Consider the following 72,089-nt stretch of genomic DNA (forward strand, 5'->3'; position numbering starts at 1 on the left):
GGTTTGTCTCTGTGTCTTCTGTTCTATTCCATTGATCCATGTTTTTTTTTTTTTTTTTATTCCATGCAGTTGTTGTTTCTATTGCTCTGTAGTATAATTTGAAATCAGCTGTTGTGATGCCTCCAGCATTGCTTTTTTTGCTTAGAATCACCTTGGTTTTTTATTCTTGAGCATAAATTTTAGGGCTGTTTTTGATAGGTCTATGAACAATGTCATTGGTATCTTGATGGAGATTGCATTAAATCTGTAGATGATTTTTGGAATTTGGGTCATTTTAGCATTATTAGTTGTACCTATCCATGAAAATGAAAAGTCTTTCCATTTCTTTCTTCAGTGTTCTATAATTTTTATTGGAGAGGTCTTTTGCCTCCTTAGTTTATTTTATTTCTACTTCTTTCTGAGGCAATGGTTGTTACTGGGTGGCATCAGTACCAGCCTGAGGAAGAAAAGGCTAGGTTACAATTATTGGCATCAGATAAATATTGGCATTAGATCTGCCATTTTTAGTTTGGCAGCCATTTTTATCTAGGGACTACTGAGTTTTGATTTAAGAGTCATTTTATTCTGGGATCCCAGGGTATGGTGTCCTCAGCTTTCAGGTTATTTCTTTCTGTTTGCTTTTCTGAATGTGCCTGCTAAAAGGTTAATCCCACCCAACTCATGACACAACCCCTAGGCATGCTTGTGGAAATTCCTCTTGAGGGCTATCAAGCTGCTCTGTGAGTGCCAACAGGCTGCTACTCCCCTCAGAGGGACCCCCCCCCCCCAGAGGGACAGCCTTGTCCATTTGCTCCATGCTGCTGACAATAAATCTCTTGCATGGGTTTCCGGTGAGTGGTGTGGTGCTTGAACCTTGCATGGACTTTGTGAGTGTCCTATATATAATGTTCACTGCTCCAGAAATATTTGAAATCAAATTGGTAGGAAAATGATTTTATTCAAAGCCAGTTTTGAAAGAAGACAAAATAAAACTATTATTTTAAAGGTTTTATCTTCAAAATCCCTGAAGATAAGCAGAATTTTTAAAGGAGAAGAGGCAGTAGTTACAGCAAAGTGAGACAGAAGGTAGGCAGTGTGCATATGTAGATATGATTAGCATGTGCTAGATAGGTGGGGGCAGAGCGCAATCTCCACTCCCAGCTTCTTGGCATCCATCAGTTTTTTGGGGCTTGGTTTCACTCTCAATAAGAACAAGTTTCTCTCCAATTAGAGGGGCCCCAAATTTAGTCTAGTTCATGATTAGTTTACCTTGATACATTATGTGTTGTGTCAGAGCTTGGTGATCCCTTTTTTTAATGTCTCACAAGTTTGGGGGCCTTCCTATAGATCAGGCAATTGTGTTCTATACAGCAGAGTATATGAGATGCACACTCTGCAATTGTTCTAGACTGCACAACTCTGTATACTCCAAAAGGGTATAGGAACAATCTAGACTGGGTCCCCTTCATCAGTGTGGTGTCCTCAGACTTCAGGTTATTTCTTTCTATTTGCTCTAGGAGTATGGGGTATCCATGAGTGGGACATGAAGGCCCACTAGACATTCCAACTTGAGAACTGGTCATCAGTTTGGAGATTTTCTCTCCCCTATTGTTCATGTTGAAATATTGCAAAAATTTTAGTGGGGCTAGTTTTGTCTAGATTAAGATTTGCTGTCTCTTGGCTGGGGTGTGTTTTTATCTGGTTATGAGTGTAGCTCAGCAGCCAAGTTTCTACTGCATGAACTCAGTTATTAACAGTAGATTCCCAGCACCACACAGAAAGGGGGAGATAAACAGAATCAACAACAGTAAAAATAAGGAGGAAAAATGATATACAAGATTCAAATAAACACCAGGTGCCTACTATGAAATCAAATATACTAATTAACACAGAAACAGGAATGGTGAGTTCAGCAATTAACAACAAAACTGTTGTTGTCAAAACTCTTGATCAGGATGGATGTTCACTGACTGTGCCAGACTGTTCTGCTTTCCATTTCTTTCTGGGCTATGTATCCCTTAGAAAGACAAAGGACTGGGGATTGTCAAACTCTTTCTCCTTTTCTGTTGGTCACCAACCTGCATGCTGGAGTGGCCTGAACAGAAAATGGCTGAATGGACTTGGCTTCCCTTCTCACTAGTGTAAAGTAGGACAGAGAGGAAGTACTGTCAATTGGAGTTTTGCCCAGATAATCTATCAGCTTGAGGTTGGTTCAGAGTTCTAAATGATAAGTTCCAGAGAGGTTTAACTCTAATCAAAACTTAGGAACTTTGTCAGGTGGTATCTATTCAAAAGAAATTTAGATCCAGCCAACCCTATGAGTGGGCAGAGACCATTCTCTGTTGGAAGTCTGAATCTCAGGGTCCACCCAAGAATTCTTCTCACAGGGTGGGGTAACAAACCCTGCACAGTTCATTTACCCTCTTCCCTAATTATGGCCTTTCCAGGCTCAACTCCCAAGTGTAACCACACTCACCTGTTCAGTTTCCTAACCTTCATCAGCTGGTAGTGTGAGCTCCCAGACTAAAAGGGAATTCTCCTCCATGTCTCCAACGTGAATTCCCTGTGGGTACAATCATCTTGGTGCCTGTTTCAATTACATGCTGCCAGGTACATACATTCTAGGACACACAGTAAAAACTGGTTGAGATAATGTGGCAACATTGGCCATGATCTCCTGGGTTTCTGCATCAAAAATCTCCAGTGTGACCTCCTCAAGATGGCCCCCTAACTTGGCTTTCTGTTGACCAGCTGAGAAACATGAAGTAGTTTTCAAACACCAGCTCACTGCATAGCCTTTGATTTGACTGAGTTCATACTGTTTTTCTCATCTACAAATTTTCCTACACCAAATTTGTCTGCTATGCTTCTCTATCTGTACTACCCCTCTCCTCTACAGTGACCTGCTGCCATTGTCACTACTGACATGACTCCAATGTACTCTTTATTTTTCTCTATTAAAAATACTCAATTTTCTGGATCTCTTAGTCTCTGACTGTCCAATATTGAGTTTCTGTGATTTCTGTCTTGTCCATCTTGCTGAGAAGCAGTACAAATGCTGCTCAGCATGTGTTGAGTGTCAGGGTACTAGATCCAAGCTACAAAATTATTTCTAAACCTGCAGTAAGACAAAGGTCTAGAGCCTTACTTAGGAGTATGAATAAGAGTTTCCTTGTGGGTCCTAAGCATAAGGAATGTTCCAGGTATGTAGTTGAAAGTGGCTACAGACAAGTTGCAGAGTATTTTTAGGATCTACAGTCAATTTGAGGTCATAAGACCTGTATTGGAGCATGGATGTATGTGTATCTCATCCAATTCCTGGCAGCTGAGAGATGCTGGAGCCAGGTCATTATGGGTAGCTCCCAGGTCCACAGCCACTACCAAGGTCAGTGGGACTGTTTGCTGGATCATAGTCTTGCACAATTTCTTGCTGGGTTCCTTGGCAGATGATGCTAGTGGCAAATCCAAGAATACATAGGGCCATGTGGTGGGGCTTTCTCCAGATCTTTAGTAAGACCTATGATCAGTAATCCTATGGTCATTTAGGCATAGGCCTGACTTCTCAAAATAACCCTTTTATTTTTTGTCTTGAGCTCTACTGGGGCTTCAAACCATCTTGATCCCAAAGATCCCACAAAGTCACTTTTATCCATGAATGACTCCAAATTAATATTGGTGAGGGGAGATACATGTTCGGAAACTACTATTGTACCATCTTGGTGCAATCTGATGACTACATTTTCAAAGTGTAAATTTCAAATGAAAACATTCTTTATATATCTATATGTAATATATTATGTAGTATAATATGTTATGTAATATAAAAATATATAAATGCATTATATGTCATTAGAGTGTGACAAAAATTAGCAATAATTTGTTTAAAATCACTCAAAATATATGTTTATGTTTTTCTATCAGGCCTTTCATTGATGTGCAAAGACACCAGAGTTAGGGAGAAGTGGATATTTTATTATATATAAACATTTTCTTGTCATTCTAGTTCAGATACACACAGATATATTTAGTAAACTGATTCCTAGAAATCACATTTCTATGTCTTTACAAAGTCCCTCAACTTCAAATATTAACTAGAAACTTCCACATCAGGTTATTAACAGAAATTTAGACTACTATTTTTGTAAAAATGAATATGGTTAATGAGACAAAGAGAAAGACATAGAAAGACAGAACTGTAAAATATTTCATTGTGTATGGATGGGTTGTCTGTGTATGTAAAGATGATGCAACAAGTGTGTCTAAGAAATATCCAAAGATCAAAAGAAAATATTTGAAAGATTTAATTCTTCCAAACATCAATGATTATTTTCACATCATTTACAATGTGGCACAGTATACTTGAGCTGTAGTATCCACTGTCAAGTAGGATATTGCTTATCATTTAGACAATTTGTATTCACTGTAGATTTCATCTCAAATTGCCTTCTATAACATTTTCCACCTGCTATATTCTGACTTATATGCTAATTGTTTCTGTTCTGAGTTAATTCTTCATAGTAAAGTATACCTTGCCCCAAACAAAAAACAACATTTTACTATTCTTATTACCTTAAAAATGGAATATAATTATGCTCAAAAAAAATCTATATTATTACAAATAGATGGTAATTTGATAGCAATATCTTAAAGCCTTTAAAGACATAAAACCTACATGCCAATCTAAACATAAAAGTTTTAAAAATATATTATTTGAGGCATAAAAAAACATTAATAGGAAGAAATAATTCCATTCAAATTATTACCCTGATGTACAAAGCTAATTCAAACCTATATTAATCATACTTGTGTTATATTCATAGACTAATTTATTGATATCATGGTCATTTTTTCCAGTTAATAAAGATAAATAAAAATTAACAATGATCTTTGGTGCCTCTTGTCTTCACACAATATATCTAAGCTCTCAGCAGATACTGAAAGTTTTGTGTTCAAATTCATCCAGAATCTAACTAATTTTCATATCTTCACCACCATCACCTTTGCCTGCATTACTTTCAATTCTTACCCAAAGGATTAAGGGCATTCTAATTGATTCACTGTTCTCTACATAGAATTCAATGTGATTGTTTAAATGTAGAAGTTATATCAAGTCAGCTCTTTGCTCAAATGCCTCAAAGTCATCCAATATCATGCACAGTAAATACCCACATCCTCAAAATGACTAAGATGCCTGTGTCATGGGTCCACCAGCTGACTAACTTCATGTCTGGCCATTCTCCCCATTACCCATGAAGCTCCAGGCACAAGCAACAAGCACACTCTGTTCAATGCTATTTCACTTGCTTTTGTCTCTTCATAAAATGACATAACCTCACATATCTGTGTGACCCTCCACCTCATTTCTTTCAGTGTTCTGCTTGAAGGTCACATCTTGGAAAGGCCTTTGTTGTTCCCTTACCTTCCATAATATGTCCTACCTTCTGACAGAGGCACATTTACTTATTCAGTTATGTATTACCTGCCCCCTCAACAAAAATGTAAGATCCATGTCCCCATTAATGGCCTCCTGAACCTTTTGCCACTGGGGTATCTTATGCATATGGATCAGGACTTACTCAAGATATTTCAAATGAATGAATGATTATATGAGTAGTGGTTGAAATTATATGAAAGAATAATCTGGTTTCCAACTAAACAAATATCTAAAATGAAAATAAAATTTTAAGAAATATATTGAATTACTATAGGAAGTAAAATAAATGTCATAAAAATGGCATACAGTTTTCCTCTGTTTATTATTGTGACTGATTTTCCTCAGGCAAACAGCTTCAGCACCTTCCTAAAATTTATTCTCAGAGAAAACATCACTTCCTTATTTTTGAAGGTATATCTCAGTGGTTTCAACACTGGAGTGACCGTTGTGTGTACAATAGCCATAAATTGTTCCTGTATTACACATGCAACACAGGGAGGAGGGATATAAGTGAGCTCCACAGTTCTATAAAAGAGAAATACCACCATTAAACGGGAGGGAGAAGTGGACAGAGCCTTGCGGAATACACTGCAGGACCGGTGGTTCAACAGAAAAAAGCCACTTATATAGAAATAAGAAAGGAGAGTGAGGAAGAAAGCCACCATGGCTAAGCTGCAAGTGACAATGAAAATGAGCCACTTATTGAGACTTACATCACCACAAGCCAGTTCCAAAGAGGCTTGATATGACAGAAGAAGTAATTGAGTTTCTGAAAGTGGCGAAAGTCCAGGCATGCAGTCATGACAGAATGCACCAGAGCATAGAAGAAGCTAATGAGCAACATCACAGCTGCCAACAGGACACACAGCTGGGGGTTCATGATGACAGTGTAGTGAAGTGGGTTGCAGATTGCCACAAATCTATCAAATCCCATAATGATTAGCAAGACAGATTGAGTGCAACCAAGAAAGTGGAATAAGTGTAGCTGAGTGATACAGCCTATGAAGGATATGACCCTGTGCCTGGAGAGGAGGTTCCACATTATATTGGGCATTGTCTCTGAAGAATAGCAAATATCCAGACAAGAACAATTTATCAGGAAAAAATACATAGGAGAGTGGAGTATTGGCTTTGAGATGATGATCACTAATGTGGCCCCATCTCCAAATAGGTTTGTCATGTATATAATGAGGAAAATGATAAAGATTATAAGCTGTAGCTCCTGAACCTGGATCAGTCCCAGCAAAAGAAACTTATTCACAAATGTGATGTTTTCCATTGCTTTAGGGAAGGAAAGATGACAGTGACAATTACCAAACACATCCTGATACACTGTGTAGGGTGAAGTGAAGCAAGTTTATCACCTGAAATAAAAGAAGGATAAACTGTGGTGAACAGCATTCCAGGGGTAAATTGATTTTCAGCATAACTGAGGAAAATGGAAGTACATGACATGTTCTGAGTTAATGTGATATCTGATTCATGGAAGTCAAAAGGCTACTCAGACTGTACAGTTAAACCTAAAAGGCAGCTCATCAGAATTAAGGTAGACTCAGAGAAAATGTATTAAAAAGGAACAAGATTTAACTCTAGCTTCATCTATGGCATTAAAATTAGTATATCTAATTAAAGCATGTCAAAGATATATTGGTAGTTAGAAAACACTTTTTAATGGACTTCATAGGCACACATTATTTCTGTGTAGGAGCATAGCAATAGCTTAGATTCAAATATCCTCACTTCTTAAAAAAAAGTCAATCAATAAAAACAACCTGAATATAAATTAGTGATTACAAGAGGATGGGCAGGTGGGGGCCAGTGGCTAGAGTGAGCCTGGATTTAATCAGTATGCATGCACTGAAAAATCACACTAATTCCCATGAATATGTACAATTACTATATATTAATCAAAGAATTAATAAATAAATTCCCTATAATCTAAGCCTTATGAAAGAAAATAAAAAAATAGGAAGTCATGATTTCTTTTTTATAAAAATATTTTTTAGTTGTAGGTGGACACATATCTTTATTTTATTTTTATGTGGTGCTGAGAATTGAACCCAATGCCTCATGGATGCGAGGTGAACACTCTACATCTGAGCCACAACCCCGGCCCCCAAAGTCATAATTTCTTAATGGAAGAAATCTTACCAGAAAAAAAGTAGAAAAAAGCAAAATAGAAATGCAAAGCAAAATGTAATGATATACAATTTTAACAAAGATCAAAGTGTTTGACAATGCACCGTATTTGCTTAAGGGTGGTGTGATATAGGTGGGGATATAAATTGACTCAATCTCTAAGGGGCAATTTAGCAATAACTATCAAAATGAAAATATTCATATACTTTGAACTCGCAATTCAACTTCCCAGAATTTGTTCTTTAGATGTGTTTGCAAATGTCAAAAATCATAATGTACCATGATATTGATTTAAGTATTGAAACTCAAACTAAATGACATCAGGGAACTTTATAGTTTAATTTCCAGTATATAGAAAACTTTAATTTACAGTGTATGGAAAATATTAAAACAAATACAGTAGCTATTTATTCACCTTAACCATTTACATGTACACATACACACACATACACACACAAACACTTATAAACACACACATATAAATGCACGTAAACAGGTATATCTACTTGAAACAAAAAGTGATTAAATAGATGAGCAAATTCAAATATTTTCTAACAGATGTCCTGTGCCATATGCCCACTTGTTCCATCTGGTAATTTCCACAACCTAAATTCAAGAAGTTTTCCCAAGGACTTTGACTTACCCCATTTAATGGTCTCAATTTGGTTCTATCAAACAACAAAAAATCATTCCAATTTAACTATCTTCTCCCTGACCAATTCACCTTACTCTTTTCTCTTTACGTGTCTTGCAATAAATAGATAGTTTTGTACTTAAGAAGTTTTAAGAATCAGGTTATAAGGTTTTGATTGTCTATTTGAATAGAATTAATAGAGATTTTTGGTTGCTCAAAGGCTTGTTATGAACTTCACACAATTAAGTGTAAAAATAAATGACACAAGACTTGGCTTTGTTCATGGTCTGACCACAAAATAAATAAGCTGAGTACCCTCTGACTCTCAGAAGTGGTGTCCCAGGCATAAATGTCTTGAGAATCTCCTCTTGGAGACCTTGTTTTGTCTATTTTTTCTTTCTCCAAAAGTATTGATTTTTATATTTTTTGTATTATTTTGGGGAATTTTTGCAAAGGTTAAGTAATTGTTGTGCAGAGCTTTGTATTGCTCACTAAAAGAAATAAAACAAGAATTTGAAAAAGGGACACAGTTTTAGCCTTGGAAATTTAATGACTGTTGAATGCAATGTGAATCTTCACCTATAGAAATTTTGAAAACCTAAACAATGATAAGTTTAAATTGAAGCCTTGGGGCATAGAAAAGTTGCATGAGTTGACCTAAGAAATATGAAACAGAGAAAGAAACAGAAGCAGAAAAGTTTTAAGAGCGGGATGAAAGATAGAGCCCCTTGAAAGTAGTAACAGATTGTTATACAGTAGGACAGCTGAGACCATTGGCAACAACAGGAACCAGAAGTCAGGGAGAGTAAATATCCATTCATGTAGAATAGCATGTTCAAAGACCATAAGTTTCATAAATGAAAAATAGAATTGGTATATCTTCATACAAAATATAAATCATAAGACTTGAAACCAGTAAACCCTCACTTAAAAGAGATTCTGAAGAGTATAGTTTAATTGGAAGAAAAGGGGAAAATTCTGAGTTTAAGAATAGATGAATATCAAAAAACCATAGTCATTGACTGAAAAATTTAAATAAAAATTGTATAAAATATTATTAAAATTTTTTGGTGTTAAAAAGAAATACATATTTTATAGCATATAAAACAAATTCAGTTTCTATAGTGTTAAAGTGTTGTAAAGTCTTCATACTGATAAAAGGTGCAAGTGGTAATTTCAGGCTAAAAGATAAAAGAAGAAAGCAGAATGCAAAGTTTCCAGAATAACAGGAGGAAAAAGAACAGAAATGATAAAACATATTCAAATTTACAGGTATAAAGAGAAACAGAATATAAACATAGAACAAATTGACCACACAGATTAACATTTGCTACAAATAAATTCAAAGGCATAATAATAAGACAATAAGCCACAGTTAAAAGATGAAGTTTCCAAGACTGTATTTTTCAAAAAACATGATAATAATGGGTTACCAACAATTATAAAGAACTTTCATAAAGCATAAATAGGAAAACAAAAATGGAAAAGTTGACAAAGAAAAAATTCACAAAGGAAAACAGTTGACTAATAAATGAATGTATACCCACCTTCCTAAATTCAAAATGATTTAAATTACAATAACATTAAAATATGATTTAATGTCCATCACTTTAGCAAACCTTAAAAGTCACTGGAGTGAGTACACTAACCTTCTAATCTCTTTCTCCATCATTTTCCGTTGTAACTAAAAATCATTTTTTATTAACCTAAGCACTTAAAAATCAAAAAGTTAGTCTGACACTTTTGTAATTATGGATGCATAAATTTATAACATGCATAGAGTTTTCTCAAGTTAAAGAGGATCTCTCTCTCAAACCCTATCATTTCTTTAGTAAAAACTTTCCAAGTATTTTCTTCTAGCTTTTTGAAATTCACAGCATATAACTATTATCCATAGTCACCCTACTATGTGATAGTACACCAGAACATCTTGCTCCTGTTTAACTTAGTACTGATTCATCAACCTTTCTTTATCTTTATCTCCCTGCTACCCTCCCAGACTCTGGCAATCACCATTCTATTGTTAACTTCTGTAAGTTCAACTTTTTTAGATTCCACACATGAGTAAGATCAGGAGGTACCTGTCTTTCTATACCTGGCTCATTTCCCTTTTCTAATTCCATCCATGTTACATATGACAAGACTTCATCCTTTTGTATAGTTGAATAGTATTCTGATGTTTATAGGTACCACTTCATCCATTCATGACTTGATGGACACGGGTTAGTTCCATTTCTGTAATAGTGTTGAAATGAACATGGGAGTGCAGATAGATTTATTTCCCTTGGAAATATCCCAGGAGTGGGATTTCTGGCTTTTATGGTTGTTCTATTTTTACTTTTATGAAGAACTTTCAACACTCTTCCATAATGGATGTACTAATTTACATTCTCACCAACAATGTGAATGGATTCCCTTTTTCCCACATCTTCGCCAGGGTTTGTTATCTTTAGTTGTTTTGATAATGGCTATTCTTACCAAGGTGAGGTGATGTCTCATTGTGGTTTTGATTTTAGTTTCCCTGATGACTAGCAATGTTGAATATTTTTCATATTCCTGTTGGACATTTGTGTATATTTTGTGAAATGTCTGTTTAAGTCTGTTGCTCATTTTTTAATCTTTTAAAATTTTGCTATTGAGTTTTTGGAATTCCTTACATATTCTGCATATCAACCCTTTGTCAGGTATATAGTTTCAAACATTTTTCCCATTGTATAGGTTGTCTCTTTACTCTGTTGTTTCCTTTGTCATGAAGAAAATTTTTGGATTTAATAATCCCATTTGCTTATTTTCACTTTTGTTTCCTGTGGTTTGGGGATTTTATCCAAAAGATTTTCAACATCCCTGTTTTCATGTCTTATATGTAAGTCTTTAATCTACTCTGAGTTGATTGTTGTACCAGGTAAGACAGAGGGATTTAATTTCATTTTCTTCAATTGAAGATACAGTTTTCCCAGAACCATTTATTGAAAAACTATCCTCTAGCACATGTTCTTAACACCTTTATCAAAAACCAGTTGACTAGAGATGAATGGGTTTACTTCCATGGATAGAATTTATTCTCTAGCCCAATTAAACAGTGGAACAAAAAGGCTGTTTTCTAATAGGACTTTTTAACAATAAAAGAATAATTTGAGCCAGCCACAGTGGCATCCACTTGTAATCCCAGCAACTCAGGAGACTGAGGCAGGAGGATCACAAGTTCAAGGCCAGCCTCAACAATTTTGTAACATCCTAAGCAAATCAGCAAGATTCCCTATTAAATTTTAAAAAATAAAGGGGCAAGGGACTGGGATGTAGCTTAGTGAAAAAGTGCCTCTTGGCTCAATCTGCAGTATGGGGGTGGGGTGGGAAAAATCTGACAGGACAGATCAAACTCAATGTATAAATTATAAATAAGTCAATGTGTGCTATAATGATTATCAGCATGATATGGAGCTTTTATGTTCTGAGACATAATATACCCCTAGGAGGGTTTTGTAAACCCTGTTTTCCTTTTCAACAGTTAACTCTCTCAATTGTAAAACATGTGAATCGTCTGCAAGTCATGAGCTTGCTTCCCTCTGGGACATCTTATTATGAACAATTCTTTAAAAGCTGCTTGTTATCTAGCCTGCCTTGCAGAGGCAGAGTTTTCTTTATTTGCTAGAGTTTCGTTAATTACATCAGGGAATTCTTAGAAAAGTTATAACTTCTGGGAACTATTTTAATAAGAAATTTGGTGTGGGTTGCAGCATTATTGATCTCTTCAAAGGAAATAATCCCAACAGTGAAAACAATTAAGTATTACAGCCTTGTAGATGTAAATGTGGACCCATTTAACTTGTAGCACATAATTGTCTAATACACAGTTGCCTACTTACTTTCTTAATGAGGTCCCATGCCATGTACCATAATGTACTATAATGTTCCACTTTCCAATAGACAGTTTCCAATGTAACTACTTGCACAGACACTGCTAGGCTCTGGCTCTCCACACAAAATACATAACCATTGTCAGTGCATCACAGTGCACTAATGTTTCAGGAAACAAAAGCTTTTGATGTAATTGGTCCCTGCTGTGGTCTGTGGCTGCTGAGAACAGGTCTTATAAGTACCTTCAGATTTAAACAAATTCGTTTTTATCCTGTCCCAGAGACAACTTCCAATCTCACAAATTTAAAATTATATTTTTCACTACTGTTAAATAATCTAGGTTAAACTTCTGAATTTTAAAATTACTTGATTTCATACTCAATTTTCTCTATAATCTCCATATTTAAAGTTAAAGCTTAGAGAGCAGCATTTATAATCAGAATGTTGAGGTTTGTAATCAAAGCCCATCCTCACTGACAAGATAACTTTATGATAGATGCTTCATATCTCCAGTTTCTCATTTTTCACTATGACTCACAGCCTGAGTGGTGATGAATCAGGATCACTCTGTGTGGTTTGGGCAGAGAAAATGGTCTAGATAGATAAAGCACTACTATTAATATAATAAGCACAAATAGTATCTATTTATATTATCATAAGCTATGGATTGAATGTATGTTCCCCCACCCCGAAATTCACCTTAGAAGCTAAGACTCAGTGTTAAACTATTAAGAGATGTGGTCTTTTGGGGGGTTCATAAAGTAATGAGGGTGGAGTCCTCATGAATGACCTTAGTGGCCACAATCCTAAGACCTTTTGCCTTTCCATCTTTCTGCCATGTGATGACACACATTTGTCTCCTCTGGAGTGACATTTTGCAAGCAGAGGGTAGCCCTCATCCACATCAAACTTTCCAGTGTTTTGATCTTGGACTTCCCATCCTTCAGAAACAGAAGGAGGAAAAAAAATGCTTTTGTTTTCAATTACCCAGTCTCAAATATATTATTATAGAATCACAAATGAACTGAGAAGGAAATCAGTGCCAAGAGTGGGGTATTGCTATAGCAGACAGCTAAAATTGTGGAATAGCTTTGAAACAGTGTACAGGGTTAAGGCTGGAAAGGTTTTGAGGTACATGTAGCGAAAGGTGAGATTGACAGTAATAGCATTAAAGGCAATTCCAGTGAGGACTCAGGCTCAGAAGAGTTGTAGGGAAATCCTCTCTTCTCAGAGACTACTTAAGTGGTCATGAACAGAATGGTGTTAGAAATATGAACAATAAAGCCCATCCTGATGATGTGTCTGGCAGAAATGAGAAATATATTACCGGAAACTGGAGTAAAGTCAATCCTTGTTAGAATCTAACAAAGAGCTTGACTAAATTTTGTCCTTGTCATAGCCTTTTGTGAAAGAATTAAGAGACACCGATATAATGTAAACCTTAATAGTATTTTAATAAAATATTATTAGAAATTTAACAAACATATTTATGTGAACAATGCAGAGCACTTTGTGTTTTATAAAATACTTTTATCTTAGTATTTCCAGAAATCTTGTGAGAAATGATTCTCCCCATTTATTTAAAAAATAAAAATAAAGTCCAGAAAACAAGGAGCTTATCTGAGATTATGCAGGTAGTTATTAGTAGAATCAGATTCCAAACCCAATTAATTTTTTTAAACATTGTATTTATATATTTAAGGTACACAAAATTGTCATGAGTAAATGGGGACAAGAAGCTTCAAGTCTCATCTCTTGTGTTCCAACAAAAGAAAATGTAAAGTAAGGCACAAGAAGCCAAGCAAGAGACTTTTATTTAAGTGAAGTAATTTTCAGGCAACACTCTTGTTGCTCTTGTGAGTGAATTGTATCCAAGTGGAGGAAACATAATGCTTCTTCCAAATTTATGACTGTTTGATGTTTGGCAGAAAAATGGGAGTCCACCTTCTGCGTGGGCTGCGTTCTTGGGGACAAAGGAAGAGTGGCGCCGCTGATCAGAGTGGCGCGAAGGAGCCCATGGTGGAGAGGCTGGGAGCCCTGTGAGGGCCCAGGCCCTTGAGGGGGGACAAAGGCCCCACCTTGGGGGAACTGTTAACAATGACCCAGAAGCTTGGAAAACCCGGTTCTGCAGCCCTCGCCTGGAATTCTGGTGCAGGGAGCAATCATTTTAGTTCAGCACCTGGATAGATCTATTGCACGTTTTGATAAAGTAATAAAATATCACTGAAATGTAAAAAAGACACTGACTTGGCTGAAATTCCTCCCAGGGAGACCGCTGCATTTTGCTGGAAGCCACTTCTTCCAAGCGCTGAGTAGAAGTGGAAACCACCTGCCTCGAGGGAAAATTGACTTGATTTGGAACGCCTACCTGACCAGAGCCAAACTGCTGATGAAAGAATGATGAAAGGCTGAGCTCTGCCTGCAATCAATGCCCTTCCTTGCCTTAATCCTTGGCTTTTTCTCTAAATGAAGAAATACTTAAGAAATTTCAGATTAGAAGGGCCACACATTAAAGTTGTCTGATTAGAAGCAAAGAAGTCTTCCAACCTCACTGTTTAAACAATATGCAGATGACTCAGCGAAAACTGATTCAAGAATGCTAATATTTTCATCTGTGTTAGTGGAAGAACTGGCAAACCCCTTCCCTTGATCATCATGAATCAGAATAAGGATTAAAATAAAAATAATGAAATGGAGTCTTTCGAAAAGCAAGCAAGCAAAAAAAAAAAAAAAACAGCTTGAAAAGATTATACCATTCAAACAATGTTCTTTGACTACGATGGAATTAGAAAATAATAATAAAAAGATATACATTTGATATATATCTTTTTAATATGGATGCTAACAGACAACAAGAGGAGAGAATAGAAGTTTAGTGCATTAGATAAAGCGGAATGAAGGGAAGGCAGTAGAATGAATCTGACATAACATTCCTATATACAAATATGAATACAGTCAGTGAATCTCCCCATTCTGTGCATACACAAGAATGGAATCCTAATTAAAATAAGATATACTCCGTGTTTGTATAAATATATCAAAATATACTATATTGTATACTTTGAGCAAATAAAGTTTATAAAAATATCAGATTAAAATATATATATATTTGAGGTGAATGATATGCTAATTATTCTGATTTGATTATTATACAATGTATACATATATCAAAATATCAGAGTGTACTCCATAAACACACACAATTATCATGCACTAATTAAAAATGAAATAAAATTAAAAAATCTATATTTTATTTCAAGAAGCTAAATAAATGAATGAGTGAATACTAAAAATAAACATAAAAGTGCAATAGAAAAAATTCAACACATCTAAAACAGTTATTTGAAAGTGATAAACTCAGTAAGATGAACATTGCCAAATTAAAAAGTAATATTATACACACTATCAGTGTCAAAAATTAAAAGGTGTAATTACAAGAAATTTTTACCAATGAATTTAACAGTTTAGGTGAAATTTGTGAATTATCTCAATCCAAAATAATTTACAAAAAAAAAACTCTAGGTAAAAGAAAAATTTGAATATTTTGATAACGTGTATGGAAAGCTGAAGTTGTTATTTAAAACCTTTCCAAAAAGGAAACACCAAGTCCAGATTTTGCTGGTGAATTCTAATAAATAAGGAAGAAACTATCACAATCTATACAAATTCCTGCAAAGAAAGAAAAAGGGAGCCTTTCTCCATTTCCTCTATAAGGAAAGAATAACTTTGACTTATACTTGAGAAAGAATGTACTAGGAAGGAAAATTCCAGACTATTCTGATTCATGAATATAAATGCAAAAATCTTGAAATACATATATAATATGCAAATGAACAAATCCAATTCTGAAATATATATACATATGAACATTTATATAAATGTATATATGAATATATACACAATATACATATTAATAAAACAGAAACTATATCACAACCAAATAAAATATATTTCAGGATGCAAGACTAAATTAATATTCAAATATTAATAAACACAATATCCATATTAGAGAAAAAAAAGAACATCATAATTGCTACTACACTTCATAGGTTCAATTCCCAATCATGATTTTAAAAAAAAAATAATTCCTTGCAAACTAGTAATACAAGAGGAATTACTTTACTTAATAAAGAGGAACTATAAAGCCACTAAAATAAAAGATCATGTGTAAATATGAAAAGTTTCATATCAGGAATGAGACAAAAATTTATGTTACCATCACTTCAAATACTGTACCAGAAGTTCCAGCCAATGCTAAAAAGCAAGAACAAAATAATAATAAAAGACCTTAAATTATAAAAGAAGAAATAAAACTATCATTTTTACGCATGATATTCCCATATAATTGGAATTTTGCTATAATATGAACATATTAAGCACTAATCAGTAATGCTTTATATGCTAGCAACAAAATAAAAATAAAATTTAAATGATATTTTAATAGCATTAAAAACAACACATGCATGGGAATTAATCTACCGAAAGCTGTATAAGACCATTATATAGAAAACCATAAAACATCACTATGAAAAAATAAAGAGTATTAAAAAAATAAGGATTATATAAAAGCAAGGAATGGGCTGGGGATGTGGCTCAAGCGGTCGCGCGCTCGCCTGGCATGCGTGCGGCCCGGGTTCGATCCTCAGCACCACATACAAACAAAGATGTTGTGTCCGCCGAAAACTAAAAAATAAATATTAAAAAACTCTCTGTCTCTCTCTCTCTGTCTCTCTCTCTCTGTCTCTCTCTCTCTTTAAAAAAAAACATCCCTATTTAAAAAAAAAAAGCAAGGAATAATTTTATATATTCATGAACAGATTGAAAGACACAATATAATGACAACTTCAACTCTTCTAAAACTAATTTAGCCAGTCAATGTAATTTCAATAAAAATTCCAGAACATTTAAAAAAATTTTAAATGTTGATGGGCCTCTATTTTATTCATTTATTTATATGCAGTGCTGACCATCAAACCAAGTGCTTCACACATGCTAGGCAAGCGGTTGGTCCATCAGCTTTCCATACAGGTTTTCAAAATATTCAAATGTTTCTTTTACCTAGAGTTTTGTTGTTGTTGTTTATTATTTTTGGATTGAGAGCATAATACCAGCCCCTGGAATATTATTTAAAAAAAAACAAAATTGGCAAGTAAATTCTAAAATTTACATGGAAATGTAAAGGATAGAGAAGATCCAAAACAACCTTGTAGTAACAAAATAAAGCTGGGGACTCACACAGATATCAATATCAACATCTAAAATAGAGTTATATTAAGTAGGACACTGTGGACCTTGTGCAATGATTGACAAAAAACAAATGACAATTAATAGGAAGTCCAAAAGCAAACACACACACACACACACACACACACACACACACATAAATATTCATACAATTTGTTACAAAAACACTGCAGTGACAAAAAGATGTTCTTTTTCATAAACAGTGCTGGGTCAATCAGAGAGTCTTATTGAAACAATAGCTCTAATGAATATAATAAAAATGATCAGTGAAATATTAGTAAACAATGCAATGTATAAAATGAATAGCTGGGCACATTGACACATACCTGTAATCACAGAATTTAAGATATTGAAGCAGAAGAATTGGTTGGGCCCAGCAGTTTTCAGATCAACCTATGCAGCAAAGCGAAACCCTGTCTCAAAAGTGTAAAAAGAAACACACACACACACACACACACACACCAACTGGAATTTATTTCAGTACACAGTGCTGGTTAAACATCAGAAAGTCAGTCATTGAAAACCATTATATTAGAAGAGAGTTAAAATTATATCAGTTGAGACAGAAAATCTTTTGACAAAATCCAATACCCACTCATGATACAAAAATTAAAAAAATAACCTCTCAGCAAACTAGAAATAGAAGAAAATTATGTGAACTTGGCAAAAATCATCTATTAAAAATCCTCCAACTAAATGCCTTCTTCTAACATCAGGAATGAGGACAGAATATGTTCTCTCACCATTCATTTTTAACATAGCTCTCAAAGTTTTAGCCAATGTAGCAAGGCAAGAAAATATATATACTGAAAATGAAGAAATAAAAAGGCACTTATTTTCAGATTAGATGTTTCTCTATATAGAAAACCTGAAGGAATTTACATTGAAATTCTTTTAACTAGTAAGTGTGTTCAGAAACATAACAGGATCTGAGAGAAATACACAAAACTCAATCTCATTTTATATACTATGAACATGAAGAAATTGACTTTTTAAATACAACTTAATTTAAAATCACTCAAAAATTGAAATATTGGTATAAATCTAATGACACAAGTACACAAGTTGCACACTAAAACTTCAAAGCATCAATGAAAGAATTCAAAGATTTATGTCAAAAAAGAAAATGCTGTGTTCATGGATTGAAAAATTCAACATGGATTGAAGATGTCAATTCTTTCCAAACTGGGGTCCAGGTTTAATATAATTTCTATCAAAATTCCAGAAATATTTTTGTAAAGCTAGATAAGATTATGCTAAAATTCATGTGAAAAGAGAAAAGAACTAAAGTAATTTTGAAAAAGAATAAATTGAAAGAAATATTTTTACTCATTGTCAGAGCTTATTATTTAGCTACAGTTATCAAGATTCTATGGTATTGACAAAGGGATGATCAATGGAGCAAACCAAAGTACCCATAAGTAGGTACACACAAATACACTCAGGTTTTGAAAAACCTACAAAATAATTCAACATTTGTCTTTTGAACAAATGGTGCCAAGGCAATTGGATATCAATAGAAAAAGAAAAAAATAAACACAACTTAAATTTTACTTCATAAATAAAATGAATAAACGTTAATCTTGGAATTATATTTAAATGTAAAAAAATAAATTTCTTAAATAAGACAGAAGAAAATATTCAGGATCTAGAGCTTGGTGAAGAATTCTTAAACTTTAAGCCAAAAGCATGACCCATAAAGAGGAAATTTTAAACAATGATCTTACCAACCCCCTAAAATAATATTGCTTTGTAAAACACTCCACTAAAAGATTGGAAAGAGATAAGTTACAGACTGGGAGAAAATATTTCCAAACCACATACTCAATAGAATTCTCACAATTCAACAGTATAAAAGCAAAAAAGTCCAATAAACAATCAGTAAAACACAAAAATAGATATGAACAGAAAATGATATGCAGATAGCAAACTATCACATGTAAAGATGTTCAACATCATTTTTCATTAGCACAGTGCAAATTAAAATAATGGAAAGATATCACCACACATTTGTCAGAAAGACTAGAATAAAAAAAAATAGTAACAACACCAAATGCTAGTAAGGATACAGAGAAAGTGGATCAAAAATTTAACATTAGCCAAGATGTAACATGGTTCAGCCATTTTGAAAAGTGTGTCACTTTCTTACTAAATTAAATATGAACCTATCATGTAAACGAACAGATGCACATCTGGGCATTTTTTCCAGAAAAAAAAAATGAAATCACATATTCCCACAAAAACCTGTGTTTATAGAATCTTTATTCATAATATTCAAAAGTTGGAATTTGTCCAAATGTTATAACATAACATCTCTATTTGGAACACTTTAATATCTTCTAATTGCATATGTTTACAAACCCTCCAGGATCTATCTGTGGCTTAGTTCTGCAGTCTGAACTTTACTATTCCTCAGATCTGATCATCCTGGGTAGTTCTCAATTCCACAAATGTGCCACAGGGTTTTCCAACAGGCACTATGCTTGCCCCTTTTTTTGAACATCTTTTACTTCCCCTACCCTCTTCCATAAGATTCATTTGTCTGGTAATCATTTCATCCCTACCTGAGCCACTTTCTCCTACTGTAACACTAGATTTTGTCATTATTAATAATTCCAATCCTCCATCATCTCAATGTCAAGCATCCTACACTCTAACTGCCATTGACTGATTTCATTGATTACTCTTTCTAATATCTTAAGTTCTACAGCCTTCAGCCCCTAAAATCCAGTAATCTCTTTTTCTCTCCTGCAGTCACATTCCTCCTTTCTCACCTTACATTCCATGAATCATCTTTGTAGTCACTCCCTTGAATACATCCTTACATTCCTTGACCAACCTGTTTCATGTCCTCATCTGGAAAGTTCTAAACTACTCTCAACATATTGTGCATCTATACCTTGCAGATGAGCATATTGGAGGAAAACACACATATGTTATTTTGGCCCAGATCCAAATTCATTAAAAGTCAACTGCACAGAAATCTTGGAGATACTATGAATTCAGGGGCCAAGCCTATCCCATGCTACCCCTGGCACCTAGCCATCCTGTCCTTGCACCTACAACAGTGTCCAGGACATTTCAGGTGCTTTGTATATGTTTAATGAATTAACTAATGTTTTATTACCCTTTTAATGTTTGTCAATTTTATGAGGTCAGATTAGCATTTTTTAAGCATTCCAATCTGTAATCTACACATAACTCAAAAAAAGGTTTCCCCACTTTACCAGAGCACATGACTATGTTAAACTGAACTATATACATTGATTTTAGCCATATAGGGATAGCATTTCAAAATTCATTTTTGGTATGTCCTCCTCTTGATGACTTGAAAGATTATTTTTAAAAAATATTTATTTTACTTATAGGTGGACACAATATCTTTTATTTTATGTTTATGTGGAGCTGAGGATTGAACCCAGTGCCTCATGCATGGTAGGCCAGCACTCTACCTCTGAGCCACAACCCCAGCCCCATGAAAGGTTATTAATCATTCATCAGCACTGGAAATAGTATTTAAAATTTAATTATATGATGGTGAATCAACACAAAAGGCAATAAGCTACATTCCATGGACATGGATATAGGAAAATATTCTAAATGAAACTGGGGTTTTTCAATATTTTTTTATCAGTGCATTTTAGTTACACATAATAATGGGGTTCATTCTGACATAATCATACCAGAATATAACTTGCTCCATTTCAGTCTTCAGTACATATTTTTTTCCTTCCCTTCCTCCTTTTCCCTGTTACCCTTCTTCTATTCTACTGGTCTTCCTTTTATTTGTTTATGTTTTTTTTAGTTGGTGCTTTACAGATATGCCGAAAGTCAGAATTTGGTCAATTTCATTTCACAATTTCTCCCTTTTCCCATTCCTCATCCTTCCACTAAATCTTACTTCTACTAAATGAAATGGTTTTAGAGGAAGTAAGAGGTTTAATTTCAGGAAACATATACATAGTGGAAAGACATTCTAACTGATGCATATAATCAGGGATTTGGAATGTATGCATGTGAAACTACATAACCAAATTAATTACACTTCAGTTTACAAATCTTTTTTCCTGGATAATAACACAATCCCTGCTCCACTAAAAATAATACTACAAAGTTATGTAATTATTTAAAACTAACTGCAATCTAGCTTATTATTAACACTGGTAATCTGCTACTTTGATGAGTATTGGTCTTGACATGTACTTAAAGATTACTCACCTAATTATTTTCTCTCTCCCTTGGTTCCTTCTTCTCTTTATCTCCTGTCTTTGTAATATATGAGCCCACCTATCATACCACTCTGTAATTTTTCACCACTTAAAATCAAAGAGGCTCACCAGTTACTCTCACTCACCCATTCCTGTGACCTCAACTCCCTTCCGTAAAAAAATTTTTAACTAACATCATTCTTTCTCTTTAGTCTACACCATTTTGGCCTGCACTTCCCTCTGTATGTGTCTTAGAATGAATATAACTTTCTGTTCAGAGGAGACATCCAAAACTCAGAGATAAGATGTTTCCTTGCATAAAATGATCAGAAAGAGATCTGGATACTCAAAGCCTCTTGTATTCATCTTTATTGCTAACAGCTGTATCTAAGTGTAATATTGAATCTCAATAAATCTCATCTTATTCTGAACAGAAGAAAAATAAGCTGAATCCTGTTAAACCTCCCTGCTGGCATCTTGGGCATTAACATCTGGGGATTTTCTCCCAAAGGATTTATTCTTTCCATATTCCTCTTCTCATAAATATCTCATTCTTCCCTTCTGTTTATTCATGTGAAACCACTACAATGATGATGATGATGATGATGATGATGATGATAAAAAATAAAAATCTTGCTCAGAGCCCTTTGTCAGTGAAAACAGCCCCTATCCTTGATACATCAAATATCTAGTGAATTAAGAAAATTAATATTTATTTTGTATTTATTTATTTATTTATTTGCAGTGCTTGGGATTGAACCCAGGGCCTTGTGCATGTGAGGCAAGCACTCTACCAACTGAACTGTATCCCCAGCCCCACAAAAAGAAATATAACTTCAAAAACTGAAAACTGAATATGATAAATTATAAACTGAATTTTACAGACATAGAAATGAGAAAGGTTTGGGAAGTTTATAATCAAACAGAAGAATAAACATGAGATTAATTTGGTGAACTTATATGTAGGGATTGGTGTTTATAAACTCTGCTAAGTTTATCATAGACTCTTAGAAGAAGCAACCTTACATATGAAGTCTATTGAAGTAATACAAAGCCTCAAACTAAAGTCATTATTTGTATTATTATGATTATTTGTGCAGAGAAAGTGATGCATTTCTGAGAACTATGTCAATTCATCAATCCCCAATAAAACCCATTCACTGTCAAAGTTTTCATTTTAATATTATCCTTGTTTTCTAGCTCCAAAAGATATTTTTTCTTGCCTTTTGAAGTTTTCAAGTTGTCTTCTTTTCCAGCCAATTTCTGAAACTGTGACATATCTTTGTATGAGTGTTTTCACCTATAATAAGACTTGGTTGAAGCACCATGTAAAGTATAAATTTTTGGTAGTAAATTCAGAAATTTTGTTGTGATTATGGAATCACATTTTACTCTCAGTTCTTTCAGAACTTGTATGAAGTTATTGGAAATCCTCAACTCATAGCCTAGTGTTCTTCTATCTAGCTTGCCATTATTTTTTTTTCATTTGTACAACTTTGTGGTAGTATGACTTTAATCTTCTAATTGATATATTGAATCATTTACTTACACAGTTATTTTTAATTTCCAAAAGCTCTTTTTTGTTTTCTATGTATAATTTTATATAATTTTGTTCCTGTTTCATAAATGCCATGTCTTTCTTACACATTTTAGATATTATTGAGAATATTGGTAGTGGATATCTTAGGTCTCCTGATTCTCTGCTTTCATGATCCCCTGAATTTGTCCTCAAAGTCCTTAGCTCAGTACTAATTTTATACTTGTATGTGTAATTTCTTCTAAATGTGCAGCTCCCTCAGTATTGGGCATTTACCAGGATCTTACTTTTTTTCTTCATTGTATCTTGAGTGATCACATAATTCACCATAAATCTTAAAACATATGCTGCATGATGAACTATAAGTTTGGTTTGGGAAGTGAAGTTACACTGCCCCATATCCTCCTGAGCTCTGATGCTAGCAACATTCTGGGTTATGGAAACAAGTCATTTGCCTGGGGTTCAGAGTCACACCAACCATCTGAGGAACAGAAAATCAGCAGAATATTAGTCAACAAGACCCTGGGAGAAAATCCCTGGTTCCATCACAACTTCACTCCCTCCTTAACTTCTTTTAGTCTTCCTTTCCCTGTCTGCACAAAGGAATAAACAATCTAATCTGTTCTTGATGGGTTTGCTTGAGGATTACATTTTACCCTCTCAGTACAATATATTGCATCGTTACTGGAGACATACTAAGTGTTTGCTATTCATAGCTACCACCATACTGATTGTAGCACTTTAGATTGTCCCTATTCTTCTGCTTGTTTAGTCACAATTCATAAAAACATCCTTGAATATACTATATGTATGATTATCTTCCTAGGATAAATTCCTAAAAGAAATTTCTGCATCAAAAATGGAAACACATTTAAATTTTTGAGATGTTTTGCAAAAATTTCTTGTTTGTATGTCTACCCATCTATCAATATAGTTCTGACTTCTTTTAAGTGAAGTACTATGTGAGCTTCTATTTGTTAAGAGCTTTGAGTTGGATGAATATCTAGATAATGATATTTTAATTCAATGTCTGACCTCTGCTAATCCCAATACCAGCTACATTTTAAGAGATACCAGAGCCACCTTAACTGTAATCACTTCTGTACTTTACAACCTTGTAAGGATAAAAACTTGTTGCAATTCTTCTTTGCAGTTTCTCAAATTTAAGTATAAACCAATAATAAAGTCCTGAAACAGCTTAAACAACTAATCTAGTAGTTAAATTTAGTAAACTAATATAGTAAACAAAAATATATTAGTTATATAAAAATTAATCTAGGGCCGGGGTTGTGGCTCAGTGGTAGTGCTCTCGCTTTGCATGTGCGAGACCCTGGGTTCGATCCTCAGCACCACATGAAAATATATGAATAAAATAAAGGTATTGTGTTCAACTACAACTAAAAAAATAAATATTAAAGAAATTAATCTAGCAGTTAAATTTAGTAAACTTGCCTTAAGTTCTAAAAGGAGGGAGGAAGAAAGCGTGGGCAAATGGAGGAAGGAAAAAAACAGGAAAAAAAGAGTGAAGGGGGGAGATAAACACTATAAAAGGGTACTTTTCACAAAAATAAAGGATGGGGGGAGTTGAGCACTACTCAGAGCAGTAGTTCTCAAAGTGTGGTATATGGAACCCTTATAGTTGCTGAGATCTTTTCACAGGATCCACAAGGTCAAAACTAGTTTTATAATATTACTAAGACTGAAATAAAATTCAGCAAAAATGGAGGCTACAGTACCAAACTTTAGTAGTGGTTATTGTATTATTTTTTTACCACCTCTTAATTACAGAAAAAGAAAAAGTGACTTTCATGCAAACTTGTCTAGGCTGAAGGATTAAAAACTATTAACTATATTAAACCTCTAGTCTAGGGTTCACATTTTTTTTAAGATAACATATAATTAAATGGGAAATACACAGAAAACCTTCTACATTCCAAGCTGAGATGTTTACATCAATGAAAACTTTTGTAAACGGTATCAGTTCATTTTGTGAAATATCAGTTTTACTTCAAAGAATGAATGACAGAGAAACTATGATTATTTAGACTTGTATATTTGGCTGACAGATGTGCAAGACACATCTATGGATTTTAATTCAACAGAATATCAAAAGTTTAGTGACAGTTGCAAATAACCTTTAAGAAGCTAAGGTGTCATTTTAGAGTAGTATCAAAGATGAATACCCACAATTATCCAAAAACATTTTTAAAAGTACTTCCTCTTACATACCAGTGTGAAGCTAATTTTTTTTTTTACATATTTCAATCAAAATTACAGGTTAAATGCAGAAATAGATACAAAAATCCACAGGTCTTTTAACAAAACAGACAAGAAAAAGGACTTACTGTTGGGAGTCGCCCATGCTCCAAAGATGGCAGCTACTGCCTTCTCTTCTGTACTAACTTCCCCATGCCCCAATACAGAGAGACTGCTCTGGAAGAGCCACCCAATGGTGAGTCCAGCTGACCCTCATGATCCTTACCCATCAATCAGAAAGCTTCTTGTGCCAATACCCTGCTCTGTTGAACCACCCCAGCTCTATAAATGTGCAAAGCTATTCCTCAATAAATGGGTATTTTTCCAACATCGTCTGATGGTTCTTTCACTTACAAAAATGTGAAGTGTAAAGAAGGTCCAGCCTTCTCACTTTACTGCTTTATTTTGGAAAATAGTTATTTCTCTGAAATAATATTTTTCTGTTAACAATAAGTTATTAATTGACTAGGTAGATTATTTTAAAACGGTTTAATTTATGATGTGATAAATATTGATAACTGTAATACACATAAAGAAAATTACCTTGGGGAGCCTATTTAATTCCTAAGAGCATACAGAGATTCTGAAATCAAAATGTTTGAGAACTGCTGACTTAGCACCTGAGGCAGGACTATGAAAGACTCTGTGCCCAAAGAGCGCTCATGGAAAGAGGAGAGAGCTTAGGCTAGACAAAAATCTCAGGTTCTGGACCTGGCTCTCAGGGTCGCAGGATGGGATGGTGTGTAAAGAAGCCTCGCGTTGAGGAATACTCTAGGGGATTTCCCAGGGTTTCACTTCTCCCTGTCCCAAACTGGGTCAGTTTCCTCCTTCCTCAAGACAGGGACCCAGTACGTCTACTGGGTGTAGGATTCCTAGAGAAGCCAATCAGCGTCGCTGCAGTTCCTGGTTATGAAATACAAAGGGACCGACCGGACTCACCCTACTCAAACACGAAGGGTCAGGGCCAGGCGCTGTTGAGAGCCCTGACCCTGACTTAGACCTGGGCGGGTGAGCGCGAGATCAGGAGGAAAATGGCCTCGGCTGGGACACAGGACCCTGGGAAGCCTTGTCTCCTTCACCACTGACCCAGACCCCTCCCCAGTCCCTACTTCCCGAGTCGTGCCCCCTTCCCTCACCCACTCTCTTTTCTCGCCCGTCCCTTTCTGTCTCACAAGCCCTAGAGCCAGGCCACTCCACTCCAGGCTTTCTCAACCTGGGACCCAAGGTACCTCTCCGCGGGAAGCCTCACACTGTCGAAATGGGCTACGTAGAGGACACACTGGGTCAGTTCCCTCTGCCTGAAACTCAAGATGGGGATGAGTTCGCCGCAAGTCTAAAGATGGAGCTAAAGACGCAGTGCACGAAACAGGAAGGGCTGGAGTACTGGGACCGGGAGATGCGGTAAGCCAAAGAGCTGGAGCAGATTTACCAATACAACCTGCAAATTGCGCACTGCTTCTACAACCACAGCGAGGACGGTGAGTGACCCAGGCCGGTTGCAGGTAACAACCCTTCCTCCTCAATGTCGGTGCCAGAGCCTCCGGAATCTCCAGGTCAAATATTGACAGTGATAGTGGGAGACCTGCTCATTTTTGTTTTGTTTTGTTTTGTTTTGTTTTAATTAGCTACACATGGCAGTACAATGATCTTGATATGTCATACATTTGAATCAGGTGGGATATAATTTCGCATTTTTCTGAGTATACAGGTTGCAGAATTACATTGGTCATGCAGTCACATATATACCCACAGCAATAATAATGTCTGTTTTATTCTGCTGTCCTTCCATTCCCCCCACTTCCTCGCCCCTCCCCTCCCATCACTTCTCTCTACCCAATCTAATGTGACCCACTTCTTTCCTTTTCATTTTTAACCTAAGAAAAGCATGGGGCTCAGGTTTCGTTTTCTGTTTCAGGAACGAAAAGATCTGACACCAGTTGGCTGAAGGGAGAGCCGGAGTAGGTGGGGGGACCTAATCCTGGGAGAAGATCAGGGTTTCACACCATCCAAAGTATGGCTGCGAGGTGGAAACAGACTAACACCGCCTCTGTGGGTTCTGGCTTAAGCCTACAATGGCGCGGATTACATTGCCCTGGAGGAAGACTTGGACTCTTGGACCATCGCTGACGCTGCAGCTCAGATCACCCAGCGCAAGTGGGAGGCTGAAGGTGTGGCGGAGGCAAACAGGGTCTACCTGGAAGGGAAGTGCTTAAAGACACTCCGCAAGCACCTGGGGAACAGGAAGGGGACTCTGCAGTGCGCAGGTATCATTGGCTACAATGCAAATTCCAGATCTCCTGTACATTCCCCCATGCGCCAATAAGGAGGGAGAATAATGGAATCCACATGAGAATACCATCCTCCCTCTGATCCAAAAGGGTATGAGTGCAACTTGGTTTCCAGAAGCTGTACCAGAGAGTGATTCTAAGAACTATCTTTCTCTTAATTACAACTAAGGGGTCCTAGGGCTGGAAGGAAAATGATCCTTAAAATAAGTGATCAGTTTCCTTTGACTCTGGCAGCAACCTTGGGCATCCCACAGCGACTTTTGGCTTTGTTCTTTATCCCAACCCAATGACTTTGGAATTCGTTCCCTTAGCTGTCAGCCTCCATTCAGGTCACAATCTTTCTCAGAGGCTTGGAGCCTCTTCCTCTGGGCTGTCTCACCCTGATTCAGAACATAACAAAAAATAGGAATATTTCTGCAGATCCTGGTTAGTGTATGGGTTTTGTGCTCCCACCCCACACCTATTTTCCTGTCCTTTCTTCAGTGGCTGATGGGAAGTAATGCAAAATGTCCGAATTAGCTGAATCTTCTCAGCAGATTCCCCATTGGCATATGTCACCCACCACCCCATCTCTGACCATGAGGTCACTCTGAGGTGCTGAACTCTAGGATTCTACCCAGCAGAGATCACCCTGACTTGGCACAGCTTAGGGAGGACCAGACCCAGGAAATGGAGCTTGTGGAGTCCAGGCCTGCAGGGAATAGAAACTTCCAGAAATGGGCAGCTGTGGTAGTGCCTGCTGGAGAGGAGCAGAGGTACACACGTGCCATGAGCATCATGAAGGTTTTCCTGAACCACTTACCCTGAGATGGTGTAAGGAGGGGATGAGGGCTCAAGACCTGTGATCAGGAGAGCAGGAGACATTCTGGAGACCCTCAGCAGGGTCAGGACTGAAAATTGAGAGCCAGGGTCACTTATCCTCCCTTCCTTTCCCAGAGAGGTCTCCCCAGATCTCTATCCCCTTTGTGGTAATGGTTGCTGGCCTGGTTCTCCTGGGAGCTTTTGCTGCTATTATGATGTGAGGCAGAACTCAGGTAGAGTAAGGGTGAGGCCAGAGTTTTCTTTCCCAAGCCCCAGATAGCTTTTCTTGACTCTTATTTTTATTCTATTTAGAATTTATAATAATAGTGGCTACATTACTTTTCCTACTGATAATGATTCCTTGGGCTTTCTTTCTTTTTTTCCTTGAATCATCTTGCCTGCAATTTACCAATTTTATTAATTTTTTTCAAAATTGTACTTTTTGCCTTATTGATTTTATCAGTTATAAATTCTTTTCTATTTACTTTCTATCTTATATTTGTGGCCTGAAAACAGGTGACAATGAGGATACTTTACTGGAAAAGTCACCTCTCCTACCATCTGAAAATGACCAGAAAAATCAGTGTCATTCTAAAGCTGCTCTCCAGGAGCATGGAAAGAGCCATGCCCCTGGTATGGGCAATAGACATAAAAGAATAATGTTTCTTCTGATTTAATAGTGCTCCTTGAGGAAAATCACCAGTAATAGACCAATAAGTGTTGAGCTTTGCTACATGCCAGACACTTGTCAGGCCTGTTATAGGTGTTGTCCTCACTTACTCCTCACACTGGGATCATGAAATTGGCACTGTTACTCCACTCTATAGATATGGAAATTAAGGAACTCACTTCAGGAGTTAGAACTAGGTTGGTATGACTCTGGTGCCCAAGACCTCATGCAAAACAAGATATTCTTCTAGAACTTGTAGTAATTTCCAGCCTCCTTCACATAACATACAAATCCCTAAGCAATTTGGTTCATTTCACTCTTCCAAGCATATCCCCTATGATTTCTGATTATATTCTTTCCCCCTAACTATAACAAAGTATTTAAATTTGAGTTTAAATAGAATGATTCTCTTTTCTCATAGATTTATGAATTAATACTACATGGCATGGCAAGTCAGAGGAGAAAGAAGTTATTATTGAATGAGGACATCTTTGTGGAATAGGTGAGATTTAATTTTGGCTTTGAGAAGTTGTCATGGTATAAAGTGCTAAGGTTAATAAAAATGTTCAGAAATTGCTGCTTAAATAATAGGATAAATGAGAGCATAATGAGGAGATAAAAGACAAATTCAATCAAGATGGTGGAAAACCTGAGATATTGTGCTACTTTAGAATTCATTGTGTAATGATTTAAGAGGAATTTAATATTAGAATACCATAGCCATAAATAGAGTTTAATTTTTCTAGAACAATCAAAGTGTTCATTGAAAAAAATATGTCATCAAGAGAATAGTTTGGAAATTTAAAAATACAGTCACAAATACCAACATTTTAAGTGCCTTGGAAGTTAGAAATAGACCCACAAGGAGTCCATGGGCCAGGTATGAAAGGCTGTAAGGCAGAAAATATACTGCACATCTAAGGGCATTCACAATCATTAAATTATAGTTTTCCCTCCAAACCAAAGACGCACTAACACCCATTCTTGCCCAGAGCTATATATTTTCAATCTTTATTAGGGGCAAGATAGAGGATCTTATCTTGGGCAGTGCCAATGTGAATGTGATGGATGAAATGGATTAAGATAACACTAGAGATAGCTTGGAGAACAGTTTCCTATGTCTGCAAGGGTAAGAGAAATCAAGTAAATTAGGAACTATCGTTACCACTCTTATACAGTGGAGGAAACTGTGAATTGGCATAGTAGAGGTATGTACTTAAACACTATCCTAGTTAATTAGATTCATAGGACTGGGCTTTGAACCCAAGCACTGTGACTCAAAATGTCAACAATATTTTTTAGAGCACAGATTCCAAAGTCAAAATTGGCACTGAAGCGCAAATTGGTGCTGATACAAAAAAGTGTAAAGAAAGATTTTGATTGGCTTTAGTGTTTCTAGTAAACAACAAATTAAATACCATGCAATATAAAGTACAAAAAAACGAACACAACTAATGAAGCACATGTTGAGAAATATGGAAGTTGTGTGTGAAGACTATGGAGATAGCTGAACACAATTATGTTTTTGAAGAGTATTTTTTAAAATTGTTAAGACTCACTCAACAATTACCAGTGCCATGAATCACTTTCAGACATTTTGCATGAGTTAATTTATTTAATCCGTACTGGGTATGTAAGAGCTGATTGAACTGAGGAAAATAGGTAAAGAACATAGAGAATCATGAATGGCAAGAGTGTAAAACAAAGCTTTAAAACAAGGCAGTGTGGCTCCACAGTCCACATATTCAAAAACCACAAAGACACTGGGAAAAGCAAGTGACTGTTAAATAGAATTGAATGCAAACTTTTGCCAAGAAGAGCCTGAATCAAGCCGAAACTACATTACATTAATGTTTAGTATTTCATTAAATTATTTAGTAATTATTTATAACAATTATTTTAAATATTACTTGTTAAATAATAATGCATTCTCAGTAGAAGTTTAAGGATATTCATAGATCTGGTGCTTTATGCCAAAAAATCCCTACTTTTAGAAGTTTGGTTTTGTTATTTTTTTTCCTTGAAAGAACTGAAATAATATGAACAAAATGTTTGCAATAATGTTATAAGAGGATTCTTCTTAAAAGGAAATACTACAATAATTTCTTCATACTAATATATACTTTTCAACTTTTCAAACATTAAATATTATTTTAATTCCCTAATCATGTTTGCAAGCAAATATGTATTTTGTGGGGGGACAGTTTACCACTCTTTCTCTATACTGTATCATTGAATGGATTGTTAGTAATTTATGTTCATAGTAACCTTTTAAATATATTTAATGAGAGAGTTTGTGAAAATATTTGTGACACATATGTGAGTTTTCATGTGCTACAGAAGTTGAATCTAAATGTTCTTTTTTGAGACAATGTGGGCCACACTGTATTTAGTAAATGCAGCCACACATGCACTGCACATTAGGGAATGGTTATTTAATATTATGTCTCTTCAATAAGTTTTGAGCACAAAACGTCCATTAGAAATGTTGCTCTCTGTGGTGAGCCGCTTCTGCCGTTTCTGTAGACTATGGTTGCCATTACAAGATGACGCTGGCTCCGCTGTGGTCTGTGACAAACAACTCCTTATCTGGGAGAGTTGGCACATGATTTTTCACCACCCTGTACATCACCCTGTGAGAAAGCTCCACGCGGCAGCTTTGCATTGGGGCTTGGGATGCTTTATTAAGGCTGGGAGGGGCATCCGAGAGAGAGAAGAAGAAATATCAAGGGCCTGAATAAACTGCTGAAAGAAGATTCCTGAGTTGCGTCTTCCTTGCGGGCAAGGGGTCACGACAGCTCTCTCCTTAGCAGTCTCCTCAGGGCTCCTTTCACATCCTTGTTCCTCAAGGTGTATATGAGGGGGTTGAGGGTGGGAGTCACAACAGTATAAAAGAGTGTGAGGAACATGCCCTGGCTGTGGCCAAAGGATCTCTGTGGTTGGATGTATATGACTGAGCTGGTCCCAAAATAAAGGGACACCACTAGTAAGTAGGTGAGAGTCACAGGTCCCTAGAGCCTTGCACCAAGCTTGGGATGACTTAATTTTTATCACAGAATGTGCAATGAATCCACAGGAGACAGATATCGATGCCATGGGAAGGAGGAGGAGAACTAATGTAGCTACAAAAAGCTGGACTTGGTTTGCATGGATGTCAACACATGCCAACTTGATCATGGCAGTCACTTCACACAAGAAGTGGTGGAGGCGACGGTGCCCACATCAAGGAAGCCGCAGGGTGATGGTGCTTTGGATCAGAGTGTTTCCCACTCCACTTAGTCAGGCTATTCCTGCCAGGTTCATGATGGGTGCATGACAGTCGTGTAGTTGAGAGGTCTGCAGACAGCCACATAGCGGTCAAATGCCATGATAGTAAGGAGAACACACTCAGTGGAACCTAAGGAGAGGGACACGTGGATGTTATGGTCTTGGCTGTTCCCCTCAGGTTCCACAACAGCTGGGGCATAATGCTGGTGGTGAAGGCAAGGTCAAGAAAGGAGAGATTAGTGAGGAAGAAGTACATAGGTGTGTGGAGTTTGGAATCCAGGTGGGAGACCACAATGATGGCTGTGTTGCCCACAAGGGTCAGAAGACAGGATATCAAAAGTACCACGAAAAGGATGATTTCCAACTGGGGCTGGTCTGAGAATCCAAGCAAAATAAAACCTCCCTCAGAGGTTTCATTGTTTTCTTCTGTCTTTCAAAGGTAAAAGAGAAAAATAGAAATTCAATCCAGAGAAGTATCATTATTACTATTTATCTACAACATTAGAGATAACATCTTAGGTAAGATTTTTAACCAGTGAAATTACACAAATAAGAAAAGATATAATTATTAAAAGACATTTAGGAATGTCTTTTAATACAAAGGCATTTTTGTGTCATTTTTTGATCACATTAACTATTTGACACCTCCTCTTTTTTTTCATGAACTGTCTCTTCCCCCTAATTGTCAAAAGTTAGTATTAAAGACAGTCTACTTAAGAAAAGCTTCCATGTAGTTGCAGTGACAAAAATCTGACTAACATACCACTCAAACCTGATAATAACAACTTAGAGGAGGAAAAGTTTATTTTGAGCTTATGGCTTCAGAAATTCAGTCCACAGTCAGCCAACTTGTCGTGACCCCTCGCCGGCAAGGGAAAACACAACACAGGATTCTTCTTTCAGCAGTTTATTCAGGCCTTGTTTCATGTATCATCTTGTAGTGACCCCCCGCCGAGCGCCCAAACACAGCCTAATAAAGCCTCCCGCATACCAATCCCAAGCTGCCACATGGATCTCTCTCATAGGGTGGGAAGGGATTGCATGCCAATTCTCCATATAAGGAGTTGTTTATCACAGGCCACAGTGGAAGCTGGCGCCATCTTCTAATGGAGGCCATGGTCTAATTAGAACGGCTCACCACAGTTCCCCCTTCTGTTTTATAAAACAATGCAGGCGAAAGTAGAGGTCCTATCCCACTGTGCAGAAGTGGCTGCAATGTATGGTTCAGTCCTAAGGAGGGCCCTTCCCTAGACCTGGTCCCATATCAGCCGACACCTTTATTCGTAGGGCGGGGCGTGGACGTCAAACCCGCATGCAATAGGACATGCTTTCCTTGAGGTCTGTTGAGGGATCACTCAAGTGCAGTGCCTTGCCTCGCATCCTGCATCGTGACGACGGTGAGAAATAGGATAACACAGGTAGCCTGGTAGTAATGACAAAATTTAAGTTGGCAACACAATCCCCAAGCCCTAGAGGAAGGTATAGATTCTATAGCAGAGAAGAAGTACCAGTCCTGAAACCCATCTGCGTGCAATGGTAACAAGACCTGCAGAGTGCAAGGGCTATCCAGCACTGGGAGAGCATAAAGAAGAGGGCATGCCAATCCCAGTGCAATGTGAAAATAACTTGGGGTGCAATGGCCATGCCCAGAAATCACTGTTTAAGATGTGGAAGCCAGATTTGTGGAGAAATGCCATTTTCTAAGGCCGCAAGAGCCTGTACGATCATAGCCTTCTCTTGCACGTGGCGAGTTTTAAGGCGACAGAGAAGCCACAAACAAAGTACAACACCGAAGCAACACATTGCACCAAAAATGCCCACTCCCACCCATTCATTAAAAAAGGAAAAGGCAGAGGATAGCCAACTGGTGAATTGACCTGAAGGACCCCAAGGCCCCAGGCCAAACATTAGGAAAACTAACCCCTGTGCCCTGAAGCTGCAAGATGTTCCATATAGATAACCCCGGAAGGGCCAAACTTGAGCAAACAGGGTAAAAACAGGAACTAAAAGGACAGGATGCAATTTTATGGTTTTTCTGAGAACTAAAGTGGGAAAACAAGTTTACCCCCCTAGGTGACTCAACTGCTGAATTCAGAGGGACCAATAGGAAGGCTGTTGCTGTGCTAAGCTAAGACCTAACCCACCTGTCCCCTATAAAAGATCTATACCCCAAAGCCCGGTGTGCCAGTTCACCGAAGCTCCGGCTGAGGTTTTGCTGTGCACCCGCAGGCGCCTGTGTGAGAATAAACGCCTCCTGCTTTTTGCAGCCAGTGTCTCGTGTGGTTCATTCCGGGTTTGGGATCTGTGGATATTTCAGACCCAAAGTCACTGGTTCGACACGGGTGCTATTCAGAACAGAAATCTGAGTTAGTTGAGACTGGATCAAGTTTTCTGCTTCCATGGACCAGGTTCCGGATAGATATTCCCCGATGATGCGGGAGGCATTCCTGGAATCATTAAATCTGACAGAGGTTATACATAAATGTGCACGTTGATCAATAAAACCCAAATGTACTAGGTCAGACAATTCCTCAACTTGAGCTTGAAGCAGATCTATCCTTTGATTAGAAGCTAGAATCCCAGATAAAATGTGTTGATTAATTTTACTTTGAGATTCAAGTATGGTGGATGTTTGTTGAATAACCTGATTAATAGTGGCAGCAGTTTGAACCTGGCTGGCCATGGCTACTCCAGCTGTAACTGCTGCAGCAGCAGATACCGCCACAGCTGTCACTATAGCTGCCGTAATTCCAAAATCTCTACGGGCTCTAATCAATTCAACAATAGGAAAAGATTCTGGATCTGCAGTAACCGGGATCGAGACAAAAGTTGGAATTTTCATAATCACTGCCGTAGTCCAGGAGCCATTCCAACACTCAGACAAATAACAGGTAATATTAGAACAATTAAGCATCCCCTGTGATGTATCATTAGCCAAAAGAAACAGGAACGGAGATTGGAGACGGACTGCTGCGGAGGGTAATGTAGCATTAAACAATTGTGAATTGTGTGAAGTAATTTTAAGTCTCCTACCTCGCTCCGAGTCTTGGGTACTGCCAGAAACATTAAACAGCCAACTTTGGACTCCTAATATTTCCCTGGGGAAACACAAGCGTGGACTAGACTAGCCCAATCTGAGGGAGTCCTGCAAAATCTAGTAAGTCCCTCCACCTGAGTGAGAGTGAAAGTGGCATCTATGCCATAAGTGCGGACAGATTCTGCCAAGGTTTTAATTATCTTAAAGTCTAAAGGCTCATGATATCTTCCCCTGTTATTGTCCTGAAATACAGGGTATGCAAGTCCCATATCTGAATTAACTGTCCTCCAAACTTGTGCATGAAAAGATCTCCCGGAACCTTGGCTCCCCCCCACATACGGAGGTGGGGCAATCGGCACCATATCTTCTTCTAGATATTCTACCTCCTCCTCCTCAGAGTTTTGTTGACCGATGTTAACTCCCTTCCCCTTCTTACAGTAGGCCTGCGTGCCCTGTGTCTCCTTTTTCTTCTTTTTCATTTTTATCTTATGTAGTTGTTGTAACAATATATCAAGGTCCTCAGAACTCTCTGAGTCGCTTGTGTTCTCAGGCGTTTTTAATTCGGTCAAGTCTGGGTAGAGCCTTCTCCTATTTTTATCTTCAGGCTCTTTTGCCTTCTCACTACTGTTACTTTTAATACTCTCTGCCACTTCACTACATGATCCTTCAGATTTTTCCTCATGCAGTTGCTCAAGAATAGCTTGACCCTCACTCACAGCTTCCTGGCATTTACCATCTGTTATACATCCTCTAACTAACTTCCAAAGTGGTATAACGCCACCCTCTAAGGTGCCTTGCTCATGAGCGAAATCTAGATCTTTCCCTAATTTGTCCCAGCTAGGAATCGTAAGACTCCCTGAAAAAGCAAACCAAGGAGCCGCTATATCAGCTTCTCTTAAAAACATCTGCAAAGTACTCTGCTTTATCTTAAGTCCTTTTGAATGTAACAACCCATCTAGGGCCAACAAAATTGGGCTTGAAGAGGTAGCGCCCATAATGTTTTTAGAGCTATAAAGAAAGTGAAAGTACAAAAGTCCCCGCTCTCTTCCTTTTACAGGGGAGCGTTCCGTTCTATGAATTCCCCGCTCTCTTCCTTTTACAGGGGAGCGTTCCTTTTTCCCGCTCTCTCTCTATTTACAGAGAGAGCGCCCCGCTATTTGCTTGCGGATTCCCACTTTACCTGGGAACTTTCCGGTGCACCACCCTGACTACTGAAAGTTCTGGATCCTGGGTTCGAGGAATATAATTCCCCGTCCGGGCCACCAATTGTCGCGACCCCTCGCCGGCAAGGTAAAACACGACACAGGATTCTTCTTTCAGCAGTTTATTCAGGCCTTGTTTCATGTATCATCTTCTAGTGACCCCCCGCCGAGCGCCCAAGCACAGCCTAATAAAGCCTCCCGCATACCAATCCCAAGCTGCCACATGCATCTCTCTCATAGGGTGGGAAGGGATTGCGAGCCAATTCTCCATATAAGGAGTTGTTTATCACAGGCCACAGTGGAAGCCGGCGCCATCTTCTAATGGCGGCCACGGTCTAATTAGAACGGCTCACCACACCAACTCCATGGTTCTAGGCTTGAGGTGATGTGGAACATCATGGAAGAAGGGCATGGTGGAGGAAACTTGCTACTTCATGGTGTCTGGGAGAGAGAGAGAGAGAGAGAGAGAGAGAGAGAAGGCCAGGGGGACAAGATATAATCCTCAAGAGCACATCAACAGTGACCCACTTCCAGCCATACCCATGTACCTATAGTTACCACCCAGTACAGTGGATCATTCAGTGATTCATTCATAAAATAGATTAGGCTATGTTTCTAATAATCTAATCATTTCACCTCTAAATGTTCCTGCATTACCACAGGAGTTTTTGGAAAACTCCTCATATCCAAACCACAACAGTGGCTATTTAAGTGGGAGGGGAGTAACAGGTGCATGCTGAGAATAATTTTAAGCTATCATTGAATAGATTGTTAGTAATCATTTTTCATAGTAATAGAAATTGCAATACAAAAAAAATGGTGGATAACAGTGAAGAATATGGTTAGGAAAATAACTAGAATGCATTTTGTGTCTTTTTTTGTCTCACAGACAAGGTGAATGATGATGATGTTTTTTACATTTAATTAAGTGATCTGAGTGATATGGGGTTAGACTCAGGTGTCAATATAGAAGTAAACTAAATAAGGATACATTTTCTTTAATAACATACATAGGAGTGCTTACATAAAATCTTTTGCCTCTTAAAAATGATGAAGAAATGGGTCATATATACATATAAAAAAACACATGTACAAAAACTCAGATGTACACTCATTTGTTGAGACAGATAACCATGAGATATTTTTATAAAAATAAGGGAAAAGTATAACCAATTCCTTTAAAGACAAGGTGCTGGCATTTTTTTTTCAAAAAAAATCATGAGAAGGCAAATCTTATCTTGTTCAGCTCACTTTAAATTGCTCTGCTTAATAAATAAAAAGAGATTGGATCATAGTACAATCCTCCATGACTCTTCACTTACTATTTTTTATGATGTTATCCTTTGTGCTCCCAAATTTTCTGCTCTCATGGTAGCATCTTCTTGAATCATTTACTTTTAGGAATAATTATGGATCAGTTTTTTTGTTTTATTCAGTAAAATTGTGTCTGGGATGTGGGGGAATAATATCTTAATGCTTTAAATTCTGGACCTAAATGCTTGGATATGCATAGCCAATAAAGAATTCTACTCAGAAAGCCTGAATAATATGCTATATAGAGTCCCACATTCTGCATATTCCTAATGCTTCTTAACACAAAATGATAATTTGTCTCAGACTGGTATGTTTTTAGTTTTAGTTACTAAAGTAACTAATTCAATAGTTTAAACAAATGCTTAGCTCTAATGGAAGCATACGTTTTTCCTATTGCCTTAAGAAAATAACAAAATGTACATATTTTTTTAAAAACTTTAGACTCATCTTAAATTTGAACTCTTTCAGAATGTAATGTTCTCTTAAATATGCGTTTATTCATAAGCATAAATCCAGGCATTACCAGTTTTCTAGTATTTTAAAATCACATAATTTGATAGAAGCAACTTTAGAGATAAAATTTTAGTTTGTTTCCTTTTTAAGATTTTTTTAGAGAGAGAGAGGAGAGAGAGAGAGAGAGAGAGAGAGAGAGAGAGAGTTTTTTAATATTTATTTTTCAGTTTTTGGTGGACACAACATCTTTATTTTATGTGGTGCTGGGGCTCGAACCCAGTGCCCCGCGCATGCCAGGCAAGCGCGCTACCACTTGAGCCAGATCCCAGTCCCCTTCAGTGGATTTTATCCTCCACATATTCCTAACAATGCAGCCATAGGATAAGCCCCAAAGGTGTGAGCACATAGAGGACAGTAGCTATGGAGAGCTCATATTTCAAGAAGGTTGTTTCCAAACAAGCAATTTTAATCAGTGCAGGCTCCTCGCACATAAAATCATCCACCCTGTGGTGGCTGCAGAGAAGCTGTTGGAAAAAAAGGTGGTCTGAACTGTGGACTCCACAAAAGCACTTGTCCAAGACACAACTACTAGTTACTGGAGAAGCTTTGGGTACATGATAACATCATAACTGAGAGATCTACAGATAGCATTGAAATGGTCATAGGCCATAACAGTCAGGAGGACACACTCTGGGGAACCCAATCCCAGAGCAATGTGTAACTGATGGTCTTCTCAGGGCTTTTGAGATTCCAAAGCATTTGTGGTACAATACTGGTCATAAAACAGAGGTTCAGGAAGGAGAGATTGGAGAGAAAGAAATACATGGGTGTGTGGAGTTTGAGGTGCAAGTGTGAAACAAGTATTATTGCTGTGTTCCCCAGCAGTGTCAAAATGTAGATAACAGAGGTGACAAGAAGAAGAACCATCTCCAGTTGGGGTTGGTCAGAAAATCCCAGTAAGATAAAATATGCAGGGTTGCTAAAATTGATTCCTTTCATTGTTCCCAATTGTGAGTTATCTTTCTCAATAATTTCTATTTTATTCCTGTGGGAATAAAAGCCCTATACTGTAATCAATAAAAAAAAAATAATGAACAAAAACTTGAGCATTTCATTACTGGAATTATATACAAAGAAACAATATACACATATAAAATAATGTAATAATAAACTGTTTTGTTACATAGAATAGGAGACAAATGCATATCATGAACATCCCAAATACAAACATAAAATAGACATTAGAGTCATATAGCAAAATAGGGTTGAGATATATACTGAACTACCTAAAAATGAAATGCATATGCCATCAATGAGCAAACTGCAAAAAACAAAGCAATTTGAAAATAAAATGATTTCTATATGCATAGATACATAATAGTTACACAACAGATATAATAGATACATAAACTAAAAAAAATACATAGAGTAATTAGAGTTTGGGATACAGTAAGAATAATTATAATATGAAATAGGAGCTATTAGATACGTCTATCATTAATATTCATTACTTTTCTAAGAAGCAATCAATTACTGAAGGTACAATCAACAATCAAATTAAGAAAAGTCTTCTGTGATCTCTCTATTGGAGGTATTGTTCTGCTTTATAAATATTTCTCTCTAGAAAAATCTAATTCATTTTAAAATCTAACTCAAGGCCACACACTTTAAGATGTTTTAATTGTAAGATACACAAAGTAGAGAGAACTAATATAATCCATTGGCCTTTTATAAAATAAATTATATATCCTGTATAAGTATAGTTCAAACTACTAACTTGCAAAGTTAAGAGGTATAGTTATGAAAATTCAAACTTCTGATTGGTCAATTTTGGGGTTCCCAAAGAACACCCTGCAGCATATTGATTAACTATGATATTATAAATATTCCTTTATAAAAGCCTTTCTAATGAAAATTTCTGATTAGGTCTCAAACAGCCTAACTAGAAAACAAATAAATCTATAAATCTTAGATTGTTATGTTCAGATTCAGATAATTATATAGCCCATTAGGAAAATATGAGCCTAATTTTCTTTGGCATCTGCATGAGCTCTCTGTCTCATCCAGCAAGTAGGACCATGGAACAGGGTAGAGGAGAATGTGGCTGTGGAGTTGCTAAATCAAGACCTCTGGAGACCAAGCAGAAATCAGGTCTGATTTTATTGTTCAGTTACCATGTATATATACTCAGGCAGTAGCTAAGCAGATTACAAGAAGCCACCAATACAATTTCTGGCCAACTGTTCCAGCAGTGACTAATCAAGGAATGGGCCATGGAGCAAGCACAGGGACTACAACATGTGACCTCATGCCCAGGGCTGTGCCTACAGGGTAAGTAGTTTGCCACTCACACACCTAGCACAGGGGAGTCATTTGCCACTCACATGCCCTTAACCTATGCCACTGCCATGTATGCAGTATTCCATGCACTTGTCCCCACATCTCACTGTGCTGCAAGGATTTCTGCCAGGATTGCTGTTTTTCATTCTGTGGCCTTTACATGGTTGCATAGTGTCTCACAACATAAGAAAAAATCATTGCTATTATAAACAGTAAGGCCAGGGTAATAGCATTATAAGGATTAGGTAATTTGGCTATCATGTTTTTCCAATGTTCAGTCCATCCCAGGAAAAAAATAAGAGGTTGTCAATACAGACACCTTTATCTCATTGATTTTGAAAATTGCCTTAGTAAGGTTATGCATAATCATAACATAGTAAGAATCCCAAGTTCCCTTAAAATACTGAGAAAAATTAGAAAAGTGTAAGGTTACATTTTCAGATACAGCATATTGGGTGATACAAATACTATGAAATTCAGGGTATCAAGTGAGCCTGTGCAACATAAACAGAATATCTAGTTGTTCCTGGTGGAGGTCTAGTTCTTGCTGAATGACTTAAATAGCAGCTAAGGACAGTTTATTAAGTCATTTTGAATGACAAAGGCTTCTGTCATGGCAGTAGACAACAGTCTGAGTAGTCTGGATACTCTGAGTGAGCAAAGCAGCTGCAGTGGCTATGGAGGTGATGGCAGCTACCAAGGCAATGATTACAGTTAGAACAAAATAAGGAGGGTGAGGGGTGGTGGAAGTGAGAATACCATGAAAATAGAAGGAAGATCTGTGGAGTAGGGAAGGGCAAAATTAATATTATCAAATGGTTATACTACTGCTATCGTTACACAGAATCAATGCAATCCCCATCAAAATACCAAAGACATTTGTCTGAGTAGTTTGAAAACAGTAATTGGATGAGAATTCTGAAAAGTAGATTTACATATATGTTAAAAGTCATGTGAAATTAAATCATAATGCCAGGTGTGGTGGTACATGCCTGTAATCCCAGCTGCTCAGAAGGTAGAGGCAGGAGGATCACAAGTTCAAAGCCAGCCTCAGTAATTTAGCAAGGCCCTAAAAACTCAGCAAGACTCTGTCTCTATATAAAATATAAACAAGTGGTGGACTTGAAGATTGCAGGCCAGAGGGAGGCAGCATTCTGTGTTTCTCTGTGATCCAGATCTCACCTAATCGGAATACTGCATCTTGGAAAGTGTTAGAGGATCCCTATACAGCTGCTTTCTGCAGAAATCACCAGCACTGAGACCACATGCAGGGCTCTGAGCCTTAGCATTGATCAGGACTCTGGAATCCTGGCCCACAACACCCAAAGTCTGAAGTTGTATCCAAGCAGAGCTCGAGAGCATCTTACCAGAATCATCTATCAGCACCTCTGCAGAACTCCCAGACTTAACTCCACTCCTACTCAAGTCACTCAGCTACTACCTACCCATAGCACAACGTCATCACCCAGTTCCCCTCATCTCACCAGACACACTGGTGCTGGAAGAAGACTGCCTGCATAATGACTCACCTTTCTCATCATACTTGGTGGGGGCAGCTTCCAGATTGGATCTCCAGCTGGCCAGGTACCAGGTTTTCAACTCCACCCTCTCCACAGCAGCGGTAACCCAACACAGCAACTGCCCAACACAAAACAACTCTCACTTGGACAGGTATGCAGTGTGACCAGGGGACCACCCAAGGGAACCCCAGTGTAAGAGGTTCCTCAATTGAGAACTGCTAAGGGAGAGGGGCTAAAGTTTGGAGCCTAACAGAGAGACAAGGAACTGGGAAATCTCCAGACAAGATAGGGAGATATTACTGGGTGCTCAACTCATACGAGCAGTCCCAGAAAGAGAACCATGAGTTACGTTCTCCCTGTAGGGACTGGTGGGTACCACTCCCTGCTTCCAGGTGTCCTGCACCAGGACTAGCCTTCCCTCCCTGGATACTTCCACCATAAATAGGGCAAAGACACCAGCTTACAAGACACAACCCCACCTGTTAGATGAGAAGAGAAGCAGAAAAGATACTGTTCTCTAAAACTAGCAACAATCTTGGTTTCTAACTACTAGTATTTTTTTTCTCTTTCTCTTCTAGTGTTCTATCCTCCAGCCCTCACAACCCCAACATATGTGAAACCAAAAACTTTGCATGAAATAGGATTTTGAAGACTGAGTCATCTAAATCATTATAATATAGAGGTTTTGTATATGCCCCCTTTTCACTTTTTTTCTTTCATTTTTCTTTCCACGTCCAAATTTACTATTTTAACATCCTATATTTTTCTAAATACATATGTGTGTTTGTTTTATGTACTCTACTATCTTCCCATGTACTTGTCTACCCTAAATTACATCTTGTCTATTCTCTTGCTATTAACCCTCTTCATTAGATTTCTCTTTCACACTTCCTCAGATATTTTAACTCTATATCCTCACATCCTACCTCCTCAGCATATCATCCTACACCCCAACCTGTTCATTTTCCACCATCAGAAACCTTTTTGTAAACCATTTTACAAAACTACTGATTATATTTTAGAAAATAATTGAATCCAACATTTCTCTACATTGAGGCTAAGCTGTAAACATTTTAATAACAACAAATTGTTCATAAGGTGGTACATTGTTTATACTGGGATCTGTTAACATTGTTCTTCCCACAAAGGAGAGGTCTTGGAACTCTACAAGAGCACTACAAACCTATAAGGTAAAAACAATAACATCCAAGACCCACAGAGCTGAAAAGGAAGACACATGAGCAACGTGAAAAGACAAGGGAAGAAAGTGCCCCCAAACAAATCAAGACACCACAGTATTAGAATCATTGCCAGCCACAACAGAAGAAATTACAGAGAAGATGTTTAGGATGTACATGCTTAAAATGTTCTGTGAACTGAAGGAACATATAAGAGAGCAAATAAAGGCAATGAAAGCTCACTTCAACAAGGAGCTACATAAACAAATACAGGAAGCAAAAGAGCACCTCAATGGGAACATAGAAGTTCTAAAACAAACAAACAAACAAACACACCAAACAGAAATCCTTGAAATGAAAGAAACAATAAATCAAATTAAAACTGAAATGAAAGCATCACCAACAGAGTAGACCACTTGGAATATAGGACATCAGACAAAAAAGACAAAATGCATAATCTTGAAAAGAAAATAGGTCACACATGATAATGGTAAGAAACCATGAGAAGAACATTCAAGAAATACAGAATAGCATAAAAAGATAAAATTTAAGAGTCATTGGGATAGAGGAAGGCATAAAAGACCAAAGGAATAAACAATATATTCAATGAAATAATATCAGAAAACTTTTCAATCATGTAGAATGAATTGTAAATACAAATTCAAGAAACCTACAGGATGCTGGATGTACAAAATCACAACAGATCCACACCAAGTTACATTTTAATAAAAATGCCCAACATATAGAATAAAAAGAGAATTTTAAAAGCCATGAGAAAATGAATCAAATGACATATAGGGAAAAACCAATTAGGATAACAGCAGATTTTTCATCACAGACTCTAAAAGCTGGAAGATCCTGGAAAAACATATATGAAGCTGTGAACGAAAATGGGTGCCAACCAAGAATCTTGTATTCAGCAAAATTAGGCTTTAGATTTGAAGATGAAATAAAAAAAACTTCCATTAAAAACAAAAGATAAAAGAATTTATAGCTAGAAAACTGGCACTACAAAACATCCTTGGACAAATATTCTATGAAGAGAAAACAAAAAACAACAATGAAAATCAGCAGAAGGAGGTAGTTCCCTAAAGGAAAAACTAATCAAAGAAGAAAACCAATCATGTTAAATAACAAAAATAGACAATTAGGGCTGGGAATACAAACCATGCCTCAATAGTAACCCTGAATGCTAATGGCTTAAACTCACCAATCAAAATACATAGGCTATCAGATTGGATTTTTTAAAAAAAGATCCAACAATATGCTGCCTATGGGAAACTCATCTGATAGGAAAAGACATACATAGATTGAATGTGAAAGGTTGGGAAAAATCATACAAATCTGAGGTACTAAGGAAGCAAGCAGAGGTTTTCATCCTTGTATTAAATAAAGAAGACTTCAAGCCAAAGTTATTCAAAAGGGATAAAGATGGACATTATATACTGCTCAAGGGAACCATACACCAACAAGACATAACAATCATAAATATATATTCCCCAAACAATGGTGCAGCTATGTTCATCAAACAAACTCCTCTCAAGTTCAAGAGTAAAATTGATCACAACACAATCATCTTGGGTGAGTTTATAACACCTCACTCACCAATGGATATATCTTTGAAACAAAAGTTGAATAAAGAAATTATAGAACTCAATAATACAATCAATCATTTAGACTTTAACTGACATATATAAAATATTTCAACCTGCATTAAGCAGTTACAGTTTCTTCTCAGCAACACATGGATCCTTCTCTAAAATAGATCATATACTATTCCACAAAGCAACTCATAACAAATACAAAATAGTAGAAATACTACCATGCATTTTATCAGGTCATAATGGAATGAAATTGGAAATCAATGACAAAATAAAAAATAAAAATTACTCCAACACCTTGAGACTAAACAATATTCTACTGAATAAACAATGGGTTGCAGAAGACATCAAAGAGGAAATTAAGAAATTCTTAGAGGTAAATGAGAACATAGACACAACATATCAAAAACTCTGTAACACTATAAAAGCAGTTCTAAGAGCAAAGTTCATTGCATGGATATCATTTCTTAAAAGAAGAAAAAGTTAACAAATAAATTACCTCACTTTACATCTCAAAGCCCTAGAAAAAGAAGAACAAATCAGCAGCATAAACAGTAGTTGGCAAGAAATATTTAAAATAGAACTGAAATCAATGAAATAAAAAATCAAAACAAAGAAACCATTGAAAAAATTGACAGAACAAAAAGTTGGTTCTTTTTAAAAAATAAGTAAAACTGATAGACTCTTAACTATGCTAACAAAGAGAAAGACAGAACTCAAATTACCAGCATAAGTGATGAAAAAGGTAACATCACAATAGACACTACAGAAATATAAAGGATAATTATAAATTATTTTGAAAACTTACACTCCATTAAAGTAGAAAATATTGAAGCCCACAGCAAATTTCTTAAGTCATACAACTTCCACAGATTGAATCAGGATGATATACAGAATTTAAACAGACCAATATCAAGTGATGAAATACTGATGCTATCAGAAGGCTATCAACCAAGAAAAGCCAAGGAAAGGACAGATACACAGCCGAGTTCTACAAGATCATTAAAGAAGAACTAATACCAATACTTTTCAATTTATTTCAGGAAATAGAAAAACAGGCAGCCCTATCTCTCTTCATGCACAAACTCACCTTGGAATTAAACCAGAGACTCTGCATTAATACAAGAAAAAGCAGGCCCTAATCTTCATCATGTGAGATTAGGCCCCAACTTCCTTAATAAGACTCCTATAGTGCAATATTTAAAACCAAGAATTAATAAATGTAATGGAGTCAAACTAAAAAGTTTCTTTTCAGCAAAAGAAACACTCTTTGAGGTAAGTAGAGAGCCTACATCTTGGGAGCAAATTTTTACCCCTCATACATCAGATAGAGCACTAATCTTTAGGGTATATAAAGAACTCAAAAATCTAAGCACAAAAAAAAAAAAACCCAATCAATAAATGGACCAAGAGCATGATCAGAAACTTTTCAGAAGAGAATATACATTCAATCAACAAATATATGAAAAAATGTTCATCATCTCTAGCAATTAGAGAAATGCAAATCAAAACTACTCTAAGATACCATCTCCCTCCATTCAGAATGGCAGCTATTATGTAGACAAACAACAATACGTGTTGGCGAGGATGTGGGGAAAATGGCACACTCATACATTGCTGGTGGAACTTCAAATTGGCGCAGCCAACATGGAAAGCAATATGAAGATTCCTTGGAAAACTGGGAATGGAACCACTATTTAACTCAGCTATCCATCTCTTTGGTGTGTACCCAAAGGACTTAAAAAGAGCATACTACAGGGACACAGCCACATTCATATTTATAGCAGCACAATTCACAATAGCTAAACTGTGGAGCCAACCTAGATGCTCTTTAGTAGATGAATGTATTAAAAAAGTGTGGCATATATACACAATGGAATATTACTCAGCAATAAAAGAGAATAAAATCATGGCATTTGCAGGTAAATGGATGGTGTTGGAGAAGATAATGCTAATTGAAGTTAGCCAATCCCAAAAAAACAAATGCCGAATGTTTTCTCTGATATAATGTGAGTGACTCATAGTGGGGTAGGGAGAGGGAATATGGGAGGAAGAGATGAACTCTACATAGGGCAGACGGGTGGGAGGGGAAGGGAGGAGGCAGGGGTTTGGCAATGATGGTGGAATATGATGGACATCATTATCCAAAGTACATGAATAAAGACATGAATTGTTGTGAACATACTTTATATACAGAGATATGAAAAATTATGTTCTATATGTGTAATAAGAATTGTGATGCATTCTGTTGCCATGTATTTAAAAATTAAAAGCAATCAAAAATACATAAATAAATAAATAGATTTAAATAAATAAATAAATAAACAGCAGAAAAAACAAACAAACAAAACAATATCCTTAAAAAATACTTGGGAAAACTGAATGAAAGAGATGAAACATCTATACATTGAAAACTACAGAACCCTAAAGACAGAAATCAAAGCAGGTCTCAGAAGATGAAAAAAAAAATATACCTTGCTCTTGGATAGGCAGTATTAATATTATCAAAAAGACAATACTACCAAAAGCACTATATAGATTTAAGGCAATTCTGATCAGAATCCCTATGGCATTCCTCATAGAAATAGAAAAAGCAATAATAAAATTCATCTGCAAAAATAAGAAACCCAGAATAGCTAAAGCAATTCTTAGCAGGAAGAGTGAAGCAGGTGGCATCAGTATACCAGACATTAAACTATACTACAGAGCAATAGTAACAAAAACAGCATGGTATTGGCACCAAAACATACTAGTAGACTAACAGTACATAATAGAGGACATTGAGACTAACCCACGAACCTACAATTACCATATATTAGACAAAGGAGCCAAAAACATGTATTGGAGTAAAGATAGCCTCTTCAACAAATCGTACTGAGAAAACTGGAAATCCATATGCAACAAAATGAAATTAAACCCCTATCTCTCTCCATGAACAAAACTCAACACAGAGTGGATGAAGGCCCTAGGAATTAAACCATAGACTCTGCATCTAATACAAGAAAAAGTAGGCCCTAATCTTCATCATGTGGGATTAGGCACCAACTTCCTTAATAAGACTCCTATAGCATAAGAATTAAAACCAAGAATCAATAAATGGGATGGATTCAAACTAAAAAGCTTCTTCTCAGCAATAGAAACAATATGTGAGGTGCATAGAGAACCTACATCTTGGAAACAAATGTGTATCCCTCACACATCAGATAGAGCACTAATCTGTAGGGTATATAAAGAACTCAAAAAGCTAAACAACAACAAAAAAAGAAATAATCCAATCAATAAATGGGCCAAGGACATGATCAGAAACTTCTCAGAAGAGGATATACAATCAATCAACAAATATATTAAAAAATGTTCATCATCTTGAGCAAGTAGAGAAATGCAAATCAAAACTATTCTAAGAAACCATCTCCCTCCATTCAGAATGGCAGCTATTATGTAGACAAACAACAATAAGTGTTGGCGAGGATTTGGGGAAAATGGCACACTCATACATTGCTGGTAGAACTTCAAATTGGTACAGCCAATATGGAAAACAGTATGAAGATTCCTTGGAAAACTGGGAATGGAACCACCATTTGACCCAGCTATTCCTCTCCTTGGTGTGTACCCAAAGGACTTAAAAACAGCATACTGCAGGGACACAGCCACATTCCATGTTTATAGCAGCACAATTCACAATAGCTAAATTGTGCAACCAAACTAGATGTCCTTCAATAGATGAATGGATTAAAAAAAGTGACATATATGTGCAATTGAATATTCCTCAGCAATAAGAGAGAATATAATCATGGCATTTGCTGGTAAATAGATGGCATTGGAGAAGATAATGCCAAGTGAAGTTAGCCAATCCCAAGAAAACAAATGGTGATTGTTTTCTCTAATATAAGGAGGCTGACTCATAGTAGGGTAGGCAGGGGGAACATTGGAGGAATAGATAAACTCTAAATAGGGCAGAGGGGTGAGAGGGGAAGAGAGAGGGCAGGGGGTTAGCAATGATAATGGAGAGTGATGGACACCATTATCCAAAGTGCATGTATGAAGATACGATTTTGTGTGAACATAATTTTATACAAACAAAAAATATGAAAAATTGTGGTCTTTATGTTCAAGAAGAATTGTAATGCATTCTGTTATCATTTATTTTTTAAAACAATAAAAGTAAATAAATAAAAATATATAAAAAGTGGCTGTGATTAAGCATCCTTAGGTTTAATCCCTAGTACTCCCCCCAAAAAACTAAATCATAAAATGGCAACAGTAACAAAAATAATATAAAATTTGTATGAATAGATGTAATCATTGGGTATATCTCTGGAAATATATAATGAAAAATTCATAAACTTTGTAAAAAGGTACAGATATCTGAAATAGCAACATGCCATACAAATAGTATTTCAAGTTAGTGAAGAAATATATTGTTTAGTGGATCAAGTAATGATCCACCAAAATAAAGACAATATTAGATATCTGATTTTCCAGTATAACAAATATATATGAAAGAATGAAATAGATAAAGAACTTACTTTAAACTTAGAATATCAATAAATAGGGATAAAATTAAGACAAATAATACTTGCATAAATATTCACATAAAATTGGGATTTGAAAAGTTTCTTGAGGCAGATAACACTTAAGTTGCCTTATTAAATATACAATAAAATGCATATACTTAATTATAAGAAATATTTATTTCAATAATTTATATTGTACAGTAACATTTTATGCAAATCTAATGACTATAAATGTGGAATTTATACAAATAATTTGGTAAACCCTTATAATGGAATGTTAATGAGGCAATGATCTATGGTTAATATTTTCTGACACTGAAAAATATTTATACTTGTTAGTGAAAGTAACTGGCCTACAAAGGAGACATGGCCAATTTACTCAATTATGTAGTTAACTTCTAATAGCAATGATACAGACTTCATTCATAGCACCCATAGCACCCATAGCAATGAACTAAAGAACATATGTATGTAAGAGGTCTGAATATGGATAAGAGAATTTTCCTTTGATATTGTCAGGAAAAACAAAAAAAATGTTCTGTTGAGAAATACCTTCCTTTGTGTGTCTCTGTTGAGAGAGAAAAGTTCTGTACACTAATCAACTCCATGATAATTAGAAATTTAGAAATATAGATCCATATGGTCTTGAGAGAATCCGTATCCTGTGTATTTTTCATTTATTCTAATCTGAGTTTCTCCAGGGAAAATTACTCAAGCCATATTTACTTTCACCTGGGTATAGGGCAGTTATATTCACTCCAAGAGAGAAACCTTATTATGCTAAGGTCATATCACCAGCAATATTCTCTACATGCCAATAACTGTGAAAGGGAAAGAGAGAGATGACCTAGAGGACGTAAGTAATCCTCTGAATGTCTTGCATTGCCATGTCTTCCCACTCTGAGCTGCCTCCAATCACACTAGTCAGCACCAACTTAGCTACTTCCCTGATTGAGTCACTGTGTCTCTCCCTCTGCATGTTCATTAAAAATAACTGTATTCACACAATAAGAACTATCATAAAAAACCTTGGGGAGAATAAATTTCTTGATCTTTTTGCCAAAAGAAAAAATGGATTTTTCTCTGGACAATTATTTTCCAAATAGTACTTCAGTCCTTTGTTCATATATAAAATTTGAAAAGAGGTTTTTACAATTCTATTTTGGTTTCAACACACAGACTCACACACACAAACAAACAAACATTTTTGACCACTCTCCTTTCTAGGTCTTGTTCAGTGACTCCATTCAAGCCTCAAGTCAGACTTGAACTGTGGAGAAAGCAAATTCCTACACATCCCATTTCAGAGTTAGGAGCTGGTTCTCAGGAGATTGGATAGAATAGTTATTCTTCAACATAATCATCTAATCAGAATAAAAAAAATAGAATAATTCATGGGTAGAAGTGGAAAGCTCTTCTTGAAAAATTACTTATAATTCCAATGTTTTAACAATATTTTGAGTATTGTAATAGTAAAATGTGAGAGGAATAATTAGATTATTCCTACATATTTAAGATTCTTGTAGACTCATAAGCACATACACAAATGTTATTTACCTAAATAAACTTAAAATTAAATTGCTGTTTTGTGGTAAACATATTACAATGACTACATGTATCAAACATCATGTATATTATGAATATGTTCAATTTATATTTATCAATAGTACTTCAGTATAGCTGTAAAAAAATTCACTGTAAATAGTGTGCGATATGAATTGCACAAACAAAAATGATCTTAATATTATATAATCAGGCTATTAATTCAATTGGTTTTAAGAGCACTTTTGAATTCTATTAATTTTAACAGATATGTTACATACTAGATTCTGCATTTAAAATCTTAAAAAAGAAAACAAACTAAAATTTTATCTATAAAGTTGCTTCTAAACCTAATATCCTATCAAATTATGTAATTTTCAAATATAGAAAAGTGGAAATTTCTGATTTATGCTTATGAATAAACATATTTAAGAAAACATTACATTCTGAAAGAATTCAAATTTAAAATGATTGTAAAGTTTTTAAAAGTATATACTTTGTGTTATTTTCTTAAGGAAATGGGAAAAACTTATACTTCTATTAGATCTGAGCATTTGTTTAAACTACTGAATTAGTTACTTTAGTAACTCAAACTAAAAACATACCAGTCTGAGACAAATTACCATTTTATGTTAAGCAGAATTAGGAATATGCAGAATGTGGAACTCTCTATAGCATATTATTCAGGCTTTCTGAGTTGAATTATTATTAGCTATGCATATCTATAATTTAGGTCCAGAATTTAAAGCATTAAGACATTATTCCCCCCCGCATTCCAGACACAACTTTACTGTTTGAATACAAATACATCTAAATAAAACAAAAAAATATGATCCTTCATTATTCATAAAAGTAAATGAATCAAGAAGATGCTATCATGAGACAGAAAATTTGGGAGCACAAATTATAACATCATAAAAATAGTAAGTAAAGAGGCAGGGAGGATTGTACTATGATCCAATCTCCTTTTATTTATTAAGTAGAGCAATGCAAAGTGAGTTGAACAAGATATGATTTGCCTTCTCATGATTTAAAAAAAAAAAAACTGCAAGCACCTTGTCTTTAAAGGAATTGGTTATAGATTTCCCCCTTATTTATATCAAAAACATCTCATACCTATCTGTCTCAAAATATGTGTGCACATCTGAGATTTTCTGCTTGTGTGTTTTCATATGTATATATGACCTATTTCTTCATCACTTTTAAGAGGTAAAAGATTTTATGTAAACACTCCTAAGTATGTTATTAAAGATAATGTAGCTTTATTTAGTTTCCTTCTATATTGACACCTGAATCTAACCCCATATCTCTTACATCAGTTAATTAAATGTAAGAAACATCATCAGAATTCACCTTGTCTGTGAGACAAAAAAAGACACAAAATAGATTCTAGTTATTTCCCAGACCAAATTCTTCACTGTTATCCACTATTTTTTTTTATTGCAATTTCTGTAACTATGAGCAACAATCACCGACAATCCATTCAATGATAGCTTAAAATTAGTCTCAGCATGCACCTGTTACTCCCCTCCCATTTAAATAGCCACTGTTATGGTTTGGATATGAGGAGTTTTCCAAAAGCTCCTGTGGTAATGCAGGAACATTTAGAGGTGAAATGATTAGATTATTAGAAATGTAGCCTAATCTATTTTATGAATGAATCACTGAATGATCCATTGTACTGGGTGGTAACTGTAGGTATGAGGGGTATGGCTGGAGGTGGGTCACTGTTAATGTGCTCTTGTACCCCTGGCTCCTCTCTGTCTCTGCATCCCAGACACCATGAAGTAGCAAGTTTCCTCCACCATGCCCTTCTTCCATGATGTTCCACCTCACCTCAAGCCTAGAACCATGGAGTTGGCTGACTGTGGACTGAATTTCTGAAACCATAAGCTCAAAATAAACTTTTTCTCCTCTAAGTTGATATTATCAGGTTTGAGCAGTATGTTCGTCAGATTTTTGTCATTGCAACCAAGTGGAAGCTTTTCTTAAATAGATTGTCTTTAATAATAACTTTTGACAATAAGGGGGAAGAGACGGCTCATGAAAAAAAATAGGAGGTATCAAATAGTTAATGTGACCAAAAAATGACACAAAAATGCCTTTGCATTCATGAATATATTTTAATAATTGTATCTATTCTTCTTTGTGTAATTTCATGGTTAAAAACCTTACCTAAATTTTATCTCAAATGTTGTAGGTAAATAGTAATAATGATACTTCTCTAAATTGAATTCTATTTTTCGCTTTTACCTTTGAAGACTGATGGAAGAAAACAATGAAACCTCTGAGGGAGGTTTTATTTTGCTTGGATTCTCAGACCAGCCCCAGTTGGAAATCATCCTTTTTGTTATAGTTTTGATATCCTATCTTCTGTCCCTTGTGGGCAACACAGCCATCATCCTGGTCTCCTGCCTGGATTCCAAACTCCACACACCTATGTACTTCTTCCTCACTAATCTCTCCTTTCTTGACCTTGCCTTCACCACCAGCATCGTGCCCCAGCTGTTGTGGAACCTGAGGGGACCAGCCAAGACCATCACATCCACCGGCTGTGTCCTACAACTCTATGTGTCCCTCTCCTTAGGTTCCACTGAGTGTGTTCTCCTTATTATCATGGCATTTGACCCCTATGTGGCTGTCTGCAGACCTCTCAACTACACGACTGTCATGCACCCATCATTCTGCAAGGCCCTGGCAGGAATAGCCTGGCTCAGTGGACTGGGAAACACTCTGATCCAAAGCACCATCACCCTGCGACTTCCTCGATGTGGGCACCGTTGCCTCCACCACTTCTTGTGTGAAGTGCCTGCCATGATCAAGTTGGCATGTGTTGACATCCATGCAAACCAAGTCCAGCTTTTTGTAGCTACATTAGTTCTCCTCCTCCTTCCCATGGCATTGATATCTGTCTCCTATGGATTTATAGCACATGCTGTGATAAAAATTAAGTCATCCCAAGCTTGGCGCAAGGCTTTAGGGACCTGTGGCTCTCATCTACTAGTGGTGTCCCTTTATTTTGGGACCAGCTCAGTCATATACATCCAACCACAGAGATCCTTTGGCCACAGCCAGGGCATGTTCCTCACACTCTTTTATACTGTTGTGACTCCCACCCTCAACCCCCTCATATACACCTTGAGGAACAAGGATGTGAAAGGAGCCCTGAGGAGACTGCTGAGGAGAGAACAAAATTTCTAATGGAAAACATAAAGGGCAGTGACTTTCTGTGCTGGAAACTTATTAAAGAGACACGATATTAAATGACTACTCCCTAAAGTGACTGACTGCCTGCCTCTCTAACTGCATTAACATACAGTGTGGCCCACATTGTCTCCAATAAAAAAAAAATGAGATTCAATTTCTGTAGCTCATGGAACCTGTGTTTTAAAAATATTTTCACAAACTTCCTTATTAAATGTATTTGAAAGGCTACACATATAGTAAGAATGGAAGATTTTGTAGATTTTCACTGCACATATATACATATATACCTGCATACATAATTAGGGAATTAAAATTATATTTATTGTTTGAAAAATTGAAAAATATATATTAGCATGAAGAAATTATTGTAGTATTTCCTTTGTAGAACAATTCTCTTGTTATATTGTTGCAAGCATTTTGTATATATTATCTCAGCTCTTTCAAGAAAAAAATACAACATCATCAAACTTCAAAAAGTGGATTTTTTTTTTGGCATACAGCACAAAATCTGTGAATCTACTTAAACTACTACTGAGAAAAAATATTTACTTTTAACAAATAATAATTGAAATAATTATAAATAATTACTAAATAAATTAATGAATACTAAACATTCACATAATGGAGTCTCAGCTTGATCCAGGCTCTTGGCAAAATCTTGCATTCAATTCTATGTAACAGTCTCCTGCATTACCAGTGTCTTTGTGGGAACCTGTGGGTCTCTGGGGCCACACTTACTTTGTTTGAAGGTTTGTTTTACTCACTTGCTGTTCATGACCCTCTGTTCTTTACCTTACCTGTACATTTCTCAATCACTTCTGACATGGTCAGTGACGATTAAATAAACTTAACTCATGCAAAGTGTCAAAAAGTCATGGCAGTGGTAAATACTGAGTGAATTTAATAATTATTTAAAATATTTTCAAAAATAGAATGATATGGGCTGGGGTTGTGGGTCAGAGGTACAGTGCTCTCCTAGCACATGCGAGGCATTGGGTTTGATCCTCAGCATCACATAAAAATAAATAAATAAAATAAATGTGTTGTATCTAACTACAACTAAAAAATAAATATTAAAAAATATGGTGCTTGGAATTCTCCATAGTCTTTCCACACAACCTCTGTCATTCTCAACATGTGCTTCATTGTGTGCTTGTGTTTGTTTTACATTTTATATTGAATAATACTTAGATTTTTTATTTGTTTGTTTATTTGTTTATTTGATTTTATTTATTCATTTGTTTTTTATTTATTTATTCATTTGATTTTTCCTGGAAACACTAAAACCAATCAAAATCTCTCTTCACACCTCTTTGTATCAACAATAAATTGCAATTAAGTATCAATTTTGACTTTGGAATCTTTGCTCTAAAGAATATTGTTGAAACTTTGAGTCAGAATGCTTGGGTTCAAAGCCCAGTCCTATGAAACTAATCAACTAGAATAATGTTTAAATACATATCATATTACACCAATTCATAGTATCCTCAACAATACAAGAGTGGGAACAATAGTTCCTAACTTAACTTGACTACTGTGATAAGTAAATTTGATTGGAATACAGTTAAACTCAGAGCTAGCTATTATGTATTAATAACAACCATCTAATAATTGTTAGTTACTTCTACGCCAGTTATACTATTCCAAACTTCATAACTTGATTGACCTTACTGATTTAATGATTTCTCTACGTCTTCAATCACTTCCTTGTATTTAACTATGCCCAACTATTCCCTATATTTTTTGTAGCTCCTCTAACTTAGTGTAAAGTTGGAATGTGGATCCTGCTTTATATTTAGACTTCCCTTATCATCACAGCCATAGGAAACTCTTCTCCAAACTATTCCTAGTTTTGTCTTAACCCATTTCATCCATCACATTCACGTTGCCACTGCCCCAGTTCAAATCTTCTATCCTGCTCCTTAAAAAGATAGAAAATATATAGCTCTGAGCAGAAACAGGTTTACAGTCATGTTTGGTTTGGAGGGAAGATTTGATTTAATGACTGAAACCCAGGAGAGTGTGCAAACTGAGAGAGAGAAAGAAAGAAAAAGGGGGGGGGGAGAGAGAGAGAGAGAGAGAGAGAGAGAGAGAGAGAGAGAGAGAGAGATTAGGGAAAGAAGCTAGAGGGAAGGGAAAGGATATACAAACTAGTATGGGCACTGATATGCATACAGTAGGAAGACTTTCTAAGGAGAAGTATACAGTGCCAGGAAACAGCAGGGTATTTCCTAAGAATTCAACCCAAGGGCAATGACAAAGCTTTTCAGTAATTTCAACACATTCAAATCAATCAAGCTTTTCCTTCATGGTTTGATATTTCAATAATTTACTGATTTGGTAAGAAAGCATTCTCATGATGATGTCATGAATGTATACTTTTTTTCTTTCATTACTGGTTGAATAATAATCTGGTGAGAATATTTATTGATGGTGTGATAGCGGTCACATGTCTCCTTTTCCATATGAATGATTAGTTATTACAGTAGCATGTAATAAAAAAAATTACTTTTTCTAGTGACCTGAAAAGCCACATTTGTTTAAAAGTTTAGAATGTCTTATTCTACTCATAGTTTACAAAAAAAAATTATTTTTGTGAACCTTGAATTTTATGAATAGCTGATTCGGGATCTAATGGTATAATTATGTAATTTTTCCTTCCTTAACTCTGTTATTTTGGTGAATTTTCATTATTCATGTTTTGACTCTGGAATAAATTCAATTTGGGCAATGAGTATGATTTATTTCATAATGGACTTGATAATATTTCAAACCCGTGTTAGTTTGTCAGACTATCCTTTAGTTTTGACTGAAACAAGTATTTGAATTTTCCCTTTTATTTTTCAAACTTCTGACATATGTAAAAAATTTGTAGAAGTCAACTTGGAAAAAAACCTAGAGACTTCAACAAGCATGATACATAAGATCTCTCAATGAATTTTAAACAAAATAATCTGGTCAATTTTATTAGTCATCAGGGGAGTACAAAATCTAAGTAGTAATTAAATATCCATTACTTACTTCCAGATGGATAAAATTAAAAGAACACAAAACACTGAGTGTAAGCATAGATGTGGAGCAATTGGACTCCCAAACCCTGAGAAGTATAGGTGTTTACATCAATTTTCAGGGTTAATGGTATCTACTAAATCTGAATATAATCTATGTCCAACCAATTCATCAGAAGATAACTTACATTTTGGTTTACCCAGAGATAAGTGCAAAAATATTCATAGTGGCATTGCTCATAAAAGATGAACCTGAAAATGCTTAAATACCTATCAATACTACAATGGCTAAATATGGAGTGGCATATTCACCAAATGTAATACAATGCAGGAATAAAAATTGTAATTTTATGTTACCATCACCATAATGATTAAATTTCACAAAGTCAATGTTGAATGAATGAAGGCAGAGACAAAAGTAATAATGATGCATTATTTTGTTTATATACCATTCAAAAATCATAATAAATGTTACATGTGATAAGTAAAAGTATTATATGGAAATGAATTGAGGGTTGTTCTGGAGTGTTTCTTGTTTTATTTCTCCATCAAGATGTGTTCATAATGTAAGAATTTATCAACCTGCATCTTTATGAATTGTTTGTTTGTTTGTTTTGAAGAGTACCTGGGATTAAATTGAGGGACATCTAACCACTGAGCAACATTCTCCAGCCCTATTTTGTATTTTATTTAGAGACAGGGTCTCACTGAGTTGTTTAACATCTCCCTTTTGCTGGGGCTGTTTTTGAACTCGAAATCCTCTTGCCTCATCCTCCAGAGCTGCTGGGATTACAGGTGTGTACCAACATATCCAGCTGAAATATTTATTTAGATATGAAATAAATTTATATAAAGAATCAATAGACTTTCATAAAATCCAGATTCTATTGAGGATTATGAATATTTTTAGTACTGGGACTCAATGCACAGAAAATGATCAAGTTAGGTGAACTGTTGTTTCCTTCAGATTCTGTATATGCTGTGAAGTTTGTCCAAATATCTGCTACTCTTTTAGTACTGGGTACACGCCTTAGCTAAATGTGGTTGCCATCCATGGTTACATCACTGCAATTGTTTTCTTAGACCTGTCATTGGTATCATCTGGCTAGAACATGAGGGTGCATGAGTTTTTACTCATACTCTGAAATATTGGAAAAGGAGTCAGTAGCCTTAGACAAATTGAAGTTCACCTCCTCTATTGAGCAAAAGTATGCTTGAAGAAAAGCATAAAGTATGGGGTGAATATGGTGTACTTATAGGCAGCAGGCAGGAAATTAATGGGATTTCCATCTGGGGACTTTGTTTGGTCTTAGAGTAAGATAACCTGTGCAGGGATGAGTGGGAGGATTTAATAATTTGTCCCAGTTTTCTATGACAGAAGAGAAGAACAACAGGACACACATAGAATGATTTCTGGGCAGACCTAAGAGGCCATTGGAAGAGAGACTTGTATTTTTAAAGGTGTGATTCCACAAAGTCATATGTTTATCTCCATCAAACCCAGTGCTTGTAAGAAATGAGGAGAAAAGCCCTGTAAAAATGTTCCAGGTCTGAGTTTTCAGGGTAGATGTAAAGAAAGGATAAGAGAAATTTTTAAGGTTCCAATGAAATTATCTGCCAATAAGATGTATTTACTGTGTGTGTGTGTGTGTGTGTGTGTGATATTAGATTATTGATAGAAATTTAATATTAATATATTTAAAACAGAGTGACTCAATATTGGGAGGTTATTAAAGTAAAAGTTAAAATCCTTGTGGTTTTGTCTAGTTTAAACAGTACTGAAAGGTAAGACTCTCTTTCAGAATGATCTCCTGGGACCATTGACTTTGGATACTATAGAGCCTGAGATTAATTGCCATATTGGGAGAGCTATGTCCCTGGGAACTTTTTTGATTCAATAGCCTGTGTCCTCTCCCAACCTCTCTTTATTTTCTGGTCTTCAGGGATCTCCAATCTCAAATAACAGTCCCTAAAACCAATTCATGGGCCTCAGACATTGATTTATCACTTCAAGGTAAAAATTGTTATTGCTTTGTGGCTTAAATTTCCTCTTTTTAAAAAATGTGGTTATTGGGATGAAAAAAAAAATAAAAAAAGCTTCTTCTCTTTTAATATATTCACTATTATTTATGCCTTGATTTTATTTCTGACTTATTCTCATGATTCTTAACTTTTAATAATAAATTGAGATTTTGGATACAAGTGATGTCCATCTGGGTAAAGGGAGATAATATGGAACACATGTAATTTCAGATTTTGCAGCAAAGTTAAATACAATTCTTCTATGGGCCTAAAATGAACACAATCTTACAAGTAAGGAACTTTCTCATGACCAGAATTAATCTCTCATTTTATTCTTTTGAGATTGTATATGTATGAGAATGTGTGTTAAAATCTCTATTGAAAGTATCATTTGGCCAAGATTGGTAGATGCTATAAGCAGGATTAGAATGAGAGTGACATGTCTGAATTTATTTTATTGCATTGATAGAAGTAACGTGAGAAAACTGAAAATTATGCATATATGTATTTTGGGGGTTTGTATGGATATGGATATGTATAAACATCTAGGCAATACCTTTTATGTATTTTACATATACATAAAATTATGCATATGTATATATATATATATATATATATATATATATATATATAGCCTCCTTCATATTCTTTTTCATATAGTGCTCCCCTTTCCCTATCTCTTGAGTGATCCCTCAAGGACTTGATGTTGTTATTTGATGTCTCTCCCCCACCACTCCTTTGATTTTATTTTTACTGATTTTTGCTAAATATCATTTTATATGATAAGTGAAATTACTGTAAGGTATTACTTTTGACAATTATTTCACATATATTATTTCCATCTTTATTTTTTACAATAAAAAATCACATGATATGAAATTATTAGGGAAAAATTTCAAGGCCTGAATGATTTTTCACATCCATGTAGAAAGTGTCTATTTGTCCTAAACAACAGGTATGGTTGTGGTCTTTAGGTATATTAACTGAATGGGTGAATATATTTTAAACTTTTGCATTCATAAATGTTTGGAGTTTTTTTGAAAGCTGCCCTTTAGCCTTCTGAAAGGTAAAAATTCTATGTAGGTTTTATGTACATTGAAGCATCTCTTTCATTCTTTAGATGTGCCCTCGTACTAATAATCCCCACTCCCTCCTTTCAGATTTAACCATGTTTTCTTTGAACATTCCCTTTCCTAGTACCACACACACAAAAAAAAAAATGAGGGTTTTGTTGAATGTGCTGCATGAACCTACATCCCCAATAAGCTTATGGAATAAATAAATTGACTAATCCCTAAAGGAAACATGTTTCTGATATTATGTGTCCACATTATTGAACAGTTAGATATAAATAATAATAATATGACTTTATTAACCAAATATTTACCATTTTAAAATAAAAAAGAATCTTTATAGTCTCTGCAACCCAACAGTCATTCATATAAACAAAATCATCAAAGAAGAATGCCTAACTCAAAATTTATGCTTGAAGACTGGAAATTATATATATATATATATATATATATATATATATATATATATATATATAGTGGAAATTATATATATAATCTCTCTCTCTCTCTCTCTCTCTCTCTCTCTATATATATATATATATATATATATATATATATATATATATATAATTTGCTTATATTAAACATTTATTTTACTGAATTTTTCCATTTGATTTGAATGATTCTTCATAAGCTATTAATGAATTTAATGTATTTTTTCCTTTGGCATTTTCTTCTTTCTCTGTATTTTTTGTCCTTCTGTGGAAGATTTTATCTCAGCTTCTAATAGTTCTTTCTCAAGGAAAGCCTTTGTTTCCAGAGTAAGCTCCAGGTGCCTCTCTGTAGAAAGTCTTTAACAACATCTTCTGCAACTTTTGAAGGACACTGTACTGAAATTTATTCTGTGAGCCACTGTAATTTGTCTGAGTAAGGATTTCAAAGAGTTATTTTGTAAAGTTTGATGTTGTCACTAGTGACCAACACATTATACTCTCTTTTTAATTCTTGTAATGTTTTTCTTCTTGTCTGAACAAGGTAATGGGCATGACCAATAGCAGTGCCAAAGAAGACTTCGTTCTGGTGGGCTTCTCAGACCAGCCCCAGCTGGAAAAGATACTCTTCGTGGCTGTTTTGATATCCTACCTTCTTACCTTGGTGAGAAATACACTAATTATTCTGGTTTCTTCCACAGACCCTAAACTCAAAATACCCATGTACTTTTTCCTTACTCACCTCTCCCTAGTGGACATCTGTTTTACCACCAGTATTGTCCCTCAGCTGCTGTGGAACCTCAAAGGACCAGCCAAGAGCATCACATCCCTGGGTTGTGCCATCCAGCTCTATGTCTCCCTGTCATTGGGATCCACTGAATGTGTTCTCCTGGCTGTGATGGCTTTTGACCACTATGCTGCAGTGTGCAGACCTCTCCACTATACAGCTGTAATGAACACATGCTTGTGCCAGGATATGGCAGGGGTCACATGGCTGAATGGAGCAGGAAATGATCTCATCCAGGGCACTGTCACCCTCTGGCTACCTCTCTGTGGACACCAGTGGCTTCATCATTTCTTCTGTGAAGTCCCCTCCATGATTAAGCTTGCATGTGTGGATATCCATGCCAATGAGATCCAGCTCTTCGTTGCTTCATTGGTCTTGCTCCTTTTGCCCTTGCCGCTGATATTCATATCCTACGGACATATAGCCAAGGCAGTTATAAGCATCAAGTCAGTGCAGCCTGGCACAAAGCCCTGGGGACATGTGGATCCCACTTGACAGTAGTATCCCTCTTCTATGGGAGTATCACAGCCATCTACATCCAGCCTAACAGTTCCTATGCCCACACGTATGGGAAGTTCATCTCCCTCTTCTACACAGTCATCACCCCAACCCTCAATCCTCTCATTTATACCCTGAGGAACAAAGAAGTCAAAGATGCACTAGGAAGAATATGCCACAGAGACTTACGTGCATAAAAAATGAAGCAATGTACATCACAAGTCTCTTAAATATCATCTTGTATAATCTAGGACAATTCATAATAGCTAAACTGTGGATCCAAACTAGATGCCCTTCAATAGATGAATAAATAAAAAAATGTGGCAGATGTGGACAATGTATTTTACTCAGCAATAAGGGAGAATAAAATCATGGCATTTGCAGGTAAATGGATGGTGTTTGAGATGATAATGCTAAGTGAGGTTAGCCAACCCCCACACAAAAGAAATGTTTTCTCTAATATAAGGAGGCTGACTCATGGTGGGGTAGGGAGGGGGAGCATGGGAGGAATAGAAGAATTCTAGATAGGGAAGAGGGGTGGGAGGGTAAGGAAGGGGGTAGGGGATTAGCAAGGATGGTGGAATGTGATGGACATCATTATACAAAGTACATGTATGAAGACACAAATTGGGTGTCAAAATACTTTACATACAAACAGAGATATGAAAAACTGTGGTATATATGTGTAATAAGAATTGTAATGTATTTTGCTGTCATTTATTTATTTATTTTTAAAAATCAATAATAAAAAACGTCCAAATCATAAACCTTTATAAATATTCTATAATATTCTATAATATATTCTATAATTCTATATTCAGTATTTACAAAAATATGAATCAGAATTTATTATTTCCCTAGCACTTGCTGATTAAAATTAAAAAAAAAAGACTCTCCTGAATGAAACATTGAATAAGCCCCCAAATCTAACAGGTTAGAAGGAGTTTAAACACCAGGACTATAAGTTCCTGGCAAAGACATTCTTTGGATACAGTTGACCATTTTCACTCTTCTTTAACTCAGGGGAAATGAATGCAGGGAATCAGACGGCCTGGACTAAATACTGATAGATCTTGTACTTGGCGTGGGGATGAGATGGTCCAGACTTCTATTCCTTGCTTTCCACAGGTATAGGATGAGGAAAGTAGCAGCACAGGGAAAGTTTTCAAGGTCAGATTAAACAATACATTTAATAAGCATGAAATGTCACTTTTGTATTGTCCAGATTAAGTAAATGGTAGTGATTTTTGTTGTTGTTTTGTTGTTGTTGTTGTTGTTGTTATAGCTAGTGCTAAGAAAATGCACTAAATGTTCTTGAAACCAGACATCACAGAGTCTGACATTCAAAGTTAGTAAGAAATTTCTAACTATTTAGAAATATTTAATAAATTATTGAGCATAAATTAATTAATTATAATATAGATATTTAAGACATTTAACCTCAAAATGTCCTAAATATGAATTTCTGATGCTTTTCAGAATTAATTGCTGTCAGAGCATTATGTTTTGAAAATATATCATGGAATTGATTGGTATATAAACAGTATATAAACATTGGTATATAAACATTGGTATATAAACATGTGATTAACAAATAAAAATAAACAAAAGGACTAAAATAAATTAAATATTTGCATTGATTATTGCTGGATTGCAAAATATACTGAAAAAATTAGAACTTTAACTTTTTTATACTTTATAAATTGTTATGGAAAACATGCATTTTTATATTTGTTTTAACAAAAAAGTCTGCAATGAAATGTTTTACTATTTTTAATATACATGAGCTACATGTTTATTGAAGAAACCTTCAAAACAAAAGAAAAAAATCACCAATTACATGACTGACTACAGAAACTACTGTTAACATTTCACTTTTTTTTTTGATTAGTACTATGTAGATTTTTCTTTTTTTTTTGGCAACAGAGCTTCTTTTTTTCTCTCTCTTTTTTTTATTGGTTGTTCAAAACATTACAAAGCTCATGACATATCATATTTCATACATTTGATTCAAGTGGGTTATGAACTCCCTTTTTTACCCCAAATGCAAATTGCAGAATCACATCGGTTACACATTCACATTTTTATATAATGCCATATTAGTGACGTTGTATTCTGTTACCTTTCCTATCCCCTACTATCCCCCCTCCCCTCCCCTGTCATCTTCCCTCTCTACCTCATCTGCTGTTGTTCAATTCTCTCCCTTGTCCCCCCCTCCTTTCCCCACACAACCTCTTATATGTAATTTTGTGTAACATTGAGGGTCTCCTTCCATTTCCATACAATTTCCCTTCTCTCTCCCTTTCCCTCCCACCACTCCTCTCTGTTTAAGTTAATCTTTTCCTCATGCTCTTCCTCCCTGCTCTGTTCTTAGTTGCTCTCCTTATATCAAAGAAGACATTTGGCATTTGTTTTTTAAGGATTGGCTAGCTTCTCTTAGCATAATCTGCTCTAATGCCATCCATTTCCCTGCAAATGCCATGATTTTGTCATTTTTTAGTGCTACGCAATACTCCATTGTGTATAAATGCCACATTTATTTTTAATCCATTCATCTATTGAAGGGCATCTAGGTTGGTTCCACAGTCTAGCTATTGTGAATTGTGCTGCTATGATCATTGATGTGGTGGTATCCCTATAGTACGCTCTTTTAAGGTCCTCAGGGAATAGTCCAAGAAGTGTGATAGCTGGGTCAAATGTTGGTTCCATTCCCAGCTTTCCCAGGAATCTCCATACTGCTTTCCAAATTGCCCGCACCAATTTGTAGTCCCACCAGCAATGTACAAGTGTACCCTTTTCCCCACATCCTCGCCAGCACTTGTTGTTGTTTGACTTCATAATGGCTGCCAATCTTACTGGAGTGAGATGGTATCTTAAGGTGGTTTTGATTTGCATTTCTCTGACTGCTAGAGATGGGGAGCATTTTTTCATGTACTTGTTGATTGATTGTATGTCCTCCTCTGAGAAGTGTCTGTTCAGGTCCTTGGCCCATTTGTTGATTGGGTTATTGGTTATCTTATTGTTTAATTTTTTGAGTTCTTTGTATATTCTGGATATTAGGGCTCTATCTGAAGTGTGAGGAGTAAAAATTTGTTCCCAGGAAGTAGGCCCCCTATTTACCTCTCTTATTGTTTCTCTTGCTGAGCAAAAACATTTTAGTTTAAGTAAGTCCCATTTGTTGATTGTTGTTATTAACTCTTGGGCTATGGGTGTCCTATTAAGGAATTTGGAGCCTGACCCCACAATATGTAGATCGGAGCCAACTTTTTCTTCTATCAGGGGTAGAGTCTCTGATTTGATATCAAGCTCTTTGATCCATTTTGAGTCACCTTTTGTGCATGGCGAGAGAAAGGGGTTCAGCTTAATTTTGTTGCATATGGATTTCCAGTTTTCCCAGCACCATTTGTTGAAGATGCTATCCTTCCTCCATTGCATGCTTTTAGCCCCTTTATCAAATATAAGAAAGTTGTAATTTTGTGGATTGGTCTCTGTGTCCTCTATTCTGTACCATTGGTCCACCTGCCTGTTTTGGTACCAGTACCATGCTGTTTTTGTTACTATTGCTCTGTAGTACATTTTGAAATCTGGTATCGCTATACCTCCAGATTCACACTTCCTGCTAAGAATTGCTTTTGCTATTCTGGATCTTTTGTTTTTCCATATGAATTTCATGATTGCTTTATCTATTTCTACAAGAAATGCTGTTGGGATTTTGATTGGCATTGCATTAAACCTGTAGAGAACTTTGGGTAATATCGCCATTTTTATGATGTTAGTTCTGCCTATCCATGAACAGGTACATTTTTCCATTTTCTAAGATCTTCTTCTGTTTCTCTCTTTAGGGTTCTGTAGTTTTCATTGTATAAATCTTTCACCTCTTTTGTTAGGTTGATTCCCAAGTATTTTATTTTTTTTTGAGGGTATTGTGAACGGAGTGGTTTTCCTCATTTCCATTTCAGAAGTTTTGTTGTTGATATACAGGAATGCCTTTGATTTATGCGTGTTGATTTTATATCCTGCCACTTTGCTGAATTCATTTATTAGTTCTAGTAGTTTCTTTGTAGACCCTTTTGGATCTTCTAGGTATAGAATCATGTTTCCCACAAATAGTGATAATTTAAGTTATTCTTTTCCTATTTTTATGGCTTTAATTTCTTTTGTCTCTCTAATTGCTCTGGCACCTATTTCAAGAACAAAATTGAAAAAAAGTGGTGAGAGAGGGCATCCCTGTCTTGTTCCAGATTTTAGAGGGAATGCCTTCAGTTTTTCTCCATTCAGAATGATGCTAGCCTGAGGCTTAGCATAGATAGCTTTTACAATGTTGAGATAAGTTCCTGTTATCCCTAGTTTTTCTAGTGTTTTGAACATAAAGGGATGCTGTATTTTATCTAATGCTTTTTCTGCATCTATCGAGATGATCATATGCTTCTTATCTTTAAGTCTATTGATGTGGTGAATAACATTTATTGATTTCCGTATATTGAACCAGACTTTCATCTCAGGGATGAATCCTACTTGATCATGGTGCACTATTTTTTTGATATGCTTTTGTATTCGATTCGCCAGGATTTTATTGAGAATTTTTGCATCTAAGTTCATTAGAGATATTGGTCAGTAGTTTTCTTTCTTTGAAGTGTCTTCGTCTGGTTTCGGGATCAGGGTGATGTTGGCCTCATAGAATGAATTTGGAAGTTCTCCCTCCTTTTCTATTTCCTGAAGTAGCTTGAAAAGTATTGGTATTAATTCTTCTTTGAAGGTTTTGTAAAACTCTGCTGTATACCCATCTGGTCCAGGGCTTTTCTTGGTTGATAGTCTTTTGATCGCTTCTTCTATTTCTTCCTTTGTTATTGGTCTGTTTAAATTGTGTGTGTCTTCCTGACTCAATCTGGGCAAATCATATGAATTAAGAAATTTATTGATATCTTCACTATCTTCTATTTTATTGGAATATAGGATTTCAAAATACTTTCTAATTATCTTCTGTATTTCTGTAGTGTCTGTTGTGATATTGCCTTTTTCATCCCGTATGTTAGTAATTTGAGTTCTCTCTCTTCTCTTCATTAGCATGGCTAAGGGTCTGTCGATCTTATTTATTTTTTCAAAAAACCAACTTTTAGTTTTATCAATTTTTTCAATGTTTTTTTTGTTTGTTTCAATTTCATTGATTTCTGCTCTGATTTTAATTATTTCTTTTCTTCTACTACATTTGCTGTTGTTTTGCTCTTCCTTTTCTAGGGTTTTGAGATGTAGTGTGAGTTCATTTATTTGTTGTTGTTGTTTTTTTTCTTTTTTTTTTTTGAGGAATGAACTCCAGGAAATGAATTTCCCTCTTAAAACTGCTTTCATTGTGTCCCATAGATTCTGGTGTGTTGTGTCTGTATTTTGTTTATCTCTAAGAATTTTTTTGATTTTCTCCTTTATGTCTTCTGTAACCCATTGATCATTCAGTAACATATTGTTCATTTTCCAGGTGATGCAGGATTTTTCCTTCCTTCTTTTATCGTTGATTTCCAATTTCATTCCTTTATGAACAGATAAGATGCATGGTATTATCTTCACACCTTTATATTTACTAAGAGTTGCCCTATGGTATAATATATGGTCTATCTTTGAGTAAGATCCATGTGCTGCTGAGAAGAACGTGTATCCACTTGATGATGGTTGATATATTCTATATATGTTTTTTAAGTCTAGGTTATTGATTGTATTATTGAGTTCTCTAGTTTCTTTATTCAGCTTTTGTCTGGAGGATCTGTCTAATGGAGAGAGCAGTGTGTTGAAGTCACCCATAATTATTGTGTTGTGGTCTATTTGACTCTTGAACTTGAGGAGAGTTTGTTTTATGAATGTTGCGGCATCATTGTTTGGTGCATACAAATTGATAATTGTTATGTCTTGTTGGTGGATGGTTCCTTTTAACAGTATATAGTTTCCTTCTTTATTCCTTTTGATTAATTTAGATTTGAAGTTGATTTTATTCGATATGAGTATGGCCACTCCTGCTTGCTTCCGAGGGCCATGTGAGTGGTATGATTTTTCCCAACCTTTCACCTTCAGCCTGTGTATGTGTTTTCCTATCACATGAGTCTCCTGAAGGCAGCATATTGTTGGATTTGTTTTTTTTTAATCCAGGTTACTAGCCTATGTCTCTTGATTGGTGAATTTAAGCCATTAACATTTAAGGTTACCATTGAAATATGGTTTGTACTTCCAGTCATGTTTATTTATTTATTTATTTTAGTTTGGCTAGTTTTTTCTCTTTGGTTATTTTTCTCCCCCTTTATTGAGATACCTCCCACTGTTACTTTGGGGTGCTATTTTTCAGTTCCTCTTCTTGTAGTATTTTGCTCAAAATGGTTTGCAGTGCTGGTTTTCTGGCTGTGAATTCTTTTAACTTTTGTTGGTGAAATATTTTAATTTCATTGTCACATCTGAAGCTTAATTTTGCTGGATACAGTATTCTTGGTTGGAATCCATTATTTTTCAGCATTTGAAATACGTTGTTCCAGGATCTTCTCGCTTTCAAAGTCTGTGATGAAAAATCAGCCGTTAACCTAATTGGTTTACCCCTGAATGTAATTGCCTCCTTTCTCTCATAGCTTTTAATATTCTATCCTTTTTCTGTATGTTGGATATCTTCATAATTATGTGTCTTGGAGTTGGTCTATTATGGTTTTGAATGTTTGGGGTCCTGTAGGCTTCCAGGATTTGGCAATCCATTCCATCTTTCATATCTGGGAAGTTTTCTAGTATTATTTCATTCAATAGATTGTTCATTCCTTTGGTTTGAACCTCTATGCCTTCTTCTCTCCCAATGACTCTCAAGTTTGGTTTTTTTTTATGACATCCCATATCTCTTGGATAGATTGCTCGTGAATTTTAAGCATCCTTTCTGTGTTGACTATATTCTTTTCAAGTTGATTAACTTTGTCTTCATTATCTGATGTTCTGGCTTCTACTTGATCTAGTCTATTTGTAATATTCTTGTTTGAGTTTTTTATTTGGTTTATGGTTTCCTGCATTTCTAGGATTACTGTTTGATTTTTTTAGGATCTCTATCTCCTGGTAGAGTTCCTTCTTTGCAATTTGAATTTGCTTATGCAATTCGTTTTCAAAGTATTCTTTCATTGTTTCGACTTGCTGTCTCATGACTTCTCTAAGATTCCATTCCATCTGAGTCAGGTATGCCTTGAGTTCTTTCTCTGTCCATTTTTCTGATGCCTCTAGGTTCTCCTATAGATTTAGGTTGTCCTGCATTGTTTGTAATCCTTTTTTCCCTTGTATTTTCATGTTGTTCACGTTACTTTCCAACTCTGTTTAACTGCTGTGTTTCTGTTTTCTCCTATAAATTTGTTTTGGTTTTGTATATCTCTGTGGTCTCTCCTTTGTGGTGGGAGATGATGCCTAGAAATGTTGGGCTTTATTGTACTTTAAATCTGATTCATTCAATTCATAAAAGGCTTCTAAATTCTGTATGCATATAGTGATCTGTTGTTTGGTCTTAGGACTTTATGTTTAGGTTAGGTGCTATGATGGTATGAAGGTTAGTATGTCTTGGCTACTTTGGAAGATTGCTCTACTGAAGGGCGATATTAACAGGAGATTGGATCAGGGTGTTTAGTAGTAGCTAGGTATTTAGGAGCCCTATAGACAGCCTCAAAACATTCACCTATTTGCATTTAGACAATTACACTTAATGGAAGACGTAATGCTAGGGATGAAAGTTGGGGGGTAGGGGAAGGAAGGTGCTCTTAAAAAGAAAGAAGGAGAGAGAGATAGATAGATTAGAGGAGAATAGAAAGAACAATAAAACTTGAAATGGGAAAGAAAGAAAGAAGGAAACAGGGAGAAAAGAAAAGAGAGAGAGAAAAAAATGAAGTCTTAGAGATCCATTTTCTTCTCTTCCAGTAGGCAGAGCTGTGCCCTCTGAGCCAAGCTTCTGCCCTCTATGTGCCGACAGCAATTCCTGTAAGGCAGCTCCTGGGAGTCTCCCAATCCTGTTAGTCCAGAGCCGTTTCACTTCTCCAGCCCCTCCCCCCCTTCCTCCTTCCAGCCAGCCAGCCAGGTCCTGTTCACCGGAGGCGGTTCCCCAAGGATCTGGTTACACTTGCAGCCCCACCACGTGTCCTATTTCCCAAATGACTAAGCACTCTCTCTGTCATACATCTAAGCCCCAGTGCTGGGGAGTGGTGATCTGGGAACCAACAGTTTAATTTTTCCTGACCTCTTTGGTGGGCACGCCCCAGGAAACTGGCGGCTAATTCCTTGGGTGTCAATGCTGGTGGTAAGGGGAGTTGGGGATCGGGAATCTGCTTCCCTACAGACATGCCCCCCGGAGAGGTTTCCCGGCTGATTGTATCTGGGTGGGGTGGGAGTCACACACCTGCTAAAGTGGATTCCGCTGGGAAGGAATTCCGTTGGCCGAACTCCGGTGACATCACCTCTCTGCTATGGCGGGCCCCAGGCTCCTTGCCGGAGTGTCCGAAGGGAGGGGTGGGACTGGTCTGTCTCTGGTTGGTTTCAGTTCCCAGTTCGCTATTTCATGAAGGCTTGTCTAGAGACCTCTTCCTAGAGTCCCTGCGCCGCTCCTGCTGAGCTACGCCTTGGAGGCTAGCTGCCCAGTCGTGGGGGCCGCGGGCGGGTGGCTGATGGTCACCGAGTCGCGCCGGTAGCGGCTGGTGGGTCTGGACCTCTGCGCCGTGTGGCGGAGATTCACTTGTCTGGGGCAAACTGTCACCTCCAAAATCCTACTAATTCCCGGCCGGTCTCTCTTCAGTGAAATTTTGCTAGGAGTTTCTCAGCAGGTAGAATCTAAGGGTATCAATGCATCTCTCTGACCCCTTATTGAGGAGGTACTGAAAGCGCTGCCTCCCCACCCGCCGCCCTGTTGTATCTTCCCAACATTTCAATTTGATCCTTTCAAATTTATTTATACAGTTCTTAAAAAATAAAAAGGGCCTCTTATACAAACTGTTTTTAATTCACTAATTCTTACTAAACCATTCATTTTCCCTACACTAACGAATAGAAATCATCATCATCTCTAATATCTGCACATAATTCCTTTCCAAAATTGTAGCATAACTGCCAACCATTAAGCTATTTTTGCATGTTTAGATTATTTCCATTGTTAATTAGTATTTATACATTCAGGTGAAAAACATATCTTTACAGTAATTGAATAGTATTTGGTCAAATAAGGGTATCTAGCAAAACACACACCTTGATCATTAGTGAGCATTGCTATTATCCCCTGATGGTAAAAATATCACATTATGAGAGATTATACCTTATAGTTGGCAAATAACCTTAAGTCATGGTAGCATCAGAGTTCTCCATTTGTACTATTTTTCATCTTTAACTATTATACAAATAGCTATTAACTCCTCCTAAGTTGCCTTACTGACAACTAGATGTTCAAATCTAAGACAATGCCTTTATGGTGCCTTGGGTTACTGAAGTATGTTGTAATCATGTTCATTTCCCTTAAGAACAAGTTTTTGGATGATCTCTAAAATTGAGTCAGGATTCATTTGCGCACATTAAATTCTGTAAATTATATAAAAATCTTAAAAATTATTTATAGTAATCATTTTTAGTTTAGTTTTCTTCTTTCGTCTTTGAATTTTAAAATCATTTCTGTTTCTTAAAAAAAATTTGCCATTGAAACTCTTGATGAAAATATCACATATCTTCTTTTTAATATTTTATAGCAAATACCTCTAAAACCAAATTTTGGTTGTTCTGGAGTGTTTATAAATTTTTATGGTATGCACAGTTTGCAAAAAGAATTCTTTGATCTGTATTATGTGCTAATAATTATGGATGAAGAATTTGAAAACATTTTTATGAAAGGAAATAATGCATTTCATAGAGTTATTAAGGAATTAAGTGCTATATGGGACAGTCATGTGTGGAGGGCTGAAGTCAGATGGGTGCTCAGAGTCTAGAACAGGTCTGAGAATGTGGAGTGAGAATTTTCAAAACTTCTGAGACATAACCTGGTAATTTTAACTTCTAACCTAGACTAAAATATTTTGGAAAACCTGT

The 72,089-nt window shown here is 36.1% G+C and overlaps 1 protein-coding gene and 4 pseudogenes across 1 annotated transcript; 3 read left to right on the plus strand and 2 right to left on the minus strand.

The window, feature by feature from the left end:
- Positions 1-5,754: 5,754 nt before the first annotated feature.
- On the minus strand, positions 5,755-6,692 carry LOC124095314 (olfactory receptor 12D3-like; annotated as a pseudogene).
- Positions 6,693-26,544: 19,852 nt separating this feature from the next.
- LOC124095315 (popy Class I histocompatibility antigen, A-1 alpha chain-like) lies at positions 26,545-28,419 on the plus strand (annotated as a pseudogene).
- A 3,415-nt stretch (positions 28,420-31,834) lies between these two features.
- Positions 31,835-42,199, minus strand: LOC124095316 (olfactory receptor 2G3-like; annotated as a pseudogene).
- An 11,079-nt stretch (positions 42,200-53,278) lies between these two features.
- Positions 53,279-54,214, plus strand: LOC124095317 (olfactory receptor 2G6-like). Its single transcript, XM_046448460.1, has one exon. The coding sequence runs from the start codon at positions 53,279-53,281 to the stop codon at positions 54,212-54,214; it is 936 nt and encodes a 311-aa protein (XP_046304416.1).
- A 7,093-nt stretch (positions 54,215-61,307) lies between these two features.
- Positions 61,308-62,236, plus strand: LOC124095318 (olfactory receptor 2G3-like; annotated as a pseudogene).
- Positions 62,237-72,089: the final 9,853 nt, after the last annotated feature.

This window comes from Marmota monax, unplaced genomic scaffold, assembly GCF_021218885.2.
Source record: "Marmota monax isolate L192 unplaced genomic scaffold, Marmota_monax_Labrador192_F-V1.1 WCK01_AAM20220418_F8-fsc00460, whole genome shotgun sequence".
NCBI classification, from domain to species: domain Eukaryota; kingdom Metazoa; phylum Chordata; class Mammalia; order Rodentia; family Sciuridae; genus Marmota; species Marmota monax.

What these genes read in the sequence shown, in the direction of transcription:
- LOC124095317 (XM_046448460.1), top strand. Translation starts at nt 53,279, where the DNA reads ATGGAAGAAAACAATGAAACCTCTGAGGGAGGTTTTATTTTGCTTGGA.